This window comes from Nycticebus coucang, chromosome Y (genome assembly GCF_027406575.1).
Source record: "Nycticebus coucang isolate mNycCou1 chromosome Y, mNycCou1.pri, whole genome shotgun sequence".
NCBI classification, from domain to species: Eukaryota; Metazoa; Chordata; class Mammalia; order Primates; family Lorisidae; genus Nycticebus; species Nycticebus coucang.
In genome coordinates, this window is record NC_069805.1 from 28,463,208 (window position 1) to 28,535,296 (window position 72,089).

At 41.6% G+C, this 72,089-nt stretch overlaps 2 pseudogenes; one reads left to right on the top strand and one right to left on the bottom strand.

The window, feature by feature from the left end:
- Positions 1 to 25,897: 25,897 nt before the first annotated feature.
- On the bottom strand, positions 25,898 to 27,511 carry LOC128578945 (actin-related protein 2/3 complex subunit 1A-like; annotated as a pseudogene).
- Positions 27,512 to 63,546: 36,035 nt separating this feature from the next.
- LOC128578947 (protein LSM12-like) lies at positions 63,547 to 64,669 on the top strand (annotated as a pseudogene).
- The last annotated feature ends 7,420 nt before the right edge of the window (positions 64,670 to 72,089 follow it).

Here is a 72,089-nt window from a genome sequence, read left to right on the forward strand (position 1 = left end):
GCAGTTCTGCGGAGGCTGGGTTTGAACCCGCCACCCTCGGTTTATGGGGCTGGCGCCCTGCTCACTGAGCCACAGGCGTCACACAAAAAAGGTTTTAATTTTAGGGAGCAAGACATCCCTGTGTTGTAGATGGGATATATGAAAAACCCTGGGTGCTACATAATAACTATCTTTGAGGCAGCTTAATGTGTCTATTGACATAAATTACGAAGGTAGTTAAGTTACTTTACATAAGGAATTATTCTGGTTAGTATATCCTAATGGGCGCCTTTTGCATTGAATATATTTATTATTAGTAGTTTCAGATTTCAGTTGTGTATTTTTTCTTGACAGTAGTGTTTTTTTTTTTTTTGTAGAGACAGAGTCTCACTTTGTGGCCCTCGGTAGAGTGCCGTGGCCTCACACAGCTCACAGCAACCTCCAACTCCTGGGCTTACGCGATTCTCTTGCCTCAGCCTCCTGAGTAGCTGGGACTACAGGCGCCTGCCACAACGCCCGGCTTTTTTTTTTTTTTTTTTTTTGGTTGCAGTTTGGCCGGGGCCAGGTTTGAACCTGTCACCCTCGGTATATGGGGCCGGCGCCCCACCGACTGAGCCACAGGCGCCGCCCTTTTTTTTTTTTTTTAACTATAAGAATCTGAGGGGCGGTGTCTTTTGCTCAGTGGGTAGGGCGCTAGCCACAAATACCGAGGCTGGCGGGTTGGGACCCGCCTGGGGCAGCTAAATAACAATGACAACTGCAACAAAAAAATAGCAGAGTGTTGTGGTGGGCACCTGTGGGCCCAGGTACTTGGGAAGCTGAGGCAGGAGAATCGCTTAAGCCCAAGAGTCTGAGGTTACTGTGAACTGTAACGCTAGGTCACTCTACTGAGGGCAACATAGTGAGACTTTGTCTCAAAAAGAAAAAAAAAAAAAAGGAATCTGAGTACGTGGGCGGGCCCATACCTCAGTGGGTAGCCACATAACCTGGGACTGGTGGGTTCGAACCTTACAGGCCAGCTAAAATAACAATGACAACTGCAACAACAACAATAATAGCCTGTAGTCCCAGCTGCTTGGGAGGCTGAGAATCGCTTAAGCCCAAGAGTTGGAGGTTGCTTTAAGCTGTGACACCACTCTACCTGGGGTGACAGCTTGGAACTCTGTCTCAAGAAAAAAAAAAAGAAAGAAAGAAAGAAAAAAAAGAATCTGAGTATGTGATAATCTTTCGGATAAATGGGAAAAGTAATTTCTGATAAGTTCTAGTGGGTGCACATCTCCATTGGGCATGAAGTAAATACCTTTTAGTTAAGACAGAAATGGTGCATATTTATGGGCTAAAGAAGTCTATACATTTTTATTTCTGAAAATGGGACAAGCATGCCAGGCGTGGTGGCTCACACCTGTAATCCCAACAACTCTGGAAGGCTAAGGTGGGTGGATCATCTGAGCTCATGAGTATGAGACCAGCGTGAGCTAGAGCGAGACCCCTATCTCTAAAAGTAGCTGGGCCTTTTGACGCGTGCTTGTAGTCCCAGCTAGTTGGGAAGCTGAGGTAAGAGAATCACTTGAGCTCGAGAGTCCAAGTTTGGTGTATGAAGCCATGACACGGAGGTGTGGGGGATAAGTGGGAGTCTATCTCTCAAAAAAATAAGTAAATAAATAAAAAGAGTACATGGTTTTGGGGTGAGCACACAGGCCTGTATAATCTCAACGGGAAGATGACTAGGGATCAGATCTCTTTAATCTTAACGTGGTGTTTCCTCCAGTCTAGTTTTTGTCGACCTCAGCTGCTTCTGGAGTGAGATATGGCTTGAGTGGAATGTGGTGGGCCCAGGCTTCTAGTACTGCAAGTTTCACTGTTGTCGTGTGGTTAGGAGAACACCTTCTGGACTCTTCTTTTCAGCTGTTTCTCTCAGGCCCATCTTTCCAGGTTTTGAGCTGGATCTGGATACCAGGATAAAAGGGATGTACATTTTCTGTAGGGGTCGACTAGGTTCTGGGAAGAGAAAACTTGTGAATAGGGGATAATACTCACTGCTTTGTTGTACATACTTTTGTACTTTAAGATTATATTCTGCTTGCCCTGACATTTGAATTGAGACTGCCTTAAAGGGTTTCTTTTGAACAACTTTGAGGATTTAAATGTAAAGAGGATTTAATTTGACCCTGCTTCTAGGGATTTTTGGTTGTAGTTGTCATCGTTGTTTGGTAGGCCCAGGCTGGGTTGAAACCCGCCAGCCTCAGTGTGTGTGGCTGCACCCTGGCCACTGAGCTATAAACACCAAGCTGGAAAGTATAATGTTAAACTCTTTTGTAGGCTGCCTTGTCCAGGCTCTAGGTGAAAACCAAGAAATTTCACTTTCTACATTCACATTTGAGCTCTTACTTCAATAACTCCATTCAGCTGTTTCAGTGTTTTTTAATTTTATTTATTTGAGGCCGAGTCTCACTATTTCGCCCTTGGTTGAGTTCTGTGGCATCACAACTCACAGTAACCTCCAACTCTTGGACTTAAGTGATTCTCTTGTGTCAGCCTCCCAAGTAGGTGGGTATACAGGTGGCTGCCACAACACCCAGCTATTTTTTGGTTGTAGTTGTGATTTTTGTTTGGCAGGCCCAGGCTGGGTTCGATCCTGCCAGCTCTGGTATATATGCCTGGCACCCTAGCCACTGAGCTACAGGCATCCAGCTGGGTTGGAACTTTTTTTTTTTTGAGAAACAGTCTCACTATGTTACCCTCAGTAGAGTGCTGTGGTGTCATAAGTCACAGCAACCTCAAACTCTTGGGCTTAAGCATTATGACTTTCCCACATATTTAGTACATTAATAAATTTGAATGACTTTTCCATTATGAATTTGCCAGGTATGAGCTAGGATCCAAGGAACCGTCAAAGAATTAAGGGAAAGGTTTTCCCTTGGCCTCTACCTTACTCAGAGTGTTACTGGAGGAAGAGGGTCTGGGTGCTTGTTGCTGTCAGCCAGTATGCAGAGACAGGGATAGGTTCATTAAACTTTGTCAGAACGCTGGTGATACTGGAGAACAGTGAGAGTAGCCTCCCCAAGACTGTTCGGTTCTTCCATTTCCAAAATCACAGTTTTTTTTCTTTTTTTAGACATTAATATCTCAAAAATGCAATTTTATTTACAATGCCTCCAAACCATAAATGTGTAGTTCCTTTTTAAAATTCTTTTTTTTTTTCTTTTTGGGTATTCATTGAGGGCACAATAAGCCAGGTTACACTGATAGCAATTGTTAGGCACAAAATCACAGTTTTATACGTAATGGTTCACAGCAAAGACCACACAGCACAGCTCAGTGATACTCTGTCACATTTCCAGTTCAAGGAGTGGCTCAAGGAGTAGGGTGCCAGCCTCGTATACCAGAGATGGCAGGTTCAAACCTGGCCTTGGCCAAAAACTGCAAAGAAAAAAAAACAAAGAATAAATTTGATTTGGATTTTTTTTTTTTTTTTGTAACCTAGGAATGCAAGGCTCTAGATCCCTTTCAGTCTAATTCTCTCCTGTATATTTTATCACTCTACAGGAGAACAGCTTTTCCCCCTGTATTTACCAAAAGTATGGCAAGTTGAGTGTAAATGTACTTGTCTTGTTTCCTCAGCCTAACTCTTCTAGGTCTTGCAGTACAATCCTAAATTTTCAGTTTCTTATTTTTCCAGATGCCAACTTTCCATCCAATTTATAGTAGCAATCTCTTTTTTTCTTTCTCATTTCAAACAGATGCAGTATTTCAGATAATTTTTTTTTTTTTTGAGACAGAGTCTCAGTTGATTGCCTACCATTGAAGTGCTATGGCCTTATAGCTCATAGCAACCTCAAAGTCTTGGGCTCAAGTGATTCTCTTGTGTCAGCCTCCCAAGCAGCTGGAACTACAGGCGCTGGCCACAACACCCAACTATTTTTAGAGACGAGGTTTTGCTCTGTCTCAGACTGGTCTCGAACCTGTGAACTCAGGCAATCCACCCCCCACAGCCTCCCAGAGCGCTAGGATTACAAGTGTGAGCCACTGCTCTTGGTCTGTCATTTCTTTATATAACAGTATATTGTTTTCTAAATTTTTGGTTTTTATAAGTTTTTGAACATGTCTCATAAGAAGAAACCAGAGAATAATCCTGTGACACTCTGTGGTCAAAATCTTTGTGCCCTGACACCTTATATTTTGCCAAGGCACGCATTCCTTGCCAGGATGTCTTTGCATGGAGACTCCCCATTGGTAACTGTACAGGGTGATCCTTCCTCAGTCACCGTTCTGTCTTTGATTTGTCCAGGGCTTCATACTTGTCTCAGGATGGCCCAAGATGCCATAGCATCCATGTTTACTGGAATGTTCCACAGATATCAATTCCTGGGACTTTTCTTTTTTTTTTTTTTTGTAGAGGCAGAGTCTCACTTTATGGCCCTGGGTAGAGTGCCATGGCCTCACACAGCTCACAGCAACCTCCAACTCCTGGGCTTAAGCGATTCTCTTGCCTCAGCCTCCCGAGTAGCTGGGACTACAGGCGCCTGCCACAACGCCCAGCTATTTTTTGGTTGCAGTTTGGCCGGGCCGGGTTTGAACACGCCACCCTCGGTATATGGGGCCTGCGCCTTACCGACTGAGCCACAGGCGCCGCCCCCTGGGACTTTTCTGTCCAGTGGATAGCCTGAAGTATGGGTGGAGTCTCTCAGGGGAGTAAACGAATGCCTTTAGTTTGAGAGTGGTCTTTTAGTATACCCTTCATGAAAACAGCTAACCCATTGGGACTTTAATTTTTTTAATACCAGCCTCAATCTCATTTCTGGTACACATTACTGATTAGTGAGAGGTGTGGGACCAAAAAATGAGAGGTTATTCCGAGACGTGAATGAAAGGAAGTGGAATTCATGTTCTGTATGGGCAATGTGGCCTTTATTCACTTGGGTGTTGAGTTTGAAGAAGAAATCAGCAGGTGGGTAAAGGCGGGGTGGTAATATAAGGGTTCAGGCGTGGGGATTGGTGCGCCCATTTCTTTTTGGGCAGGACTTGTGCACTCCTTTCTATGTCTCTGCTTTCAGTTTTATTGGTGCGAGTCCCTGCATTCGGCCCTATCGTTTAGCCCATCAAATACAGGTATTCGGGGGAAGTGCACAAAGTTTTTCTGTCTCTTAGATTCTCAGATATTTCAAGGGAAGAAAATTATCTCAAAAGATAAGGATAACCCATCCCCAGCAAAATGTTTTAAAGCCTGCAACACAATTCACACTTCATATGCATTGAAAGATTGGGTGCAGTTTTTGCTGGGAGGGTGGCCATTGAGCAACTCTGTGAGCAGGCTGAGGGTGGGAGGATGTCCAAAGGTATAGGGTGACCTTACTTGACACTTTAGTAAGACGTGTTTATATTTCAGTCACTAGGGACACTCCCAGAATTTGGAACCTTGAAAAGATTTGTTTCTTTATTTCCGCTTCAATTTTTAATTAACTGTAAAATGCAATACTTCAATAGAACTTAAAGAAAAGAAAATTTTCCTGAAAATGCAAGAGTAAACTGGAGTTTAGGAAAGGGAATTAAGGTGGTGCCTGTAGCTCAGTGGGTAGGGTGCTGGCAACATACACCAAGAGGCCTGCAGGTTTGAACCCAGCCAGGACCGGCTAAACAACAATGACAACTGCAACAAAAAAAAAGCCAGGACTCAGCACCTGTAGCACAGTGGTTATGGTGCCAGCCACATACACAGAAGCTGGAAGGTTCAAGCCTGGCCTGGGGCCTGCTAAACAATGACAACTGCAACAGAAAATAACTGGGCATTTTGGCAGGTGCCTGTAGTCCCAGCTACTTGGGAGGCTGAGGCAAGAGAATCACTTAAGCCCAAGAGTTTGAGGTTGCTGTGAGCTATGATGCTATGGCACTTTACTGGGGGTGACACAGTGACACTCTGTGTCAAAAAAAAAAAAAAAAAAGCTGGGCATTATGGTGGGTGCCTGTAGTCCCAGCTACTTGGGAGGCTGAGGCAGGAGAATCACTTAAGCCCAAGAATTTGAGGTTGCTGTGAGCTGTGATGTCATAGCACTCCACTGAGGGTGACATAGTAAGACTCTGTCTCAAAAAAACAAACAGAAAATGAGGAATTAAATATGTAGTCATATATTCCATTTCATTAAAAAATTGTTTTTACCTCTGTTTCTTTGAGTGAGTATAGTAAGGTTTTGAGATGTGCTATTGTTTGAGGGTGATTTCATATGGAAACCCAGGGCTTAGCTGTGCAATGATACCATGAAGAAGAAAGAGACAGAGTGTGGATTGCTTTATGGATGCTTAAAAATGAATACATTTCCACATGAAAGTGTGGTAGATCAATTGGTGAATTGTAAATATTCATAAAACGTCAGTTGCTCTCTTACACAGAGTGGAGAATCTAGTGGAGAATCTGTGATGACAGGTAACTTTGTTCTGTTTTCTATCATCTGGATGTTGGAGTTTAATGCTAAATGCTATGGAAGAGGACTTGTAAACTTCTAGAGAAGGTCTTTGATGATTGTTTACTTAATGATTTGTTTTTATGGAATTGATAATTAAATGACATCCCTATTGTCTGACAAAATACATAATTTTGGCTTTCATGTTGACGTGAGAAATGTAAAGTGTCTTACAATTTCCTTCTATCATATAAACATCAATATTGAGTTTGCAGCATTTTGCTGGATTTCTCAAACACTCAATAGTTTCTCATCTAAAAGTAAATGAATAACCTTGACTGGGAACCAAAGGTCTGACTCTAGTGAGTAAGACAAGGTCAACCTTGGTCCTCCAAAAGATAGTCATTAAGGGCCCAGGAATTCTTCCCTGTAGGTTTTCAGTCTTTTCTCACCAGCTATGGAAGAGCAATTTATATGGACTGAAGATGCAGAGGCCTCTAAAGCTGGGGACCCACAAAAAGATGTGGTAGATTGAAGTGGAGGGTGATGAGAAGCCCTTCCTGAAGGTGTAATTGGTATTGTTCTGGGAGTGTTTCTTTTTCTTTCTTTTTTTTTTTTTTTGCAGTTTTTTTTGGCCAGGGCCGGGTTAGAACCCACCACCTCTGGTACATGGGGCCCATGCCCTACTCCTTGAGCCACAGCATTGCCCCTGGGGCTGTTTCTTGACATTGTCCACTTAGAATAAATTTGAAATTACATCTTACTGTCCAATAAAATGAATTCTTCATTATTGTGAGGCAGTATTCCTTGGGGGAAAGCTTACAGTACAAGACGTGCAGGCATCACACACAGGGCTTCTTTCGTAGAGAGAAGTAAACAAGTGCAGAAACAAGGTGGGAGATGAGGGCAGAATGGAGGGTGGAGAAATAATCTGTCACGTGAGGAGATGTTTCATCCTGCAGTCAGACAGTTCTTAGGAGGAGCATAAAGAGGGGCTAGATGTTGAAATCAGACTTAAAATTGGCCAAAAGTCAGGGGCTTGGGGGAGGAAGAGTAACTTAAGAAAAATTTGATGAAAAAGTATTTTGTTCTGATTGCTGAAGAAAGAACTGTTCAGCTAATTGTTTATGAGCAATAAATGGGAATGTGCAGAGTCTGTGCTGGTCTTGTCATATATCAAATAGGCAGTATCACCTAAGTCAGCATGGGAAGGGTTGCTTTTTGCATTGAGCTCTTCTTGAAAACACAGCCTAGGGAATTTCTATAATCAGAACTACTTCCCAGGATAAAGTATATACCCCAAGATCTCCCACCATTATTCCCTTGCCCTATACATGTCTTCTTCCTTTTTTCTTTTACTATTTTTGCTTTTTGAGAGAGAGTCTCACTCTGTCACTCTACATTTTACTATTTTAAATTACCTACAAACTTTACGGACACCCTGTATAACCAGTGGTGCTGTCAACTCTTCTTTTTTTTTTTTTTTTTTAAAGGTAAGAACTAATTTATTTTTTTTTTTTTCTTTTTTCTTTTTTTTATATATTTATTTATTTTTTTTTATTAAATCATAACTGTACACAATGATATGATTATGGGGCATCATACACTCACTTCATAAACCATTTGACACATTTTTATCACAGTGGTTAACATAGCCTTTCCGGCGTTATCTCAGTTACTGTGCCAAAACATTTACATTCTACATTTACCAAGTTTCGCAAATACCCCTGTAATATGCACCACAGGTGTGATCCCACCGATTCCCCTCCCTCTACCCACCCCCCCTTTCCCACTTCTCCCTATTGTTAAGTTGTAGCTAGGTTATAGCTTTCATGTGAGAGTCCCAAATTAGTTTCATAGTAGGGCTGTGTACATTGGGTATTTTTTCTTCCATTCTTGGGATACTTTACTAAGAAGAATATGTTCCAGCTCCATCCATGTAAACATGAAAGAGGTAAAGTCTCCATCTTTCTTTAAGGCTGCATAGTATTCCATGGTATACATATACCACAATTTATTAATCCATTCGTGGATCGATGGGCACTTGGGCTTTTTCCATGACTTAGCTATTATGAATTGGGCTGCAATAAACATTCTGGTACAAATATCTTTGTTATGTTGTGATTTTTGGTCTTCTGGGTATATGCCCAGCAGAGGAATTACAGGATTGAATGGCAGATCTATTTTTAGATCTCTGAGTGTTCTCCATATATCTTTCCAAAAGGAATGTATTAATTTGCATTCCCACCAGCAGTGCAGAAGTGTTCCCTTTTCTCCGCATCCACGCCAACATCTCTGGTCTTGAGATTTTGTGATATAGGCTAGTCTCATTGGAGTTAGATGATATCTCAAAGTAGTTTTGATTTGCATTTCTCTGATGATTAAAGATGATGAGCATTTTTTCATATGTCTGAAGGCCGTGCGCCTGTCTTCTTCAGAGAAGTTTCTCTTCAAATCCCTTGCCCAGCCTGCGATGGGATCCCTTGTTTTTTTCTTGCTGATGCGTTTGAGTTCTCTGTGGATTCTGGTTATTAAACCTTTGTCAGAGTTATACCCTGCAAATATCTTCTCCCATTCTGAGGGCTGTCTGCTTGCTCTGCTTACTGTGTTCTTAGCTGTGCAGAAGCTTTTTAGTTTGATCAAGTCCCAGTAGTGTATTTTTGAAGCTGCTTCAATTGCCCGGGGTTTCTCCTCATGAAATGCTCACCCAGACCAATTTCTTCAAGGGTTTTCCCTGCATTCTCCTCTAGTATTTTTAAAGTTTCATGTCTTAAGTTTAAATCTTTAATCCAATGAGAGTCTATCTTAGTTAATGGTGAAAGGTGTGGGTCCAATTTCAGTCTTCTGCAGGTTGCCAGCCAGTTCACCCAGCACCATTTGTTAAATAGGGAATCTTTTCCCCACTGAATGTTTTTAATTAGCTTGTCAAAAATCAAATAGCGGTAAGTAGCTGGATTCATCTCTTGGTTCTCTATTCTGTTCCAGATATCTACTTCTCTGTTTTTGTGCCAATACCATGCTGTTTTGATCACTATCGATTTGTAGTAAAGTCTGAGGTCTGGTAGTGTGATTCCTCCTGTTTTGTTTTTATTTCTGAGTAATGTCTTGGCTATTCGAGGTTTTTTCTGGTTCCATATAAAACGAAGTAATGTTTTTTCAAGATCTTTAAAATATGACAGTGGAGCTTTAATAGGGAGTGCGTTGAAATTATATATTGCTTTGGGTAGTATGGACATTTTGATAATGTTGATTCTTCCTAGCCATGAGCATGGTATGTTTTTCCATTTGTTAACATTTTCAGCTATTTCTTTTCTTAGAGTTTCATAGTTCTCTTTATAGAGATCTTTCACGTCTTTTGTTAGGTAAATTCCCAAATATTTCATCTTCTTTGGCGCAACTGTGAATGGGATAGAGTCCTTAACTGCTTTTTCAATTTGACTGTTGTTGGTGTATATAAAGGCTACCGATTTATGAATGTTGATTTTGTAACCTGAGACACTGCTGTATTCCTTGATCACTTCTAGGAGTTTTGTAGTAGAGTCCCTAGTGTTTTCCAGATACACAATCATATCATCTGCGAAGAGCGAGAGTTTGATCTCTTCTGACCCTATATGGATACCCTTGATCGCCTTTTCTTCCCTAATTGCGGTGGCTAAAACTTCCATTACAATGTTGAAAAGCAATGGAGACAATGGGCAGCCTTGTCTGGTTCCCGATCTGAGTGGAAATGATTCCAATTTAACTCCATTCAATATGATATTGGCTGTGGGTTTGCTGTAGATAGCCTCTATCAGTTTAAGAAAAGTCCCTTCTAGACCAATTTTCTTGAGTGTTCTGATCATGAAGGGATGCTGGATATTATCAAAAGCTTTTTCTGCATCAATTGAGAGAATCATATGGTCTTTGTTTTTTAATTTGTTTATGTGTTGAATTACATTTATAGATTTACGTATATTGAACCAGCCTTGAGACCCTGGGATAAAACCAACTTGGTCATGATGTATAATTTGTTTGATGTGTTGCTGGATTCTGTTTGTTAGGATCTTGTTGAATATTTTTGCATCTATATTCATTAGTGATATTGGTCTATAATTTTCTTTTCTTGTTGGGTCTTTTCCTGGTTTGGGGATCAGGGTGATGTTTGCTTCATAGAACGTGTTGGGTAGTCTTCCTTCTTTTTCTACATTTTGGAACAGGTTGAGTAATATAGGTACTAATTCCTCTTTAAAGGTTTGGTAGAATTCTGACGTGAAACCATCTGGTCCCGGGCTTTTCTTTTTAGGGAGGTTTTGTATAGTTGATGCTATTTCTGAACTTGATATGGGTCTGTTCAACATTTCCACTTGATTCTGGTTAAGTCTTGGAAGGTGGCGTGCTTCCAAGTATCGGTCTATTTCCTTCAGATTTTCATATTTCTGAGAATAAAGTTTCTTGTAATATTCATTAAGGATTTTTTGGATTTCTGATGAGTCTGTGGTTATTTTGTCTTTGTTGTTTCTGATTGATGATATTAGGGATTTTACTCTTTTTTTCCTGATTAGGTTGGCCAGAGGTTTATCTATTTTATTGACCTTTTCAAAAAACCAGCTTTTTGATTTATTGATCTGTTGTATTATTCTTTTGTTTTCAATTTCATTTAATTCTGCTCTAATTTTGGTTATTTCTTTTCTTCTACTGGGTTTGGGGTTGGAATGTTCTTCCTTTTCCAGTTGCGTGAGATGTCCCATTAAGTTGTTAACTTCCTCTCTTTCCGTTCTCTTGAGGAAGGCTTGCAGTGCTATAAATTTCCCCCTTAGAACTGCCTTTGCAGTGTCCCAGAGGTTCTGATAGCTTGTGTCTTCATTGTCATTTTGTTCCAAAAAATTGGTGATTTCTTTCTTAATCTCATCTCTGACCCAGCTATCATTCAGCATAAGGTTATTTAACTTCCATGTTTTTGTATGGGTATGCAGATTCCTGTTGTTACTCAATTCAAGTTTTATTCCATGATGGTCCGAGAAGATGCATGGAATAATTTCTATTCCTTTAAATTTACTGAGGTTAGACTTGTGACCTAAAATGTGATCAATTTTGGAGTAAGTTCCGTGGGCTGATGAGAAGTATGTGTATTCAGTTTTGTTGGGATGAAATGTTCTGTAGATGTCTGCTAAATCTAAATATTGGATGGTTAGGTTTAAATCTAAGATTTCTTTGCTCAGCTTCTTGCTGGAGGATCGATCCAACACTGCCAAGGGAGTGTTGAAATCTCCAACGATTATGGAGCTGGAGGAAATCAAGTTACTCATGTCTGTTAGAGTTTCTCTTATAAATTGAGGTGCATTCTGGTTGGGTGCATAGATATTAATAATTGAGATCTCGTCATATTGAGTGTTACCCTTAACAAATATGAAGTGACCATTCTTGTCCTTCCTTACTTTTGATGGTTTAAAGCCTACTGTATCTGCAAATAAAATTGCAACACCTGCTTTTTTCTGATTACCATTTGCCTGAAATATGGATGACCATCCTTTCACCATGAGTCTGTATTTGTCTTTTAAGTTGAGATGTGACTCTTGTATGCAACAAATATCTGGCTTGAGTTTTTGTATCCAGTCAGCTAACCTATGCCTCTTTAGAGGACAGTTTAAGCCATTCACATTGATGGAGAGTATTGATAAGTCTGGTGGAATTTTGGGTATCGAGTTTTTCAAAGGTCCAGTGGACATTTTTAATCCTTTCGCCAGTGTGGAAGTTGGAGTTTGATCCGAAGTTTCTGGGTGATTTTACTTTTGTGGTATAGGATTGGGTTGGTCATTGTGGAGGATAGGTCTGAGAACATCCCGAAGAGCTGGTTTACTTATGGCAAATTTTTTCAACATATGAATGTCATTGAAGTATTTAATTTCTCCATCATAGATGAAACTCAATTTAGCTGGATACAAGATCCTGGGTTGAAAGTTTTTTTGCTTTAGGAGATTAAAAGTTGATGACCAGCCTCTTCTTGCTTGAAAAGTTTCAGCAGAGAGATCTGCAGTTATTCTAATATTCTTACCTTTGTACGTTATAGTTTTCTTTCGCCGGGTTGCTTTGAGAATCTTCTCTTTCATGTTAACTTTAGTGAAGCTAATTATGATATGTCTGGGAGATGGCTTATTGGGGTTGAATCGTGCTGGGGTTCTGAAGCTGTCTGCTATCTGAATTTCAGATTCTCTGGGCATGTCTGGAAAATTTTCTTTCATAAATTCATGTAGAAGGGCCTCTGTGCCCTTGGCAGCCACTTCATCGTTCTCCGGAATTCCTATAACCCTTATGTTGTTTTTTTTCGAATTATCTGAGAGTTCTCTGAGTGAGTGATCCGTTTTTGCTCTCCATTTCTCTTCCTCTTTGAGAGATTGGGAGCGTTCGAAGACTTTATCTTCAATGTCAGAAATCCTTTCTTCTGCTTGCTCCATTCTGTTACTGAGGGATTCTACTGTATTTTTCATATCTTTGAGGGCTGTAAGTTCTTGTTTCAGTGTGTCTAAGTCTTTGGTGGTTTTGTCTTTAAATTCGTTAAATTCTTGAGACAATTTTTGAATTTCTCCTCGAATTCCTAATTCCATTTTATTGATCTTGTCTGCAAACCAAATTCTGAATTCGACTTCTGACATCTCAGCCAGTTGTTTATGAATGGGATCTTCAATCACATCTGCCGTATCTTTTCTTGGGGGGGTTGATCTATTCTGGTTATTCATGTTACCAGAGTTTTTCCGCTGATTCCGCCCCATGGTTTACTCCCTTTGGTTTTTCCCCTGGGGTTTTATCGAGGGCCCGTACAGTGTTGTGGCCTGAGAAACTGGGGCCCTGTCTGGTGTGGTGGGGCTAAGTGGTTCTGTCTTGTTTTCAGCTGGTTTCTGTTCGATCCTATTGCAACTTCTACTCTGGCTTGAAGTCTAAGCTGTGTGGAAAAATCAGCAATTAAGTCACCCCGCCTGCCCACCTCTGGCCCCAGTTGGAAAAGGAGAATCAAACCTTCCTACAATCGCACACCCAGGGCACCGCCTGAAAAGTCCTCAGTCTATTAGCCCAGTTCAAAAGGTCCGAATCAACTGTCTCAATCGGCACTTGTCTCGGGTGGAAGGGTTCAAGAGGTCTCTTTGAACTGGATCGCAGGGGCCTGGTTACTCCTCTGACACAGTTCACCCCAGTGCAGCGTGGAGTCAGGAGGAGCCACCCAGCAGACAGAGCAGTCTAGGAAGGTTGACGTCTCCTTCCCCACTTTGCCCCTCCGTGGGACCCAGTCACTGGTATCTCTGCAGATGGCTAACCCAGTTGCCTGCAGTGAACAGACACTCTAGGGATTTGCACCTGCCTGAATCGCAAGGAAGTCTGCCAGGCCCCCGCAGACTGACGCTATCTAGCAGGAGGAGATGGGGCCTGACATCTTTGAGTGTTTGATGCAGGTGATGGGAAGGAGGTGTTCACTCAGGCTTAGCCCCGTCCCTGATGGATGCTGCTAACAGAACAGAACAGAACAGACAACTTTGTGAGGTTCTGTCTCTGTTCCTGTCGTCGCCTACAGAAGACGGGCTGTTTTGAGTTCAAACGTCTTTTCCTGCTGGAGAATTGCGTCTGAACACCTCTCTGGGTCGGCCCCGCCCTGGAAGCTTCCCGGGTTTGTGAGCCGCGTCACCCGGTGGCCTCCTCTGGTTGCCCAGGGAGACAGGGGGTGTGGCCTCAGAATATCCAGAAGTGAGCGTTCTGCCGTTAAAGAAAAAACGGCTGTTGATCTACCTCCAGGGAACTGCTGCTCTGGTGTGGGTACTCAGGCGACCCTTTTCTCCTCTGTCCCGCGCCCCAGAGTCAGCACTGAGCGGCCGCAGTTTGTGCTGGGTTCACACCCCTTAAGAGATCCCCCAAGAATCGGAACTCTTGGGGGATGGGCCCCCAGACCCCGATTGGGAGTCGGGGGGAGGGAAGCTAGAGTTTCCTTCAGTTTTACGCAATACTACGGTCCGGGGAGGGCTCCTGCACTGCACCGCAGGGAAGTGCCGCCAAGGCTTGATTTCCCCTCAGCAGAGTGCCCTCTCCTCGCTCACGTATCCCAGAGTCAGCGCTGACCTGACGCAGCTCAGGCACTGTGCTCTCCCCTCGAGAAATCACCCAAGGAGCCGAACTCCTGGGGGATAGGCCCTCAGACCCGGAGTGAGAGTAGGGGCTCTCAGCTCTCAGCGGGGAGGCTAGAGTCTTATTCAGTCTTGTGCCCGGGGAGGGTTGGTGCACTGCACCGCAGGGAAGTGCCGCGAGGCGTGACTCCCCCTCAGCCCGGTGCCCTCTCCTCACTTGCGTGCCTCAGAGTCAATGCTGACCAGTCGCAACTCGGGGATGTCCACTCCCCTTGAGAAATCACCCAAGGATCCGAAGTCCTAGGGGACAGGCCTCCAGACCTCAGTGGGCGGGAGGGGAGCGCCGGGGATTCAGGGTTGCCGGCAAAGGATTCCCAAAGTTTTATTCAGCCCTATGTCCGGCAGGAGAACGCCACAGCACCCCAGTAGGGGAGGTAGGTCCAGTTTTTAGAAGGTCTCTCCCGTGGAGTGTATGGGAGGGCCTTTAATTTCTGCCCGCTTGTTCAATTTTGGGGCTCTTGAGCCGGTCTCATGGGGGAGGGGGACTCCCGTCCGCTAGGTGGTGGATTTTGTACCTTTTGTTTGCGTCCTTGTGATCACAGCTTGCCTCAGCGGTGTTGATGTGCGTTCTTCAGCCTTCTCTCTTGGTGAGGCTCAAGTCCACCAGGATACTTACTAAATTCCTGTCCCTTAACTCTCCTTCTGGACGGGAGCCTTTGTTGAAAGCTGGCTTCAGTCCACCATCTTGTCTCCCCCTGTCAACTCTTCTATTGAGGACTAATTATAATGACTTAATTCATCTTTGTCATCTCTTAGGTTGTTTGAGATGAACAGTGCATTATGGTTTAATTGTCTAATATGACAGTTCTTTTTATGTCCACCATTGTGGTGGGTTATTCTGAATTTGGAAATGACTCTGTTTTTAATTAGAAAGTATTTTTGCACACCATCCAGAATTTCCAGATATGACATGAACATAGATGATTCCTACTTAGTGTTACTCCAGAGGGTGCTTTCCATCCCAACCTTCTGGTCACAACACATAGTTGTAGAGCAAATTGCATGCTATCCCAAACAATGAAGCTACAATGGTCCTTCTGCCACTGTTCAATCACCCTTCTTGAGTATAGTCCGTGATAACCCCAAAGTTGCCCCTACCATCAACCATACACAGGGAAAAAGGGAAATTGTAGCTATATGTACTTTTATATACACCAAAAGTTTATGAAATATTTATAAACTGTTATCTATGTGTTGCCATCCCTTTGTAAAATTTGTAATTTTGTAAAGGTATATTTGTTTATTTATTTTTTTGAGACGGAGTCTCACTTTGTCGCCCCTAGTAGGGTGCCTTGGCATTACAGCTCACAGCAACCTCAAACTCTTGGACTCAAGGGATTCTTTTGCCTGAGCCTCCCTCCCATGTAGCTGGGACTCTAGGCGCCCGCCACAAGCCAGGCTACTTTTAGAGGTGGGTTTTGCTCTGGCTCAGGCTGGTCTTGAACCTGTGAAGTCAGGCAATCCACTTGCTTCAGCCTCCCAGAGTGCTGGGATTACATTTGTGAGCCACATACCTGGCCTTTGTAAAGGCATATTTGGCTACAATTTTCAATTTTCCCTGTTTATGGTGACTTTGGGACAACTTGTAGATTTTTACAAACTACAGGCATTGTGTCACTATCTTTCAATTATCTTGATCTCTTTAGACGTACAACTGATCCAGAGACTAGGAGGCCAGAAGCTCAACCTGGATCACAGATGTGCATTGAGTACATCTGAGAATGTCCCCATTCCCATTTTTCTGTTTCTCTGTTTTTCATGAATGTATACATGCACTAGCTGCATCCCCACATGTGCAAGACCCAAATCTGCAGATCCAAATTCTGAGTCCAAGTGTTTCCTCAGACACTGCTGCCTTCTTCAGAATCTAGAAACTTTAAAGTGCCAGTAAACTATGTCATGTTTCAAGATTGTGATTGTTGGTCTTCCTCGAACCAAAGGTATTTGTGGTTTGTTGTTTACAAAGTGTTGAGCTGAGGGGATTCTGCTGTGTTTGCTTTGTCTAGCTAAGTGTTACTACATGTAGTCTAGAAGGAGTAGCAGCAATAGAGGGAATTTGTTTTTTTTGAGACAGAGTTTCACTATGTTGCTCTCGGTAGAGTGCTGTGGAGTCATAGTTCACAGCAACCTCAAACTCTTGGGCTTAAGCATTTCTCTTGCCTCAGCCTCCCAGTTAGCTGGGACCACAGGCATCTGCCACAATGCCCAGCTACTTTTTTGTTGCAGTTGTTATTGTTGTTTAGCTGACCCAGGCCGGGTTTTAACCAGCCAGCCTCGGTGCATGTGGCTGGTGGCATAACACCTGTGCTTCGGGCCCTGAGCCAGTGGGAATTATTGAAGAAGGCACTTCATTCATTCACTCAAAACCTACAAATTTTAACCAGACCCAAGATTAACTCTTCCCTCCTGGAAAGTGAAAGTCACAATGCCAGAGTTGGTGGAAGAACAAGCAGTTTATTCAAGAGCAATATGAGGAGATGGCTAACTAATGTTGCAAAGACCACCTTATGTTTCCGGGCTGACCAGAAGTGGTGAAAGGGGAAAGGAGCTTGAAACGTTCTATGTGTAGGTTTCCATGCCTCCTTGAAATGGTTTCCTGCCGTCTGTCAGTCTGGCTGACATCAGCTAGACCAAAACAGAAGTGGGAGTTAACTGCTTCCTATTTTCCTTCAAGGGGAGTTTGCAATCTTTTTTTTTTTTTTAAATCATAGCAATCATGGGGTACAATGTACTGGTTTTATATACAATTTGAAATAATTTCATCTATCTAGTTAACATAGCCTTCATGGTATTTTCTTATTGTGTTAAGACGTTTATTTTCTCTTTTCTTTTCTTTTTTTTTTTTTTTTTTGTGATTTTTGGCCGGGGCTGGGTTTGAACCCACCACCTCCAGCATATGGGACCGGCACCCTACTCCTTGAGCCACAGGCACCGCCCAAGACGTTTATTTTCTATATTTAGTAAATTTCACATGTACCCTTGTAAGTTCTGCAATCTTGAAGCTATAGTGAATGGCTCAAAACCTTTTCCTGAAAAAAAAAAATTTTTTTTTTTTTTGAGACAATCTCACTATGTCAACCTTAGTAGAGTGCTGTGGCATTATAGCTCACAGCAACCTCAACTCTTGTGCTTAAGTAATTCTGTTGCCTGAGCCTCCCAATTAACTTGGACCATAGGCACCCGCCACAGTGCTGGCTTGTTGTTGTTGTTGTTGTTGTTGTTGTTGTTTGGCAGGCCTGGACTGGATTCGAACTCCCAGCCCCGGTGTATGTGTTCAGTGCCTTGGCACTGAGCCCCTTCCTGAAATTGTTTTTGAGTCAGAGTCTCACTTTCTCACCCTTCTTAGAATGCTGTAGCAACACAACTCAAAGCAACCTCAAACTCCTGGACTCAAGCAATCCTCTGGCCTTGTCCTCCTGAGTAGCTGGGACTACAGGCACCCACTACAGTGCCCAGCTCTTTATAGAGGTAGGGTCTCACTATTGCTCAGGCTGGTCTGGTACTCCTGAGCTCTGCCAAGCCACCTGCCGTAGGCTCAGGAGAATGCTGGGACTACAGGCTTCATGGTTCAAATACTCTTTTTCCATTTTCTTATAATAGTCAAGAGGCTCAAAAAGTCCTTCTCCGCTACATATGGCTGAGTCTTCTTTCCATTCTCTCTGCATCCAGGCTTCCCATATGCCCTAAAAAATTCTCACCTTAAATTTATATCCTGAAATAGTGAAAATCTTCCCTTTCTCTCTTTTGAAAATGAGAAAATGTAGATGCCCCAAATTCCCATTGTGGACTAGTTTGGGTCATTGGATAGTAGCAAAGAAGTGGAATATGTACTGTGGAAGCTCCGTCAGTTCTATGTAAAATAAAATGACGTCCATGCATTTTTATAGAAGATAACATTAACTGCCTAAAGTAACTCAAAGTTCTGAAAAGCAGAATAATTACAAAAGACTTGCTTTCTAGGATGGTAAAAAAGACTATTTAAAGACACAATTAGAGATTAGAAGACATGCCAGATAATCTGTACATTGAACTTTGTCAAAACTGGGTTTTTCCAGTATCAGCAACACAAGCTCCAGAGCCCAGACCCAGAACTGAAGATCTACTTGCCACGCGACACCAGGGGAAACAGTTCACTTTAGTGTCTTGAGCAACACTGTTCAAAACTTCAGTGAGCACACAGATCACCTGGAATCTTATTAAAATGCAGACTAAATGATTCACGAAGCCTGGGGTGGGGCCTGAGATTCTACAAGCTCCTCTGGGATGGAAGTGGTGCTGGTACACAGACCAAAGCTTGCATAGCAAGCTCTTAAATCATATGTGAAAAAACGGGATGAACGTAGCATGCTATGAGAAGGAACGAGGCTATGTGTGTAGAGCACTTTAGATTCTTTGGAAGAAGGCCACCATATCATTATAACCAGTAGTGATTTCAACAGACTATAATTTAAGTGTCTTAATAATCCTACATCTTTGAGTATAAATTCTATTACCTAGAATTTCAGGATTATCCATATTTTAGATAAAGTTATAAAGAAGTTAATGTTTACATACAAACCTAATGTTTTTCCCAAACTTAATAGCCTTTCTGATAGTTAAAATAATTTTCTAATAAAAGTTGTGTGTACCTCCTGAGATACTAAAAAACAAAAACAAACAAACAAACAAAACTGGGTTTTTCAACTAGTTTTTATCAGATTATGAGTACTTTTTCTGGCCAGTACTATCACAGCACTGATGTTGTTTTTGCATTTGAAAATCAGCACCTGATACTAATTTGTCCTGTTACAGTTGATATTAATTTTATACACTCAGTTACGGTGCTCTTTGACACATATTCTGTTGTAGGGTTCAGTATATCTACTTGGGGAGATTATCAACTAATGTACACAAACCAAAACATTTATTGAGGAAGCACCTCTTTCTTCTTAGATTCTCTTTCATATACCTTTCTTTGGAAAGTAAAGGTTGTTATTATTATTTATTTTTGAGACAGAATCTCACTTTGTCATCCCCGGTAGAGTGCTGTGGCATCATAGTTCACAGTAACCTCAGACTCTTGGGCTCAAGTGATCCTCTTGCTTCAGCCTCCCTAGTAGCTGGGATTATAGGAGCCTGTTACAACACCCAGCTATTTTTAGAGATGAGGTCTCTCTATAGCTCAGGTTGGTCTCAAACATATGAGCTCAGGCTATCAGCCCTCGTCGGGCTCCCAGAGTGCTGGAATTACAGGCATGAGCCACTGTTCCCTGCCTAAAGGTTGTCATCTGGTTCAGGAATCAACTGTGGTAAATCCAGTGTGTACAGTTCCCTGCATGTTTGACAAAGTATCATCCTGGGACAGAAGCATTTTCATTTCTGTTGAGCTTATTGGAAATTTAAAAATGGAATCTTCACCCCATATCTTCTGAATAAAAATCTGCATTTTATCAAGATCTCCAGTTCTTTCTTGTACATGTTAAAACTTAAGAGGTACCATTTATCTCACTATGACATTTTTATATAAAAAACATACACAGGTTATACTATATGATGTAAATAAGGCACAAAAATATACATGCCGGTATTGGTAGCCTTTTATTTCTACTGTGTTAACAAAGAAGTGTAATGTGTTTTGTGGATGTTGTCATCCCTTTTCTTTAGTGTTTGACAACACACGAGCGAATATAGCTCTTCTATACTTCTTAGGTAATTGCAGTCACTCATATAAGTTAGCAACAGTTCTCTGTACTTAACTAAAAGTGAAATTCAATCTCCCCTGGCTTCCTGGTAAATTCGTTTGTTTTTTAGGGAGTGTCGACATTCAAGGACATGCTTATAGAATTTTCTATGGATTAGTGGGCCTGCCTGGATCTTGCTTAGCAGAATTTGTATTATGATGTCATGTTAGAGAACTATAGAAGCCTGGTCTTTCTGGGTGAGGATAACTTAAATACGCATTTCCAGGTCTACACTAAGCAATTCATAGTCTGTCTTTGTAGAATGTTTTTATTCAGTTTATTCTTTGATTGTATGAGTATCAGGTTTTTGTTTCTAAGGAAAAGTTTAGGATATCTTGGTATAGAAAAGATAATATTGAAATTGTTTTATTTTAGCATTAATCTTATCCTTTTGTGAGCTGATTTATATACTTCACTAGATTAATGGTAATGTCGGAAATTTAGTGGCATAGATTGTTACTGATACCTTTAAGTCTGATTTCTAGTACCAAATTTTATTTCAGTAGTTCTGGGTAGTGGAGTTAGGAATCCTCCAACTTTAAATACTTTTTAAAGATTCTGACGTTTCTGTAAGGAACCTCTATGTGGGGATTATTATTTCAGGATTTTTTTTTTTTTTTTTTTTGCAGTTTTTGGCCGGGGCTGGGTTTGAACCCGTCACCTCCAGTAAATGGGGCCGGCGCCCTATTCCTTTGAGCCACAGGTGCTGCTCTCAAGATCTTTTAAAATATTCTTTTCTCTACTTTAGCAAGGTACTAGATTGCCAGTTGAAGAATCCCAATTCCTTTTTTCTAATAAGACATGCCTTGCTGTCTCTGGGCCAGCCCTCATCACCTGTCTAGAGGAAAGCAAAGAACCCTGGAAGGTGAAGACACATAAGAGAGTAGTCAAACACCCAGGTAGGTTTCAGTGAATGAAGCAGATAACACTGGTTAGAGGTCCAAAGGTCAAGGAGAAAACCATGTACCCTATAAAGCAATACAACTGTTCTGTACCCATAGTGATTTAAATAAAGTTTTTTTTTTTTTTTTGAGACAGAGTCTCACTATGTTGCCCTTGGTAGAGTGCTGTGGCATCATAGCTCACAGCAACCTCAAACTCTTGGGCTTGAGCAATTTTCTTGCCTCAACCTCCCAAGTAGCTGGGACTACAACTACTCGCCACAACGCCCAGCTATTTTTTTGTTCCAGTTGTCCTTGTTTAGTTGGCCTGGGCTGGATTCCAACCCACCACCCCTGGTGCATGTGGCTGGCGCTGTAACCACTGTGCTATGGCGCTGAGCCTAAATAAAGCATTTTTTTCAGGTTAAAACAAAGAAAAGGAGAAAACCACACAATACAATGTGATTAGGGAAGCTCAGCTTAATTGGAAATGATTTTTGAGAAGCCTGGGTTTCTTTTTCTTATTCTTACATAAGGGGATCTCTCTTCTTATTTTTATTATTTTTAATTTTTATTTTCTTATTGATACAGAATCTCACCCTCCTGCTTCACACTAGAGTGCCATGGCATCAGCCTAGCTCAGAGAAACCTAAGCCACTGGGATCAAGTGATTTTTCTGTCTCAGCCTCCATAGGGTCTTCTTGGTTGTGACAGCATCTCAGATTCTTCTTGTTTTTGATAACTTTAACAGGGTTGAGAATTACTCGTGGTTATTTTATAGCATGTCCCTCAACTGAAATTAATCTAATATTTGAATACAGTACTAAGAATAATGTGTTCCACATCCATCCAGGTTAATATGAAAGATGTAAAGTCTCCATCTTTTTTAGTGGCTGAATAGTGTTCCATATACCACATATACCACAGCTTGTTAATCTATTCCTGTGTTGGTGGGCATTTTGGCTATTTCCACATTTTGGTGATTGTAAATTGAGCTGCAATAAACTGTCTAGTGCAAGTGTCCCTGTGGTAAAAGGATTTTTTTTCTTCTAGGTAGATGCCTAGCAATGAGATTGCAGGATCAAATAGTAGATCTAGCTTGAGTTCTTTAAGGGTTCTCCAAACTGCCTTCCAAAAAGGTTGTATTAGTTTGCAGTCTCACCAGCAGTGTAAAAGTGTTCCCTTCTGTCCACATCTGCAGTTTTGAGACAAGCATCTGCAGTTTTGAGAAAAGCTCGGTGCTGATCACCAGTGACAGCAAAATGGTGTCTGTGGAGACAGCTGTTTCTAGCTGGTGAAGTTCTGCTCTTTTTATGGCCTTTGAGAACTTTGCTGAGGGATAATAGTACACGGTCATGCCCCTATCTGGTTGGGTGTAGTTTCTCGACATCATGTCGCTCTTGGCATGATGCCTTTTGAAATGGGAGATGAGTGTCTAAGATGGACGTTCTTATGTCAAGGGTGTTCCATACACCCCACTATGGCTGCTTGTCTCCCATGATTTTAATCTGGCCATCTCTGTCAGCTGCAGGAAGTCCATTTTATCTGGAGAGCTTGAGGTCTTATCTGTAGTTTTATTTCTTTTGTTTTGTTCTGAGACAGTTTCACTCTGTCGCCCTGGAGTTGAGTACTGTGACATCGTAGCTCACAGTAACATCAAAATCTTGGGCTCAAGCAATCCTTTTGTCTCAGTCTCCTAAGAGCTGGAACATGCCTGCCACAACTCCTGGCTAATTTTTCTATTTTGCAGAGATGGGGTCTTGCTTTGCTTAGGCTGCTCTCCAACTCCTAAGCTAAGGCCATCTATTCACCTCTGCCTCCTGGAGTGCTAGGATTACAGGCATGAACCACCTCACTGGGCCATCTGCAGTTTCATTTCACAGTCCCACTTGCAGGAAGGCTCAGTTGCCCCTGCCAGGGAATGAGTCCCAACACTCTTGCCAGAACAAGCTCAGACAGTCATCTCCAGAGGCAAAATTTGACCTCATTCTCCTCTTCCAGGTACTAATTCATCACTTTTGGTTCCACAAACAGTGCTGTCTTCTAAATGCCTAGATTTGGGCACATTAGAACTTGATCCTAGAGGAGCAGCTTCTCTTGATGACATCCCCCACTACTCTGTTGTCCTTGAAATGATGAGTAATGATGGTGGGGCTTTGTCTCCTCCTTCCTTGTCTGAGGCCTGCTTCTCTCAGATTAACACATAGAAGGTGTAGGAGCATGAAGAAAGGTTTCTGATCCGTCGTTAGGAGACGGTTCCCTTCTTGTTTCACTTTGATCTTCAACAGCACGGCTTGGTTTCATTGTTGGAGCTACCAGAATCACTCCAGCCATCCAGATCACTGGGAACCCTCTGTGTCTCCAGAGAAAAACAGTTGGTAGACTCCACCTGGTATTCCTGGAGGCTTCTAAGTGGGTGAATTTGGACAAGAAATCTATTCTGTTTCCAGGTAGCAAACATTCTCTCTTTCTCCCTAAGTGGTAATTTTGTTCTTTTGTTTTGAAAACAGTTATTAATTACACAAACAAGGCAATGGACTTGATTGGCCAATTTTTCCCTTGTTGAATAGTCAGGGTAAGGATTTTGTTCAAATGCCTGTTGAAGTATCTTCAGGTCATCTGGAGTAAATTTATGATGTGATCTTATTTTTCCTCTGTTCCCTTTTGTTCTTATTTCTTCATGACTGTTCTTACTTGGAGATCCATTGGAAGCCATGTCCAATCTCTCCTCCAGCATTTCCCAGCAACACCGAGAATGAAAGAACTTTCTATGGCTTACGTGTGACTGCAGGGTCTGTCTATTCTTCCATTGCTTTTTTATTTATTTATTTATTTTTGTAGTTTTTGGCCAGAGCCAGGATTGAACCTGCCACCTGTGGTATATGGGGCTGGTGCCCTACACCTTGAGCCACAGGCACTGCCCCAAGTATTCTTCCATTGCTTTTAAGGTGATAAAATGTGTGTATTTTTTAGTAAATCTGTGGAACTTTTTTTGTAATAGTCTTTTTTTTTTGAGACAGAGCCTCAAGCTGTCGCCCTGGGTAGAGTGCCATAGCATCTCAGCTCACAGCAACTTCTAACTTATGGTCTTAAGCGATTCTCTTGCCTCTGCCTCCCAGGGCAGGCACCCACCACAACGCCTGGTTATGTTTTGGTTGTAATTGTCATTGTTATTTGGCAGGCCCGGGCTGGATTCAAACCCGCTAGCTCTGGTGTATGTGGCTGGTGCCTTAGCTGCTTGAGCTATGGGCGCTGAGCCTTTTTTAATATTCTTTAGAATGGGTGTGGTAACTCACACCTATAATCCTAATACTCTGGGACCCAATTGCTTGAGCTCGGTAGTGTTAGACCAGCCTAAATAAGAGGGAGAGCCTGTCTCTACTAAAAATAGAAAAATTAGCTAAGCATTGTAGTGGTTGCCTATTGTGTCACCTACTGGGAGTGAGTGGTGAGATGAGGCTGGAGAATTGCTTGAACCCAGGAGTTTGAGTTTGCTGTGAGTTAGACTGGCCCTATGACACTCTAGCCAGGGCAACGGAATGGAACTGTGTCTGAAAAAAGTTTTTTTTCTTGGCTCAGCGCTGGTAGCTCAGATGGCTAAGGTGCCAGCCACATACATCAGAGCTGGTGCTTTCAAATCTAGCCCAGGACTGTCCAACAACAATGAGGACTGCAACCAAAAATAGCCGGGTGTTATGGTGGGTGCCTGTACTCCCAGCTACTTGGGAGGCTGAGGCAAGAGAATCACTTAACACAGGAGTTGAAGGTTGCTGTGAGCTGTGATGCCGTGGCACTGTACCAAGGGCAACAGCTTGAGGCTCTGTCTCAAAAAAAAAAAAAAAGTTTCTTTTTCTTTAGCATTATATCCAAAATATGTGAGTGAAGTGGTGATGTTTGCGTTTGGTTCAGAAATCCTAGAAACACCACAAATAGTTGTATGTTTTCTGTTTTACATTTTTTTATGCTATGAATGTTTCAAATAAGATTCTCAGAAATTATAGTCAATAATTTTATCAAAACAACTAAGGATGTCCCCAAATTTCAAATTTTGTTTTTATATGGACTGTGATAAATAATTTAATTTCTATGTGATCTAATTTGCCAAACTTAATATAGTTAGATGTATCTACTCCTTACAATTCTCTTTTTGTTTTGTTTTTTTTTTGCCACGAAGCCATGTGCCATTGCATTATAGATCACGGCAACTTTTAATTCTTGGGCTCAAAGGATCCCCTTGCCTCAGCCTTTTGAGTAGCTGGGACTACAGGCTCTGTCCACTACATTTGGCTAGTTTTGGAATTTTTAGTAGAGCTGGTGTCTGCCTCTTGCTTGAGGGTGGTTTTGAACTCCTGAACTCTGGCAGTCTATTTGCCTTGACCTCCCTGAGTGTTAGGATTAGAAGTATGATCCCCTACATCCAGCAGGTACATTTCTTTTCTTTTCTTTTTTTTTTTTTGTAGTATTTTAATTTAATTTTCTACTGGACGAATTTACATATCTCCCTCACCCTTTCCTTTAAGTTAGTGTGACAGTTCTCCATAATAAACTACTTAAAGAGAAGCTTTGGTCAAGAATGGAATGAAATAGAAAAAAAAAAAAATCACTGCTGCTTTAAAAAAACCAATACTTTCACCAATTTTATACTCAAACAAAACCACATAATATTTGCACGATATGTGTTTTCAGTGTTCCTTGGGGCTGGCTTTCCTCTCCATCCAATGGCAGAGCTGCGATCAGCAACTGTTTGTCATTCTGGATTGCAGAGGCTCACTCAAGCTTCACATTATCCGGAGGCCCTGGATAGAAGATTCTAAGGTCTTGAAATCCCAAATTGTCATGGCTCCATCAATGCCAGTAGTGCAAAATTTGCGACAATCTTGCTTGTCCACCTCATAAGTAGACACTTGAGTGGTGCTATTGGGGTGCAGTGTCTCCAGGGCTGTATTGCGGTCCTTGGTCGTGGCCCTCTTCTCCATGTTGCAGAAATGTTTCATGGCAGACATGTTGCGCGGGATGCTCAGTTTTGGGATGTCTAACTTGGACACAAAGGTCAAGCAGCTGCGGTCATCGTAGTTAAAGAGCATTGGGCAGCAGTCATGGCCAGCAGCCACAACGCTATTCTCTTAGACAAATGACACACTCAGGAGTGGTAGGAACTCTGCTTTCAGAGTTGAGACCTGTACACTTTTTGAAGCATCAGCAACAGACACGGTGCTGTCATGACTGACCCAGGGTAGGCAGCTCCCACTGGTGGAGAAGCTGACCCCATGGACCCAGCCACCTGTGCAACTGCCCCCAAACTCTGACATCAGCTGACCAAAAGGCAACTTGCTGCACCAGGATGTACTTGGCTGGCTTTTCATCCACTTCTTTAATATAGGCAGAAAACACTCTGCATTTGAAGTCACATTGTTGTAACTCATTTGCCACCTGGAAGAAAAATTTGGACCCCACTTCAGGTATAAATCAGATGGTGATGTATTACACCTGCACAGGTGGGCCGCCGTCGCGAAGGGCAAACAGCCCTGAAGAGAAAAGCAGGCTGTCTTTTATACCCTTTTTGTGCTATGTGGCAAGTTAAGTAAAAATAGAAGCAGAAAGTGGTTGGTTAGCTCAGGGGTAGGGTTATACTGAGGGGGCTATAGCATGGCAGTTGGCATGAGAACGTGGCAGTTGGCATGGGGATAGCTTGGGAGATACAGTAGTCTGGGAACTTTGTGTAGGTAATTTTTTTCATCACTGTTTACCCATTGCTAGGGAGTTGGGGTAAGCTTTCCCATTGTTACCTTTTGCTAGGAGTTCTTGGGAACTCAGGGAACTTCCTTGTTCTGTTCTGAAACCTGTTTGAGGAATTAACCCAAGGGGGAGGGTTGAGACATGCGGGGACTCAGGCTAAGACAGTCAGGGGCCTTTCGGGGTCTTTTTGCTGGGTCAGTTATTACAACGTGATCTGCTGTCAGCAAACATTGTTGGGATGCCAATCCAAGCTGAGGATTGACTGTGGAGGGAATCGGCTTTTTAATGTGTTTGCTTTTATCCATCAGCCATTTTCAGACTCAAAGTAACAAACAGAAATGAGTCGTGCTCCGCTTCTCACAGCAAATTTGTTCTCTAAGGGGGACCACTTCACAACAGTGGCTGCACCATTAGTTCTCAGGATCACCAGGGTTGGCTTCCAGACACCATCTTTCTGACTCCAGACGGGGATTGCGGTCTGCCCCACAAGGGACAGTGCGGTCGCTTTTGGGAGCCCAGTCCAATACCTGTGATGTGTCTGTTGTGCTCCTTGAGTTCATGAGCTTTCATCCACTGGCTCCCGTTTTTCTTAAAGATGTGCACTTCGTGATTATTGGGGCTAAGGGCAATTTGGGTACAATCCTTGTTCCAGGCATGACAGGTGATTGGTTCTAGTAAAAACTGATGCAGTGAGATTATTTTTAGTTTTCAAACAATAGATAGCTGGGGTGGGGTAAGGTCCGATGGAATCAGAGTGAAGAATTCCCAGACTCTTTTCAGTAGACGGGAACAGGCTCAGTGGGAGGGGGTGGAGGACCAAGGCCCAGAAGGCTACATTTCTTATTTTATTTTATTTCCTTGAGCTTAAGCGATTCTCCTGCCTCAGCTGGGACTATAGGTGCCTGCCACAATGCCTGGCTTTTTTTTTTTTTTTTTTTTTTTTTTTTTAGAGACAAGGTCTAGCTCTGGCACAGGCTGGTCTGGAACTCCTGAGCTCAGGACAATCCACCCGCCCTGGCTTCCCAGAGTGCTAGAATTACAGGCATGAGCTACTGTCACTGGCCCACATTTATTAAATATATTATGTCATTCAGGAGTTTATAGTATTCCTGAGGTACATTAGTGTCTCTGTTGCTACAAAATAACTCTTATAATTATCTCTGGCTTAGGATATGCTTACTCATACACACACAGACACAGATACATACCCATGCAGCAGAACCTCTGAACTTTGACCACTCCAGGGACTGTAACAAACTTGTCAACATACAGAGGTGATTAGCATAAGGAACCAGACCTGGGGCGGTGCCTATGGCTCAGTGAGTAGGGGGCCGGCCCCATATGCCAAGGGTGGCGGGTTCAAACCCAGCCCCGGCCAAACTGCAACAAAAAAATAGCCGGGCGTTGTGGCGGGTGCCTGTAGTCCCAGCTGCTCGGGAGGCTGAGGCAAGAGAATCGCGTAAGCCCAAGAGTTAGAGGTTGCTGTGAGCCGTGTGACGCCATGGCACTCTACTCGAGGGCGGTACAGTGAGACTCTGTCTCTACAAAAAAAAAAGAAAAAGGAACCAGGCCTGCTGTACCATGTACACATGTGGTGCATGTCTCGTCTATGCAAATCAGGTCAGCTTGGGGAGGTGGTCAATGTCGGGAGATGGCCCACTATGGACATTCCAGTGTGTTTGCATGTGTATTTTTGTATCTATCCACATTCGTATATGCTATTTGTGCGTTTGTGTGTGTGTATGCATACACACGCACAAATAGTTATATAAACACATAAACGCACACTGAATGCCAAGATCTGCAGGCCTGTCTCCATGGTCATGAGTTTGCATCTTCCTCCAGGTCTCTGGATGGGTAGCACCACTTCCAGATTATGGCTGGGAGAAGTTGGAGAGGCCCACATGGTCACTTGAGAATTCTCAGTGGGAATTCTCCAATCAGTAACCAAGATCAGGGGTCCTCTAGTTTGCCAAGTAAATGAGGGTCAACCTTCTCTAAGTGACCCTCCTTAAAAGCATTAGGAAAATTTCATAACTTCCTTTGTGGATTCTAAAGGTCTCATATAATCACTTTTTGTGAGATGGTTTTTGATTTTATTGCCTAGGCTGGTGTCAAACTGCTGGACTGAAGTGATCCTTTCACCTCAGTCTCTAAGTAGGTGAGATGACAGGTGTGAGTCGCTGTGCTGGGCTGACATGGAAGCATTTTTTTCCATAGATGGCTCCCAGATTTTTGTTACCATGGGAGGAATACATGAACATGGGACTTTTGTTCTACCATCTTGCTGATTTTACTGTCTCTATATATGTTTCCACATTCTATTTCATTCTGTATTCAATTTTCTATAATTTTAGGTTTAAATATTCAAAACTATGTGTTAGAATTTCAACTTATGTAACAAGTAATTTGGATGAGTAGGCATTCCATATTTATTAAAAGGCTCACTTGAAAGTTCTAGTTTACTCTGGGCAAAAAGAAATCAGAGGATTGTCATCACTTTCCTCAACCTATACTGAAATGATATTTTAATTTTTCCCAAATGCCTATTTTAAATAGTATGATTTATCATATTTTACGAGGTTAATATTTTTATTTTATTTATAAACCTTTTTGATTGCATCTAAAGGGTGAATTAAACCTTTTCAGGTTTTGTAAAAATAGCAATATATTAATAACATAATAAAAATTATCTTTACTGTTTTTAAATGTTTATTAACATTTTCTGATAAGTATCTCATGTTAACGAATTGTACATTTAAATGAAATTTTATTGTCATGGGCTGCATAAAATATTCAGTATACCTGCTCATTTGATTAGCTGTTAGCTAATATTAAGAAAAAATACCTGCTTGAGTTAGGTCTATAGTGACAGTGGAGCACTGTAGTTGTCTAGAAAAGAGAATTTTTGTTTGAGATAGAGGCTCACTGTGTTGCTAGAATACTGTAGCATCTTCCCAGCTTAGAACAACTTCCAACACCTGGGTTCAAGCGATTCTCCTGCCTCAGCCTTCCAAAAAGCAGGAAGTACAGGAGGCCACCACATCTGGCTATACTTTTCTTCTTTTAGTAGAGATGGGGTCTCACTGTTCCTTAGCCTGGTCTCGAACTCCTGTGGTCCAGCTATCCTCCTGCCTCATCCTCCCAAAATGCTAGGATTGTAAGTGTGAGCCACCGTGTCTGGCCACGTTTTGGCTTTTATAAATAATGCTGTGATGAATGTGAGTGACTACATGTGTCTTCCCTGTTTTGCAGTGCATATTTTGGATATATACCCAGATGTGAGATCCCTGGATCAAATAATAACTTTTAATTTTAGTTTTCTGAGAAACCTTCATACATTTATTTATTTTATTTTATTATTATTTTTTTTTTTGTAGAGACAGAGTCTCACTGTACCGCCCTTGGTAGAGGGCCGTGGCGTCACACGGCTCACAGCAACCTCTTAACTCTCGGGCTTACGTGATTCTCTTGCCTCAGCCTCCCAAGTAGCTGGGACTACAGGCACCCGCCACAACGCCCGGCTTTTTTTTAGTTGCAGTTTGTCCGGGGTTGGGTTTGAACCCGCCACCCTCAGTATATAGGGCCGGCGCCCTACTCACTGAGCCACAGGCGCCGCCCCATACATTTATTTTTTATTAATTTATTTTTTGAGACAGAGTCTCAAGCTATCGCCTGGTTAGAGCACCGTTGCATAACAGCTCATAGCAACCTCAAACTCCTGGCCTCAAACAATTCTCTTGCCTCAGCTTCCAAAGCAGCTGGGAATACAGACGCCCACAACAATGCCCGCCTATTTTTGTTGTTGTTGCAATTTTCATTATAGTTTTAGCTGACCCCCAGCAGCCTTGGTGTATGTGGTTGGCACCCTACCCACTGAGGTAGGGGCACCGCCCTCCTTCATACATTTTAATAGCGTCTGCAACATTTCTCCTCACCAACATTTCAAAAAGTTTCTAATTTCTCTATATACTCGACACACTTTTTTTTAGTGTTGATTGTGAGTATGATGTAATATTTCATTGTGATTTGCTTTGCATTTCTCTAATAATTAGTACTGTAGGCATCCTTTGAAATGCTCACTGGCCATTTATATTTCTTTGAAAAATGTCAGTGAGCTCCTGCCATCTATCTGGTTCTGCTCCCAACCTATTTCTTAAAGTAGGTGACCTCACCTGAGTCAATTTCGTTTGTAGTTTTTATCTGTACAGAGTGTCCTAAAATTTGCCAGACATACATGGATAAGGAAAATGGGAAATAATAGCTAAATGTATCATTATATACAAAATAGTCATAGCATAATTTTCCATTTGTTTTATGTATTAAAATAAAGATATTAAAATATAATTCACTTTCCTATCTACACCTGCCTCAAAAAATAAATGGTGAAATATAATTTAAGATATAAAAATAATAGAGTATTACTCAGCTTCTAAAAATCAGGGAGTCTTTTAACATCTCTAATAAAGATAAATCTTAACATTATGGTAAATGAAATAATACAGCTTCTCCCCAAAACTAGATACATTAAATTCAATTATATAAAATAATGAAAGTAAGGCTGGGTGCGATGGCTCCCACCTCTAATCCTAGCACTATAGGTAGCTGAGTTGGGCAGATTACAATGTGATATTAAAGTGCTCCTTATGGATAATTTATAAAGTAGGATGTGTTTGGTTTAATTTTATTTTACAAAAACTGATATTATTAAAACCAATATGATTATTTTTTATTCATCTAATAAACTAGTAACATAAAATATGTAAAAAATATTCTGGGTTTATAATTATCAGATATGTTAATACTTATATAGCTGTTATAAATTTGATTATTAAAATAATTTTATTTTTTTAAAAACACTTGGCTCATTTACTATTTAATATCAATAGATATTTGATATTCTAAAGTACAAAAAATTTTTTTAAGTATACAATTTTATACTTCTTGGCCAGTTTCTTAATTCTATTTAACAGATTACTTTGGTAAAATAGTTATGTTTTATTTTATGAGTTGACATTACAGACAAGGTTGGGATTTAATACGGGTGGGCCACAGCCTTTTTTGAATCATTTCTGTCTCTAATTTCTCTTTTTACTAAAGACAAATTATAGGAGAACTAACTTAGTTACCAAAATAAGCTGTACTGCTGGTATACTGGGCTTAATTATTTGCATAAAGTGTAGTAAGAATGATTAATTATTAGCTATTTAGGCTCCTTTTTTAAAATTGGCTTTGCTGAAGCTTTCTATAAGAAATTTTCAGGTTAGACTTAAGCTTTTCAGGAGCCCAGGTTTCATCTGTGGCATTAGATACCTGTTTGCATTAGGTAAATTTCTCTTTTCTTGAGGTCCCCAAGTACATTTCAATATCTAGATCTGTCAGAAAGGGATCTTTATTACTTACCACAGATCAGGAAATGTTACTGATGGGTATCTGGCCAGCTTTTTCCAAAGGGCTTCTTATAAAAGTTAACCTTAATTCCTTAACATAGTCAGGACACTTTTGGAAATACTGTTTCAGCCAAAGCCTTGGTAAAATAGCTGTTGTGCCCAGATCCTGAAATCCTCCACAAAGACCACCAGGGAGCCGAGTCCAATGTAAAAGCAAAAAGCCGTTTTATTGCAAGACTCCTGGGGTCTCCGCTACAACGGATCCATGCCAGGAGCCCTGAGCTCTGGAGCAGGAAGTTTTTATGGTCCCAAGCAGTGGGTGGGCGTGCACAGCTTGAAACGAAGGGGGCGATTCTGGATTGGTTAGGTGGGGAGGAAGGGTCCCTGATTGGTGGGCAGTTGTCTCGTGATGCCTGGGCTTGCCTGGGCATGCCTGGGAGGTGAAACTTACTGGGTGAAATGGCGGGGGCTGGGGGGAGTGAAACTTAATTCCTAAGATGGAGCTGGTCTGGTTCTTTCATTTCCCCCTCTGCTTGTAAATTCAAGGACCCAATCATGGGGCCGGTACTGGGTGTGTTACCTCTAGCTTTCTGCCTGAAAGAGTCCAATATAATGCAAGGGCCCACGGTCAGGAGTAGGAGTAATAACACTTAATAACACTAGGGGATTAGCCAGGGCTGATATTAGAGTTGTTAGCCAAGAGACATTTATACCAGCTCTGATTATTTTCTATTTCTAATTTACGCTTGTGCAAGCTCTCCCGCAAAAGGGCTATTGATTCTTTTACTATTCCTGAGTGATCAGTGTAAAAATAGCATTTTTTTACTTAGAGCAGTGCACAATCCTCTTTTGAAAGTCCAAAGTTTAATTAAGGCAAGTTCTTTGAGGAGTTTCCTCAGGTTTCAGCCATGCATTGACCAGCCAGCTCCCGGTATGTGGCTGGAGCAGGGCAAGTTGGATGTCAGGATGATGGTGTAAAGTTCTTTCTTCCTTGGTTTTAGGTGGACTAGGTTCTAATTCCAGACCTAGACTTGGTTCTCTTGATCTTCTAGAGATACAAGATGTACAGTCACCAAAGACTGGAAGTCCTCAAAGGGTGCCGCCCCATACGATTGGATTCCTGGGGGTACCGCTGGTCCTTGGCACACGTTGAACTGGCTACAGGTGATATACTGTAGACTGCAGTTTTTGATCAGGGCTGTCAGGTGGAGGTGTAGAAGTACTGGCCCAGCAACTTTATTGAATACTCCTGTCACTATGGTGGCTCCTAGAATCTGGGGGATTGCTACTTGTCCATTTAGCCTCTGTTTCCTGGCTCCTTTCCTCTGCTAACTATTCCTCTTCCTCCTGGGAGTAGATAGAGATGAGCTCCGGAACCCATGGGATGAGGGGAGCTACTCGTGACACCTGGGATGCAGCCCTTTTCGCCTCAGTACTAACCCTAGTGTTCCCTTTAGCGATGGTGGAAGCATTTCTTTGATGTCCACAACAGTGCATAACTGCTACTTCCTGGGGTTCCTATACTGCCTTTAACAACTGAAGTTATCTCCTGCTGATACTTGATGTCTTTATTTATTTATTTTTTTCCAGAATTTAATAGTTCCTTCTCCTTGTACAGTGTCCTGTGTACTTGGCGAGTCAGAAAAACATTTAAATTTTTCCCTTGACTTAGTTCTATTCCAGTCAAGGCAATTAGCTCAGCCTTAAGAGTTAATGTCCCTTGAGGCTTAGCCTCCACCGTCTCTGTTAAGGTGACCTCTGCATATCCAGCCAGCCGTTCACCTTGTGCTGTCACGCAGCTACTTTCATCTATATACAAGTTCTAGTCTGCATCTGTCCAGGGCTGGTCACGCAAGTCAGGTCTGTTAGAGTAGTCTCTCTTCCACTGACTGGAAGGTGCATGTCTTGGTTCAGAGTGTTGCCTTAGAGAGCCAAAAATGTCCCTTCATGTCCATTAAGTTGACCACAGAGTGCAGTACTTTCACTCTGAGATCCTGCCCAGAGTCAGCTTATTACCTTCTTGCACCTTCTTGCATAAGGAGAGCAGTAGTGGCTAGGGCCCGTAAACTGGGTGGCCATCCTTTTGCCATTCTACCTAACTGCTTAGAGAGATAGGCTACAGGCCTTGGCCAGAACTCAACCAGCTGGGTTAATACACCCACAGCCATTTTATCTCTCTCTCTGAGACATACAAAGTAAAGGTCTTGGTCACCAGTGCAGGTGCAGCTACCAGCCCCATCTGGGAGAAGACATGTTCTTGTTTTCTTTCTCACTCCAAGGGCTCTCCCTCTTCTCTTTTAGTTGCCTCATACAAGGGCTTAGCTAAGACTGCAAAGTTGGGGATCTAAAGATGACAGAAGCCGACCTGGCCTAAGAAGTCCCGAACCTGCTTTCAGCTCTAGGAGGTGGGGAGACGATTAATGGCATGCCTTTATTTCATGCCTAGATACTTCTATCCCCGCTGGACAGTAAATCTTAGATAATGTACTTGCTGCTGGCAGACCTGGGCCTTTCACTTAGACATTTTATAACCACATACCTCTAGATGCCATAAAAGACAGTCCATGCCTTGGGCACAGCCCTCCTGGGTAGGGTATCCTGAAAGGAGGTCATTGACATATTGGAACAGTACTCATTCTGATTCTTCAGTCAGGAATTTCTGGTGGTCACGAGTCAGCGCTTCTTTAAAAATCATGGGTATTTTGAACCCCTGTGGCAACCTGGTCCATGTGTACTGTTTCTATGTCTGGTCTTTCTCACTGGAGAACAAACAGCTTCTGGCTTCTTAGAGCCAGCCTTACACTGAAAATGGCCTCTTTTAAGTTCAGACAAGTGGGACACTTGGCTTCTGCTGAGCAGATTCAGCAGAGTAGAATGCAGTGTTTACAGTTATATCATTTACTAAGAAATTTTAGATAACATTTAATACTGTACAAGTTGTCCAGTGTAGCCAACAGGTAACTTTTGTTGAGCCTTAAGGTTTCAAAGTAAATATAATTAGTATATAATTCTACATTCTTTGGCCAGTGTCTTAGTCCCATTTAACAGATCAATTTAGTAAAATAGTTATATCTCATTTTACAAGTTGACAGTACAGACAAGGCTGGGATTTAATACAGGTAGGCCCCAGTCTCTTTTTCTTCCTTTTAAACTATTTTTCTCTCTCTTTACTAAAGGCAAATTATAGTAGAATTAACTTATTTGCCAAAATAAACTGTACTTTCAATATACAGGGTCTGATTATTGGCATAAAGTGCAGTAAGAATAATTAATTATTAGCCATCTAGGCTCTTCTTTCCTTTAAAATTGGCTTTGCTGGAACCTTTTATAAGGAATCTCAGGCTCTACTTTTTGAAAGCCTTTCAGAGCCCAGGTTTCATCTGTGCCATTAGATACCTGTATGCATTGGATAAATCCTTCTTCTCTCGAAGTTCCCAAGCACATTTCGATTCCTGGACCCGTCAGCAAGCAACCTTCGTTACTTACCACTGATCAGGAAATGTTACTGATGGGTATCAGGCCAGTTTTCCAAAGGGCTTTTTTTACTGGCCTTATAAAGTCAACTTTAATTCCTTAACGCAATCTGGACACCTCTGGAAATGCTATTCCAGCCAAAGCCTTGGTAAAATAACCAGTGCCTTCATTATGTTCTATAGAAATAAAACACATTCTTATTGAACTTATGCAAATAACTGTATGGTCAGAAATTAAGAATACTTACAAATGGCTTTCAAATTCTAGAAAAATCAAGGAGAGAGAAAAATACATGTTTCAAACTCTGCTCATAAGTACATAGCATACATTGCTTGAAAAGTTACAAATAGCTCAAAAAACAGAAAATTATTTCTTGACTTCTGAAAAACAGAACACAGACAGAATTAACAATATTTTGAACAAAAAGCCATTGCAAACTAGTCCAGTTCCACATAACTGATTTCTGTTTGTTTTTGAAGTTAAGTTAGCAATACTTATAGACATGTTATCTTTCTAACGAAAGTTCTAAAAATCTGCTTTAGTCCGAAGGTATTCAATTATTTTTTAAAAACATCAGTAATTTGAATTTGAGAGAATTCATTGGCCTCTCTTAATATTTCTTTTCTTTTTAGGACAAACTTTGGACTTGGTCAGTTATAAAAAAAAACACTTTTTGGATGAATTAAAATTATTACCCATAATATATGTTAAGACAGATCAATGCCTTTATACATTGGAACATATATAACTATAATTCACACAAAATTAATTACCATTTCATATTTGACAATGTTTCTTATATCTTTTTAACAAATTAAACAAGTTTAATTTGTTTTCTCATGATTTTCAGTGGTCTTAATATTTCAAGAAGACCAAATTTAAAGTTGTTGTTGCCCTGGGCCAAGTTTGAATTCGCCAGTCTCAGTGCATGGTGGCCAGCATTGCAACCACTGCTCTACGGGCACCCAGTCCCAGATTTAGAGTTTTGATTTTGGAAAGTTTATCAAATATCAAAGGCTTAAAACATTTGCTCAAATAAAATTACAAGCCAAAAGATTTTAAAGGAAATACATAGTCAACTGGATCATATGTAAAACATCTTCACAAATTCCCTTTTATGAACTTCATTTAACCTTCACAGACAATCTACAAACTTTCTAAACTTTCCTTAACTTTTGCCCTGCCTTTCACTTCTTTACACAACCATTCTGTTTCAGGACAAAATTTATCACACAAGATTCCTTCTTTACACAATGCCATTCTCTTTTCTGTCTAATTTCTCTTATTCTCAAAACCTCACTTTCTAAAAACAGGATCTCAGTTTACCATGAAGTCACCCATTCACTCAGCCAAAACTGATAATTAGAAGGTTTAAAAGGCAAGAATTTTATCTTTTGACAAAGATTCAGTTTGTAAAAATAGTTTTCCCATTTATACAAATTACCACAGGCAAAGGGCCAATAATAAAATGTTCTTAGCTTTATCCAGGCATCGAGATCCACCAGCGCTGCTGCCAGGAGTCTGTTACACGCCGGAGGTGGGCCTGCCCCACAAAGGGCGGGGCCCTGAGCTCTTTCCTCGCCAGGCCTTCTCAGCCATTCTGGAGCCGTCCAGCAGCAGCCGGTCACCAGTGGTGGGGGGGAGCTCTTTCCTCAGCTTTCATGCAAGTCCCTGACCCATGCACGTGTTAGACTTCTTGGTCCGTGTTTCAAGACAGGTGAGGATGGCCACCCATTCCGTGTGCTCGCTTGGCCTACTTTTTCTATGTTTTTTTTTTTTTTTTTCTTGAGCGGTCCCTGGAGAGAAAAAAACCCTCCAGGCCCAAAGGCGGGACCCGCTCCTACCCTCACTGCATCCCCACCCCATTGCTGCCAGGTTAACGCGAAGTGTGTGGGGAGATCAGTCGTGCCATGGACCAGCGCAACCCCCGCAGGGGGAGACATTCAGCGAGGGGTGTTATGAAGGAGGACAAAGTTTGCACTATCCTGCAAAACAGAGTAAAGCAGCACAGAAGGTTTGTAGGGTTAGAGGACTTAGGAGACTCTTGTGCATTGCAAGAACAGGGAATTGCTTTTAGCCAGGGAGGGGGAGATGAAAAGTTTCCTCTGGAGGCTGGCCAACATTGAATGTCCTGCAAAAAGTAATCAGTTTAGCTCTTTTTTTTCTACTACAAGTCCCAAACTTTGAGCTCTGAATTCAGCCACACTAAAATTTCAAAGTAATACAAACACTGAAGACATACAAATCCACGGCCAAAAGAAACAATAGGACGACGGTCTCTGACCATGCTGCAGGAGCAACCCGCTTCATCCACCCAGATAAACTACAAGCCACACCATGCCCCTGAGGGTTCCACATCTCTGGGGGAAAGAGCCTGCGTCCACACCACACCCTGAGGGTTCCACATCTCGGAGGGGGTGATGGCCAGAACGTCTTCTTGGCACCCCTAGCCAGCAGCTTCCAGCGTGTCTGCCTTGACTTTACAGATTCCAGACTTCCGAAAACAACCACGACAGACAAGGCAGACAAGACAGACAGATACTTACCACGCAGTGGCATTTCGGATCGGGGTCTCAAGGGGTCTGGGGGGCTTCCCAGCCAATGCACCAAATGTTGTGCCCAGATCCTGAAATCGCCCACAAAGACCACCAGGGAGCCGAGTCCCATGCAGAAGCAAAAAGTCGTTTTATTGCAAATTCAAACTTGGACTCCTGGGGTCTCCACTACAACGGATCCATGCCAGGAGCACTGAACTCTGGAGCAGGGGTTTTTTTTGGTACCCTGCAGTGGATGGGCATGCACAGCTTGAAACAAAGGACGCTTCTGGATTGGTTAGGTGGGGGGAAAGGGTCCCTGATTGGTGGGCAGTTGTCTCATGTTGCCTGGGCTTGCCTGGGCTTGCCTGGGAGGTGAAACTTATGGGTGAAATGGCGGGGGTTGGGGGGAACAAAACTTAACTCCTAAGATGGTGATGGTCTGGTTCTTTCATAGCCAGTGTCTTCATCATGTTTTAGGGAACAAAACATTCTTATTGAACTTATGCAAATAACTGTATTGTTAGAAATTAAGAATGCTTACAAATGGCTTTTAAATTCTGGAGAAATCAAGGAGACAGAAAAAAATTAATGTTTCAAGTTTTGCCCATAAGTACATACATTGCTTACAAAGTTACAAATAGCTCAAAAGACAGAAAATGGCTTCCTTGACTTCTGGAAAACAGAACACAAAGAATCAGCAATGTATCAAGCAAAAAGCCATAAGAAACCAGCCCAATTCCATGTAACTGATTTTTGTTCAGTTTGAAGTTGGGTTAGCAATACTCAAGGACATGTTAATTTTTAATTAAAGTTCTAGAAGTTTGCTTCAGTTTCTCTTAATATTTTTGAAGGATAATTTTGGATAAATATTTACTAAGATTAATATTTTATGAAATTAATTATTTTATATTTGACAATGTTTATTAAACATTTTTAATATATTAAATAAGCCTAATATGTTTTTTCAAAAAGACCAAATTTAGAGTTTTGATCTTGGAAGGTTTGTGAAATATTAAAGGTCCTTTCATTTTTAAAAACTCATTTTTTACAAAACAGGATCACTATGTACTACGAAGTTACTTATTTACTTGGCCAAACCACAATTAGAAAGTTTAAAAGGCAAGAATCTTTCTTTTTTTGGTAACAATTTAGTTTCTCAAACAATTAAACTACTACATTTTGCAAATGAGGGACAGTTTATGGAAGCAGGATTTTCTTATTCAGGGCTAGACAGGGATCTTTCCCATTTTTAGACTCAGATGAACGTAGAAATTTGACTCTTTTTTTTTTTTTTTTGTAGAGACAGAGTCTCACTGTACTGCCCTCGGGTAGAGTGCCGTGGCGTCACACGGCTCACAGCAACCTCACTCTTGGGCTTACGCAATTCTCTTGCCTCAGCCTCCCAAGCAGCTGGGACTACAGGCGTCTGCCACAACGCCCGGCTATTTTTTTGTTGCAGTTTGGCCGGGGCTGGGTTTGAACCCACCACCCTTGGCATATGGGGCCAGCGCCCTACTCACTGAGCCACGGGCGCCGCCCTCTATAGATATTTTCTTTATGAACACCTTGAAGAATGGAAATTATAAAAAGTTCTTAAAAGTATAACAATATTATTAATAATATTCAGACTCATATCAAGCTAACTTCAATTGAATGTAAAAATTATAACTGTTTATATTCCTTTTTTTTTGTTCTATGGCTTTTGTTTTGTTTTCTTTGTCAGAGTCTCACTCTGTGTCCCTGAGTAGAGTGCTGTGGCATTGTCATAGCTCACAGCAACCTCAAACTCTCAGATTAATGAGATCGTCTTGCTTCAGTCTCTTCAACAGCTGGAAGTACAGTCCCCAGCCACAATGCCTGGCTAGTTTTTTTGTTTATTTGTTTGTTTTGTTTTGTTTTTGTTTTTTGAGACAGAGTCTCACTTTTCTCACTCTCATTAGAGTGCTCTGGCGTCATACCTCACAGCAACATACACCCATTGGGCTGGAGCGATTCTCTTGCCTCAACTTTCTAGTAGCTGGGACTATAGGTGCTTCCCACAGTGCCCGGCTATTTTAGAGATGAGGTCTCTCTCTGTCTCAGGCTGGTGTGGAACCTGTGAGCTCAGGAAATCACTTGCCTTGACATCCCAAGTGCTAGGATTATAGGCATGAGCCACCTTTCCCATCCTTTCTTTCAACTTACTGATGCCACCAATTTCATCTTGTTACATTGAACACTTATACCATTAACAGAAGTTTCATGTTAAGATTATGTTTTGGTCTTTGAATTTTAAAGCATGATTTAAAAAGCTTTCTGGGCTCAACACCTGTAGCTCAGCAGCTAGGGCATCAGCCAGATACACCCGAGCTGGCAGGTTTGAATCCAGACCTGACCTGCCAAACAACAATGACAACTACAACCAAAACATACCCTGGTGTTGTGGCAGGCACCTGCAGTCCCAGCTACTTGGGAAGGTGACGCAGGAGACTTGCTTAAGCCCAAGAGTTTGAGGTTGCTGTGAGCTGTGATGCATGGCACTCTACTCAGGGTGACAGCTTACAATTCTGTCTCAAAAAACAAAAAATAGGGTGCCACCTGTGGTTCAGTGGGTAAGGCTCCTGCCCTATATAGCGAGGGTGGTGAGTTCAAACTCAGCCCCCGCCAAACTGCAACAAAAAAGTAGCTGGGTATTGTGGTGGTGGCTGTAGTCCCAGCTACTCGAGAGGCTGAGGCATAGAGAATCGCCTAAACCCAGGAATTGGAGGTTGCTGTGAGCTGTGTGATGCCATGGGCACTCTACCAATGGTGATAAAGTGAAACTTAGTCTCTACAAAAAAACATAAAAATAAATAAAATAGAAGTGTTTACTGACCTGTCATTATAATAATACAAAATTTTACTTAAATGTACTTAGTTCTTTTTTTTTTTTTTCAGTTTTACTTATTGTTACCTAATTTAGCATTGTTCTCAAGTATAATTTCAAAGAAAGGGTTTTCCTTTGAGATTTCTTCTTTGGCAGTTTTTATCATGCATTTAACTTGATAAATATTTATTTTGTTCTTTATCTTAAAGGGATGTTTTGCTGGATATAGTAGATATGTTTTAAAATTTTTGTTCTTTCAGCACTTTGACTATATTATCCAACTCTTTTTTTTTGCAGTTTTTGGCAAGGGCTAAGCTTGAACCTGCCACCTCCAGCATATGGGGATGATGCCTTACTCCTTTGAGCCACAGGCACCACCACATCCAACTCTTTTTTGATAGGGAAGTGTGTGTCAAAAAATCCACTAGTAATCTCAGAAGAGCGTGCTTAGAGATGACACATCTGTTTCCTTTCCTGGCTTTCAGGATACTCTTGTGTGGCTTTCAAATCTTTGATCTTCATGTGTCTTTTTATGGGTTTCTGTGTTTCTCCTAGCTGAGGTGTGGTGAGCTTGATATTCTGTATTTTTTTTCTTTGACAATTTCTCAGTCTTTTCCATGTGTTCTTCAAGTTAGGAATTTCTCTTCTTTTAAAGCTTTTCTTTTTGTTGATGATCTCCGTTTTTATGATTTTACTTAGTTGTTTGTATCATTCCCATTTCATCCATTTACCATCATTAAGATAAAACTCGTAGATAATTTAGACATCTCTATTTTTTATGCTTAATTCTATGTTATTTATTTTGTTTCTTCGGGTTATGTCACCGTATTAATTTTTACATGTTCTAATCTTTCACTGATTTTTGAGGATCACCAAAAGGCACCTTTGTATTTTGTTTGTTTGTTTGTTTGTTTTGAGACAGAGTGTCACTCTGTTGCCCTCAGTAGAGTGCAGCACAACACACAGCAACCTCAAACTCTCAGGCTTAAGGCATTCTCTCGCCTCCGCCTCCCATGTAGCTGGGACTACAAGTGCCCACCACAGTGCCCTGCTATTTTTTTTTTTAATTTATTGTATGGGATTCATTGAGGTACAAGAAACCGGTTAAACTGATTGCATTTTTCAGGTAAAGACCCTCTTACAATTGTGTCTTGCCCCCAAAAGGTGTGGCACACATCAAGACCCCACCCCCTTGCTCCTTTCCTCTCTCTGCTCTTCCTTCCCCCACCCCTCCCTCCTTTTTTCTCTGTATGTTCTCCCCTTCCCCCACACCTACCGTGTCATTAATTGTCATTAATTCTCCTTATATCAAAATTGAGTACATAGAATTCATGTTTCTCCATTCTTGTAATGCTTTACTAAAAATAATGTGTTCCACTTCCATCCAGGTTAATACAAAGAATGTAAAGTCTCCATCATTTTTAATGGCTGAATAATATTTAATAGTGTACATATACCACAGTTTGTTAATCCATTCCTGAGTTAGTGAGCATTTAGGCTGTTTCCATATTTTGTGCCTGGCTATTTTTTGTTCTAGTTGCCATTGGTGTTTAGCTGGCCAAGGCTGGGTTCAAACCCACCACCCTTCGTGTCTGTGGCTGGCACCATAACCTCTGTGCTATGGGCACCTAGTCACATAAGGCACCTTTCACAAAATCCATGATGTGGCTTTACCTTACAGGACTCTGACAAAAATTATACTAAAGACTTGAGGCAGTTCAGTATACATTCTAAAAGTGTTTAGCCTGTGGAATTGTGTGGCTATTTTCTAGCTGAAGCATTTTCTCCATGTTTCCTCCTAAGAGCTTGTAATCACTTGTTAGACCTGAATCTGTCCTATTGTCTTGGAGTCTCTATGTGCTGTAGCAATATTTTAACTTTGGTTTCAGCTTCCCTGGTCAGTTTTATAAAAACTGCACCATTCTTGGGCAACTCCTATGACTCAAAGGAGTAAGGTGCTGGCCCCATATGCTGGAGGTGGCGGGTTCAAACCCAGCCCTGGCCAAAAACTGAAAAAAAAACCACTACCACACCACCAACAACAACAAAAAAAACCCAAAATTGCACCATTCCCTTCAGCACTCTCCTTCTTGGGAGACATAACCTATCGAAAAGCCCCGAAAAGCCGGTAGAGTTAATGTGGGTCTCTATTTTTCTTTGGAGGAAAAAGTTGACTTTTATATGGACAATGCTGTTTTCAGATGGGGGATAGTCTGTGGTCTATAAGTAGAACAAACTTTTCTTCCCATATTTTGCAACTTTTGTCATGATAATTTTTTTTCTTATTTGATTTTATATAGTAATGTGTTTTTGAGACAGAGTGTCTTTCACCACGGATAGAGTGCTGTGGTATTATAGTCAACAGCAACCTCAACCTCCTGGGCTCAAGAGATACTTTTGCCTTAGCTTCTTGAGTTGCTGGGCCTGCAGGTGTCTGCCACTCACCTCACTAATTTTTTCTATTTTTGGAATAAACAGGGTTTCACTCTGGCTCAGACTGCTCTCAAATACATATGTTGAAGCAATCCACACTCTACAAACATAAACTACAAACATAAACCACAGCAACCGGCCGGTATATGCCTCTTCACATTGTGCTCACATGGTGGGCTAAAAGTTCTCACTTTGTTTTTATAATAGCTAAAATGCAGTACATATTTCTTACTTATATGTATCTCAGAAATTATTATGGCATTTGTGCTGTTCTATGCCATCTTATTACTGTGCTGAGCATAATTTTACAGACAAAATTTGTAATGTATATTTATTGTGATGAAACTCAATGGCATAATTTTGTATTTTTAATTTTCTTTCAGTTATGTTTAATCATTCTACCCAGAGCAATTTGCAAGTGCTCGGCATGAATATGTTATTACCAGAGATAATCCTGAGAAGATACGAAAATGATACCCCTAAAAATTTAAACTCAATAAAAGACTGGGATAGGGTGTGTGAGTATAAGCAGCAGAAACTATGTTACAATGGACTAGATGAATGTTTAACAGCTACGCACGGTAAAATCTACCAATGGAGTAAATGTTTCAAAGTTTTCAGAAAATTATCAAATGTAAATAGACATAAGATGAGATGTACCGGGGAAATAAGATTTGAGTGTAAAAAATATGGGAAAGCCTTAAATATATGCTCAAACATTGATAAACATAAGATAACCCATAGGATAACTGCTTTTGTGGAAAAGCAGTGCAAATGTAAAGAATGCTGCAAAGTCTTTATATCTTGCTCAAGACTGTATAAGCACAGGGAAATTCATACTGCAGAGAATATCTCCCATTGTGAGAATGATGACAAGTGTCTTAGCCACAGCTCAAGATATTCTTACTATATGACAATTTATAATGTAGAGAAACCCTACACATGTAAAGAATGTGACAAAGCCTTCAACAATTATTCAAACCTTTTTGTACATCAAAGAATTCATTCTGGAGAGAAACCCTACAAATGTGAAGAATGTGGAAAAGCCTTTAACAATTCCTCAACTCGTTCCGTACATAGAAGAATTCATTCTGGAGAGAAACCCTACAAATGTGAAGAATGTGGAGAAGCCTTCAACCGGTACTCACACTTTTCTGTACATAAAAGAATTCATTCTGGAGAGAAACCCTACAAATGTCAAGAATGTGGCAAAGGCTTTAAACATTCCTCAAACCTTTCTGTACATAAAAGAATTCATTCTGGAGAGAAACCCTACAAATGTGAAGAATGTGGAAAAGCCTTTAACCAGTACTCACACATTTCTGTACATAAAAGAATTCATTCTGGGGCGGCGCCTGTGGCTCAGTCGGTAAGGCGCCAGCGCCATATACCGAGGGTGGTGGGTTCAAACCCGGCCCTGGCCAAACTACAACCAAAAAATAGCCGGGCTTTGTGGCGGGCGCCTGTAGTCCCAGCTACTCGGGAGGCTGAGGCAAGAGAATCGCTTAAGCCCAGGAGTTGGAGGTTGCTGTGAGCTGTGTGAGGCCACGGCACTCTACCGAGGGCCATAAAGTGAGACTCTGTCTCTACAAAAAAAAAAAAAAAAAAAAAAAGAATTCATTCTGGAGAGAAGCCCTACAAATGTGAAGAATGTGGAAAAGCCTTCAACCGGTACTCACACTTTTCTGTACATAAAAGAATTCATTCTGGAGAGAAACCCTACAAATGTGAAGAATGTGGAAAAGCCTTTAACCGGTACTCACACATTTCTGTACATAAAAGAATTCATTCTGGAGAGAAACCCTTCAAATGTGAAGAATGTGGAAAAGCCTTTAAAGATTCTGTACATAAAAAAATTCATTGTGGAGAGAAATCCTACAAATGTCAAGAATGTGGCAAAGCCTTTAACTGGTACTCAAACCTTTCTGTACATAAAAGAATTCATTCTGGAAAGAAACCCTGCAAATGTGAAGAGTGTGGAAAAGCCTTTAACCGGTATTCAACCCTTTCTATACACAAAATAATTCATTCTGGGGAGAAACCCTACAAATGTGAAGAATGTGGCAAAGCCTTTAACCAGTACTCACACCTCTGTACATAAAAAAATTCATTCTGGAGAGAAACGTTAGAAATATGAATAGTGTGGCAAACCCTTTAACTCTGGGTCAAACCAGTCTGTACATTTAAAATACATGTGATAGCATGGAAACTCTAGAAATATGAAGAATATGGCAGTACCTTACTTGGTGTTCATAACTTACTGAGTTTATAAGAATTTACACCAAAGAGAAATCTTACAACTGTGTTTGGTATAGTGATGCACTTAAACAGAGCTCAAACTTTACTACACGTAAGAAGATTCATATTGGAGAGAAATCTTACAAATAAGAATAAATTGCTAACGTTTTAACTGATTCTTAGCCCTTAGTAAAAATAAGAGAAATCATGTCGGAGAAAAAAATCACAATATGAAGGTGTGTGGAAGCTTTATGCCAGTAATCATAGTTTTCTATACACAGTAGAATTCAAGTTTTTTTTTTGTGTGTGTGTGTGTGTGTGTGTGTGTGTGTGTGATTTTTGGCCGGGGCTGGGTTTGAACCCGCTACTTCCGGCATATGGGACCGGCGCCCTACTCCTTGAGCCACAGGCGCCGCCCCAGTAGAATGCATGTTGAACAGAAAGGCTGTGAATATGAAGAATGTGACAAGTGTTTAACTTCTGCTCAAATCATTCTCTATATGAAATTTATGACAGAAAACCCCTACAACTGTGAAGACAGTGTCAAATCTTATAACCAGTATTCACAAATTTCAGTACATAACAAAATTCATAGAGATATTCTACATATGTGAAGAATATGACAATGTCTTTTAATACTTCTCATACTTTTCTAATCATAATTCACACGGAAGAAATACTCAACAAATGTTAATGATGTCTTAAAGTCGTGTTTATCCTTTTTAGGGCTAAAAAGAGACAGGGGCAGATGATTCTAGGGCATCCTTTGTCCATAATAAGTAGGAACAAAGTTACCAGAGGGGGCTGCCAGGAAAGAAGTGCATTTCAGGAAGGCTTTAAAAAACTGAATTGATGTTTGCTTTACAGAACTGACTCTCAGAGGTAGAGAGGCCCCAATGTAGAGATATGGCCAAGGCCATAAAAAGGGGTCTTTGCAGCATCCATACAAGTATGGTGACAGTAGCCTCAAGGGACCCATTTTCATAAACACAGTAAAATTTTCATCACTTTTATCACAGTTTACAAATACTATGACAATTTCTGGAAATTGCTTGACAGAGATAAAAATGGGAGGACTCTCCATTCAGGAATTTTTCTCCCTTTCTACTAAAAATAGTAAATATATTACCCCCCCCACCACTTAACATAGATTTGGAAAATTGTCATGAACGGGAAAAATCTCACTAACCCAGGGTGTTCTCCACTTGATAAGGTAGATGTCTCCCTTCTCTGGAGTGCACTGTGCTTTAATAAACTTTGACCTTTTGCTCGCTTGTGCCTACTTGTTCTGCTCATTTGTTCCACTGTCTTGTTACCAGTAACTATGCTGTGTCACCTGGAACCAAAACCAGGGAATACACACTTGACATCTGTTCCCCTTATGTGACATTTTAGTCCAAAATCTGGGAGGAAAGTGTACATTTTCAGCAAGATTAGGTAATGGAACATTAGACATTGTGAATTCACGCTGCCTGATGCACAGTACTTATTACACTTACAGCTCTCACTCTCTTTGCTTTCCAGGTAATGTAGCTCTTTACCTACCCCTGCTCCATTTTTTTTTTCTATCTCCACAATGCACACCATCCCCCAGTTGGGCCTAATATTCAAAAGCATAAAAAGGGAGGGGCCTCTGGCTCCACAAGCAGAAAATTAAAGCAGATTTTTAAGGTCTTGATACGGAAAATTGGGATGAAGAGACAGCAAGAGAAAGCCAGGCCAGCATCAGTTCCCAAAAGCAGTAAGAAGCTTTTGAAATGGTTGCTATTACTATGGAAGAAGGTTGTCAGGAACAGAGTTATTCTAGGGTCAGGCAAGAAACCACCAGGCCAGAGCCTTTCCCGCACCATGACTATGGGTTCCTGGAGTCAGGAATGGCTCAGGAAGCAGCCTCTGCTGGGGCCATCCACTCACTACTAGAGAGATGTCCTGGAAGTGACATTTCCCTCTCCTGGAGATGGAGGATCACACCTTCCAGACCCTGTGAAATTCCTGAACCAGCTCTGACTCTGGAACTCTTTTAGTTTGGTGGACATGCTCCAGCTTCAGAACAAGGTCCACTTTCAGATGGTGGTAAGGCTGATTGTTGGGTAGCTGTCTCTGTCACAATAAACAAACATGTTCATAGCGTTAGAGCCACCCCTCTGCTTTCCCCAAATATTCAGGGCCTCTGTTTCCCTCTCATATCTTTCTTAAAAATGGAAGGTAAAATACAATCCTACAGGGTACTCTAAAGCCCCTCTGCTCCCTGGTTGATGATGCCTTGTTTATCTTTTTTAGTGCTTTCCAGCTGGTCTACCCATTGTTTGATGAAGTCTGAACTTTAAGCTAGAGACCTAAATCCTGTAAAACCACCCTCCCAGGCCTTTAAATAGAAAAGATTTTACTGGGATCACATTTCCATTCAAAATAGGAAAAAAAACTTAAAGCAAGCAGGAACCAGTATGCAAGAGAGAGATGTGAATAAACTCATAAATATGAAGAAACATGGGCGGCAAGGAACACTAAAAGGAAAGGGAATGATTATGTGTAAAACAAAACCTAATAACAATATTTCTAACAAAATAAGTGATGCTTTAAGAAGAAAATATTGTTTTTTGTTTTTTTGAGACGGTCTCAAGCTGTCACCCTGTGTGTGATGTCACTGCTCACAGCAACCTCAAATTCTTGGGCTTGAGCGATTCTCTTCCATCAGCCTCCCAAGTAGCTGGCAGTAAGGCGCCCATCACAGCATCCAGAATTTTTTTGGTTATAGTTGTTTGGTGGACCCGGGTTGGATTCAAACCTGCCAACTCTGGTGTATGTGGCTGGTGCCTTAGCTGCTTGTCCTACAGGTGCTTACCCAAGAAGAAAATTTTCTGACAAACATAGGGCTTCAGCACGTTGCAAATGGTCTATGTAAGGGATAACATATGTAAAGGTAAATTTATGAAAAATTTTGTATGTGAACAGGTTGGCCTAACTGAAAAGGGAATTGCCAAGTAAGTGTTAGTTTTGTTTTGAGAATTTGTTTAAAACCTCATCAGATTGCTGTGTTTTTGCTGAAAGTGACAAACATCAATTATTCAGCATTGTTTTGCCACAATAGTGTTAAATCTGCTGTTCTGTATTTTCTTCTGCCTGCCTGAAGCTGTATTTCCTTAGTTATGGGTTTTGAGATCACTACTTAAGGTTGAGTTACTGCTTTGAAAATGAAGCAAAGAAAATCAGGAGCCAACTTTATCCTTTAAAACACTAGCCTCTTTTTCTTACTGCCTGACATATTCACTCCTTCCTCTGTGTCTTTAATTCACTCCACACACATCCTGGCTTTTTGTTGCTAAGATAAGATGACAGACTATGTATGTGTGACTGGTGCCACCCTTGGACATCATATTTTTTCTTTCACAAGAAATAGCCAAAATGGACCATTTCTGGTTGTGGTACAAACTGGGGACTACCTGCGCTCCTTGCTGCCCTTTTTGAATTGTGACTTTCTCAATCAAGTAAAGTGTTTCAAATGGATTTTTCCCCTGCTGCATCAATGGTGTCTCTTTTATTAACTTGTGGCCTTGATCTGCTCTTGGCTTAAAGCTCTAGTTAGCCACCCCTCAAGTGGAGGCAAATGGTCTGTGTTAAACCTCCTCACAGACTCCCTGAAAAGATCCAGGAAGACACCCCAGATTCTTCTCAGGCTGAATCAATGGGCAGCACTTCCACCGTGGTCAGTAGTAAAACTCGGGGAAGACAGGGAGGTCATGTGACCAAGAGGGCTTGCTGAGGTAAAGGCTAAAAAGAGGTACCCAGGCAGAGGTAAGTCTGAAACTGGGGAATTGAGGGTTGAAAGTGGGTGCATGCTTGTTAAGAGATGCCACCTGCCATTGGAATCTGACCTTGGGACTCTGAGTGAGAGAATGCAGATCTCAGCCCACTCTGGCAACCTGAGATGGACACAACATTGTCCACAGGTAATACTTGGTCCATGACAATGATGCCTTTACGGGCAACCAACTACTTAGTACAATGTCTCTAGGGATGCCCAGCGCAAAGGGTAGTCTACCCTCTCTTTACCTATGGAAAGCTGTGGGCCAAGGCCTTCTAAGAAATACTGAGGCTACATATGCATTGCTTAATACTTCACTCTCCCTTCTGACTAAACAATCTGGTTCTGTAGCAGGAGTGACCGGACAGCTGGAACGCAAATTCTTTCTTCAACCTCTTACATGCTAGATTGGAGAAAAAGAGTTGACTCATCAGTTCCTTTCAATGCCTGATTTTCTTGTCTGTTGTTGGGGAGAGAATTATTGTCTAAATTAAATACTCAGGATTCCTGATTCTCTAGAAAACAATAGCCTTCCTATGAAGGTACTCCATGAACACACCTGGTAGGTGTTACTCTAGTGTCTGGAAAATGAGGACAAATGGCCAGAAGAAATCAACAACCAGGTAAATTTCTCTATCTGGGAAGAGCTTCCCCATGGGAAACCTCAGGACCACCACAGTAGATATTCACTTAATACCAAAAATGTTCACACCCTCTAAAATAGGAAGCATTAGTAGACATGGCCACTTTGACAAATTTATGAGATAAATTTGGCTTTCACAATTTGGTGCTTTGGAATAACATGCTACAAATACAGATGAAAGGCAATCTGTTACCCAAATAGCAAATGGTAACAACACTTTTCAATCTTTTTTTGCTTAAAGTTAATGTCTTTAATTTATGTGTCTTATATATATTGTTTTGAAATTATTTTGTGAATTATTATATTATAGCTAAGTTAGTCATACAGTACCTCAAAGACAGACACAACATCTTAATTACTATGTATTTCCGAACTGAGCTGACTAAAAAAGCTTCTATTTGCACAGCCTATTGGGCCAAAAAGTATTTTTTGTTCCCAATGCTTTCTTGGGAAATAAAAAAAGGTAGAAATACATAACTCCAAAACATCAATTAACACATTCAGGAAATATCATTTAATTTTCTACTCAGAGTCAAACACAGAAACTTTATTGCCATAATAGACAATATTTACTAAAGGTTTACTGTTCAGTGCTGAGACCACTGTCTGTATAAGATTTGTAGGGCAAGCAGAGATTATTATATTTACATGAGCAAATTTCTAATATCTAATTCTGATTTCTAATATCTGGTTAGGGCAAATGGGTAGTCGTTAGAAAAAACTGTAGGTGATACTAATTAAAATACGTTTATAAGGGCGGCGCCTGTGGCTCAGTGAGTAGGGCGCCGGCCCCATATACCGAGGGTGGTGGGTTCAAACCCAGCCCTGGCCAAACTGCAACAACAAAAAAATAGCCGGACGTTGTGGTGGGCGCCTGTAGTCCCAGCTGCTTGGGAGGCTGAGGCAGGAGAATCGCATAAGCCCAGGAGCTGGAGGTTGCTGTGAGCCATGTGACGCCACGGCACTCTACCGAGGGCAGTAAAGTAAGACTCTGTCTCTACGAAAAAAAAAATAAATACGTTTATAATTACTGTATAAAACATATGATTTAGATATAATGAATATACCTAAGCATAGACATTTAAATGACCTTTCTAAATGAAAGTAATAAACTAAATCTATAATTTAATTATAGGGTTATAGGTTAATTTATAATTTAATTATATAGTTATAGGTTAACTGATGACTCCATGCTGAACCTCAGAGTCAAAGCTCTATAGTGGACATACTCTTACTTGACAATGTGAATGTTGCTTTCTTGGCACTGTTGTTATTGCTTGATATTTTGATGCAGCAATCATCTGATTTCTTTTCTGAATGTATTTATCTTCGTTCATTCTTTGCAAGGTTTTTGTTTCTGGTCTTTGTCTTAAACATCGTTTTTGTTGAATTTTAAGCCTTTTTCGTTTTGTGAAGGCAAAGGGTGGAAACCTAACAAACACATGTATATGTAAAAGGAAAAAAAAAAAGTAAGTCACAGAAGACTAACTCATTCATTCAGCAAATATTTACTAGAGTTTTTACCCTGAACAAGATTATCTGGTGAGTATTTTGGGATAACAGTAAAAAATCAGTTTTGAACCTTAGACTCTAAAATTGTGTGATCTGATATAAAACGTGTTCAAAATAAGCTTTTTAAAGTGATGTCATATTTACTGGGCCAATATTTACATTAAAGCAATGATGGAAAATACAAGAAATAAAATAAAATTTAATTATATACCTGTGTTAATTTGAAGATTCCTCAATATTTTTTATTTTTATTAGTTCTCTAATTAACCTTCATGACAATATTCCAACTATAAAGACATTGGGTTCTTTCCTGAGGCTACAGTCTTCTATTTGTAAAATTCTCCAAATCCATTTTCCAAGTTTAAAGTACTGAATCAAGGATTAAGTTTCAGGATATTTGTTTCCTTCAGTTCACAAGGAGAACTCCAGACAATACACTTAATGACTTAGGTTTACAGTAAGAGTAAAGATGCAATAAAATATTTCTAGTAATAAACACTTTAATCTCGTGTAGTATACCACACAGGTTTAATTATAGGAATTGTGATTTATGGTATAATTTATGACTAAAAGACTCTGGCATGTTCACCTGCTTCTCACTGCCATTGTTGTGTTATTTACAAACCATCTGTTTAATGATGGTTCCATGCTGCAAACGATTGATGAGGTCATGGCCAGAACATCGTGTTGCCTCATATCACTGCTGGTCTCCCTGCAGCCATCAGTGAGGTATGTGGACACAGCTTCCTGGTCCAGGACCAGAAGCTGAGCAAAAAAGCGCTGTCACTGCAAAGGAATGACTCAAACCTTTGCATCAGGATTATCCTTATATTTGAACAAACCAAGCTTTTCTGGACCAAGAGAAAATAAAGCTTCTCTGAATTCAGGTGTGAAATGAAGTGTCTGAAGAAGGGAATGGAGATGACAGGATGTACCCTGATTTCTGATTCTGCTTAAATTGGTGAATTCTCTAGGAGCAGGCAGCTCCAAAACTTTAGTGTTTAATTTTTTTCCCTTGTCCATACTGATTATTTGGTACTGGAATAATTCTCTCCAAATAGATCCCCAAACATAGTACAACTAAATACTACCTGGCTAGAGCACAGCCAAGTCCCAGCCAGAACATGCAGTGGATGAACCAGCCCCAACTGGGTTCCACCATGTTGGCGAGGGTGTGTCTTCAAAATGTGATTTTCTTAATTTTTAATTTTTTTCTAATTATAAAGAAATTTATTTAAGATCTGAGGATGACCTTTGTGAATTGCCACTATGCACTTACAGTGGCAACACTGTACAAACCACTCACCAAGGTTCCATAATCTTGGTATACCAGTGTTTCACAATTGTGTTCTCGTTGACTTGTGTTGGTATCTTGCTGCGTTTTGTTTATTTTTATTATTGTGTGTTTTTGTGTGTTCTTGGGAGAATGTCAGAGTTTGACTCGGAGCAATGACCAAACTTTTGAAAATTTGTTCGTCTTTAGCCGGGCGTTGTGGCGGGCGCCTGTAGTTCCAGCAACTCGGGAGGCTGAGGCAAGAGAATCGCTTAAGCCCAGGAGTTGGAGGTTGCTGTGAGCTGTGTGAGGCCACGGCACTCTACCGAGGGCCATAAAGTGAGACTCTGTCTCTACAAAAAAAAAAAAAAAAAAAAAAAAGAAAAGAAAATTTGTTGGTCTTTTTTTTTTTTTTTTTGGTGAGATAGTGTCTTACTAAGTCTCCCTCTGTAGGTGCTGTGACCTCACAGCTCACAGCTACCTCAATCTCTTGGGGTACACTAGCGATTCTCTTGCCTCAGCCTCCCAAGTAATGGGACTACTGGACCCCACATCAATGTCTGGCAATTTTTCAAGACAGGGTCTTGCTGTTGCTCAGGCTGGTCTTGGACCTGGGAATTCAGGCAATTCACCTGCCTCCACCTCCCAGAATCCTGGGATTACAGGCATGAGTCGGATAAATTTTTCTTTTTTTTTTTTTTTGAGACACAGGCTCAAGCTGTCGCCCTGGGTACAGTGCCTGCTATCATAGCTCATAGCAACCTCAAACTTTGGGGCTCAATCGATTCTGTTGCCTCAGCTTCCCAAGTAGCTGGGACTACAGTCGCCAGCCACAATGCCCTTCTATTTTCTGTTGTTGTTGCAGTTCTCGTTGCTTTAGCTGGCCCGGGCCGGGTTCGAGCTTGCCAGCCTTGGTGTATGTTACCAGCGCCCTACCCACAGAGCTGGTGGCACCACCTGGACAGGAAATATTTTTTTAAAAATATATTTTACTGACATTCTGAATGTCAAGGGTAATGCAACGGCAGCTATGATGGACATTCAGAGAAAACTAAAGACTTACAAAATTGCATTGAAGGGTAGATTAGGCACTAGCTTCAGTACATAGCTTTCCAAGTGTAGTACTTTGAATGTGATCATAGTGATATTCAGGAATGAGGTATGTAGCAGAGTCCTGATACAATAAAAATGTCAAGTTATATCAATGTACATGAGGAGAAAATCTTTACTTTCCTCCAATGATTCATACAAGAAACTATTAACAGTGTTTATTCTTCTGGATACTTCCTATGAGTGTATAAATACACATTTTTTAAAGAATCAATTATGTCATTCTCCATTGCTCTTTTATTTACCGTTTTCCTAGCTATGGTTAACAGACATGTATTTATATCAGTCTGAGATCAGTTCTGAGGCCTATTTCATAAATTCTCAGGACTAGTGTCTATTGTAGGTCAACAATTCTTACTGTTAAAATTCAGGCCCCAACATAACTGAAATATGTAAACTAAAAATTTTAGTGCACACGTAGGCACTTGTCTTTGAAGACATATTCTGGTTTTAAACTGATTTCTAGTTTATCATCATTAAATTGTTTTCATTTACTGGAATAGTAAAATGATATCTTACAACTACAATGAGAACTGTGGGTTTCAGAAGCTCAAGGCTGGGATGAAAAATTAAAGAGAAATCTGACCTGCGATTCACACATGCAGTTAAAATGAATTTTATTGGATAAAAAGCAAAATTATCTAAAATTAAAAAGACTCAAAACCATTAATGTTTTCTTATGCTCTATAATATGGAAATTTAGTACATTTATATGATAAAATGTTGCATGATCCCAGTGTAAAATGCCAATGAAATACAGCAAAAGTGGCCAGGCAGGTATCTCTCACCTGTAATCCCAGTTCTTTGGGAGACCATGGTGTGAGGATTTCTTGAGCTCAGGAGTTCCAGACCACTCAGAGCAAGAGTGGGACCCCGTCTCTATGAAAAACAGAAAAACTAGGCTGGGCACCTGTGGTTCAAACGGCTAAGGCACCAGCCACATACACCTAAGCTGTTGGGTTAGAATCCAGCCTGGGACCGCCAACCAACGATGATGGCTGCAAACAAAAAATAGCTGGGCGATGTGACAGAAGACTGTAATCCCAGCTACTTGGGAGGTGGAGACAGGAGAATCGCTTGAGCCTAGGAATTCGAGGTTGCTATGAGCTGTGATGCCACTGTACTCTATCCAGGGTGATAGCTTGAGGCACTGTCTCAAAAAATAAAAAAATAAATAGAAAAAACTAGCCCTGGAGCCCATAGCACTGTGTTTATGGCATCAGCCACATGCACCGAGGCTGGCAGGTTTGAGCCCCGACCAGGCCAGCTAAACAACATTTCCAACTGCAACAAGAAAATACCTGGGTATTGTGGTGGGTGCCTGTAGTCCCATGTACTTGGGAGGCTGAGGCAGGAGAATCGCTGAAGCCAAAGAGAGTTGGAGGTGGCTGTGAGCTGTGATGGCATAGCACTCTTCTGAGGGTGACATAGTGAGACTCTGTTTCAAAAAAATAGAAAAACTCCCCAAGGTTGGTGGTGCACACCTTCTCAGGAGGCTGAGGAAAGAGGATTGCTCTTCGTCAACTATTTGAGGTTGAGCTATGATGCCATGGCATTCTAGCCAGGGTGACAGAGGGAGAGTCCATCTAAAAACAAAAATGCAACAAAAGTCACACAAAGGTCAATACGCATATTAGATTTAACATTGTATAATAAAATAAGATCCATCAAAATAAACAGAAGTTGAAAATTAGGCAAATAAGATTAGAAGACTCTTTGGTCATGAAGCCCAGAGCTCATAGTCTTTCTCTGGGGGATGTTTGTAGGTTAGTTTCTCAACTGAATCAGCTCAGTTGTTTCAAAGTAAATAGGAAAGGTTCTCATCCAGGGGATCATTGCTGCATTCCTCAAAGCTCCTTCATGGCTATAATCCATTTCCTAGTTCCAATCTCAGAATGAAAGACTACTGAAGACACACACACTCAGGATCCCTGACTCTCACCCTCCTTTCAACCTCCATATGAAGAGTCCAAGGCCGCACCTTTCTTTGGATGTGGTTTTTACTGGAATCAGCATAGTGTCTTAGTGATTCCTTCATATGATCAATTGTGTTTATCTGGGCCTTTTTCTGTAAAGCAGGTCTTTTGTGTGTGTGTATGTGTGTGTGTAGAGACAGAGTCTCACTTTATCACCCTCAGTAGAGTGCCGTGGCGTCACACTGCTCACAGCAACCTCCAACTCCTGGGCTTAGGTGATTCTCTTGCCTCACCTCCCAAGTAGCTGAAATCACAGGCGCCCCCCACAGTGCCTTGGTATTTTTTGGTTGCAGTTCAGCTAGTTCCAGGTTTGGACCCACCACCCTCGGTATATGGGGCTGGCGCCCTACCCATTGAGGTCTGTTGCAAAGGGGGCAGGTCAGTGGGGAATTGCATACAGAGGCAGACGATATCTGGGTCTTCACCTCCCAATTTTATGTTTTGGGTGCAGGGGGCAGGGCTTGTTTTGAACTCACCACTTCCGGTATATGGGGCAGGCTCCCTATTTGTTTTAGCCACAGGTGCCACCCCAATTTCATGTTGAAGCTGAAGAGAAAAGTCCCCTCCCTTACACGTCCAGATTCAGAGTGTGTATGGCCCTGCTGGATTGGTCGTTTAAAAGCAGGTATACTGAAGACATTTTTCCTTTCTACTACTCTTCATGACTTCAGTAAGAAAGGCTAAGGTGGTGATTTCACTGGGGACCTACAAACTGAGTGCTGTTATAGTGTTATGAAGCAGGGTATGAAAGACATGAGACACAAGGGAAAAAAATACAATGGTTTCCTTCCCATGGGATTCCTGACTCGATTCTCTCATAGAAATATTTAAGACCTTGGCCAGATTTCAAGATGCGGAATGAAGCAACTGATTGACACGTGTATATATGTTGCGTGTGAAGACAATATTTAGTGTTAAAATTGTCTATATTGATGTTATAATTTTCAAATGCTTAGAAAAGACAAATATTATGTTATGTTCGGTAGTTCCCCAGAGACCACACAGCCAGACAAGCTGTATTTGCAAAGGAATCTTTTATTGAAGAGCCAGCCAGTGACCGCCTCATTATTTCAATGACGGGTTTCGGAGAGCAGCCCTGAGTGCTTAAGTGGTCAGATTTTTAAGGCTTGGTTTGCATCCTGGTTGGTGCGCAGACTGTCCAGGTGCATCCATGTAGGGTAGCAAGCAAACACTGTACAGAAGTAGAATTTTGCAGTTAGTTAGCTATATACATTTTAGTTTCAGTACTTTCCCCCCAGGTATTGTTTAAAGGTAAATCTGGGGATAGTTGGTACCTCTTGGTCCTTTCCCAGGGAGTTAGCCAAGCAAGAAATTGGGAGTGAACTAGAAATTCACTAGAGGCAAGAAATCAATTAGTACTTTCTCATCTATCTTGGGAGTGAACTAGACTTACTTCATTTTTGAAAGCTTGTAGTCTGGAAATTTGCCAGGATTTAACTGGTATTTTTTCTATCTCAGCCTAGGCCCAGTAGGCCTAATACTCTCAACTGTGTTTTTTTTTGGAAAGTGGGTCAAACCATTGACTTAGTGGCAGGTATAGTGTCATATTGGTTTCTAATTATCATTAGTTTGACAGCGCTTGTTTGCTTTTTAACATAAGCAGTAGTTTGATTTAAGATACAGGGTGCTACCGCCAGAAGGAGAATAAGGAGGATGAGTGGCCCGGCTGCAGTTGTGAGTAGGGCTGTGAGTCCCGGGACCAGGAGAATAGAGATTGATATCAGTTTTTATTCTCTTCCTAGTGGTAATACTTGTTTTTAAAATTTTTAGGAACCAGAGATAGTTTTTCTAATGACTTCAGATAGGTTTGTATAAAAACAGCATTTTTTTGGGCGGCGCATGTGGCTCAGTGAGTAGGGCGCCGGCCCCATATACCGAGGGTAGCGGGTTCAAACCCAGCCCCGGCCAAACTGCAACAACAACAAAAAAAAAAACAGCATTTTTCTTCGAAGGTTACACAAAGTCCCCCCTCTTTCATGAAGAGGAGATTTAGTAGTAAAGCCTGGTATTGGGTTAGATGAGCATTTGACAGTCACTTGTCTGGGGTTCCCCTCTCTGGGGAGTCATTATTAATAAGTTCTAGCCCAAAACTGCAAAAAAAAAAAAAAAGTGGTTATCAGTTAATCTGGTTTATCCGCAGTAAAAGGCCTGGGGCCAAGGTTTAAGTCATGTGTTTACTGATTAAGTTATGTGCCTATATAAGCTTTGGTGGAAGAAATAAAGATTGCCACTTACAATGTACACAGCTATGATTTAATTAAAAAAAAAAAAAAAGATTGCCACTTGCCCTGAGAGTGTAAGTGGTCCTCCTTGTTATTCAGACTATTTCACTGCAGGACTCATTCCTCTGCAGCCATCCATCAATTGGGAGACATTCCCAACAAACAGGGCATGTTACCAGGAGGTGGGCTGGCTCTTCCTGGAAGGACAATCGTCCAGGTGTACTTTCTTTTTTTTTTTTTTTTTTTTGTAGATACAGAGTCTCACTGTACCGCCCTCTGTAGAGTGCTGTGGCGTCACACGGCTCACAGCAACTGCTAACTCTTGGCTTACGCGATTCTCTTGCCTCAGCCTCCCAAGCAGCTGGGACTACAGGCGCCTGCCACAACGCCCGGCTATCTTTTTTGTTGCAGTTTGGCTGGGGCTGGTTTTGAACCCGCCACCCTCGGCATATGGGGCCGGCGCCCTACTCACTGAGCCACAGGCGCCGCCCCCAGGTGTACTTTCAAAAGGGATGGTAGCTTTCAATTTTTTAAAAAAGTTACGTCCAGGAGGGGGTAGTCAGGGATTACCAGGAAGGAGTGGGTGACCATCTCATTTCCTAGGTCTTCTGTGAGAGCAGCGGTCCACGGGTATGTGGCTGTTTGACCTGTAGCCCCTGTGCACTTGCACAGAGGCCCAAGCGGTTTTGTCAGAACTGAGTGATCTGTCCCCATATCGACCAGGAAGTTCACAGGAATGCCCCCAATTTTAAGACTTACCGTAGGCTCCTGGGGGCACATAGATAAGGAGCCATGGCTTCTTCAGTCTTCATCTAGGGTCAGGACAGGTTTTGTCCTTTGCCCCCTCCTCTTGGGACATTCATGTTTCCAATGCCCTTTCTCCTTACAGTAGGCACATTGATTTTTTTCTAAAAGTGGTTTTTGGCCAGTCTTTCTCCTGCCCCAGGGTTCCCGGGCCTGGAGATCTGCTCCTAGGCTCCAACAGTCACTGGTCCTAATTTCCTGGCCACTTTTTTCCTCTGGGTTTTCCCAGTTATTGTAAACTCTCTGTGCTGTGCTTATGAGTTCCTCTCTATTCTTTCCCTCTAAACCTTCTAATTTTTGCAGCTTTTTCCCAATATCTGGGGTCGACTGCATGACAAAAGCCAGGTTTACTGCTTGTCTATTTGTGGGCGGGTTGAGATCTATCAGAGTGTAAGTCAGATATGCCTTGAGCAGCCACTCTAAAACGGCTGCACGGGACTCTGAGAAATCTCTGAATTTTAGATTCTTGGGCTGCTCTTTTCAGGTCAGTTAAAAGAGCCTGGAGATAGGCATCAAGGAAGTCCTTACCTTGGTCGGTATTTGGATCCCAGTCAGGGTGGTTGGAAGGGAAAATACGTGCAAGTGGTTCCTATTGGTCAGGGAGTGCATCCTTCCCGGGGCCCAGGATAGACTCATGGGCCTCAGTGAGGATGTGCTGGCTCTCTTCTGAAGTGAAGAGAGTCTGCGACAGTTGCTGGCAATCATCCCAAGTGGGATGATGGGTGAAAAAGACAGATTCTAGAAGGGAAATAAGGGCCTGAGGTTTCTCTGAAAATGGAGAGTTTTGTTGTCTCTAGTTAGGTAGGTCACTTATGCTAAAGGGGACATAAACAACTCCCCTTCCTCCTGGAACCTCAGGCAACTGGAGAATTATAGGTGGAGATGTGGTGGAGTCAGGAGAGGGTGCCCTCTGCCAGTAAGAGGAGCCTGCTTGAGTGTGTGTGGGGGGGAGAAGTTGTAGGTGGGGCTGAGGGACCTGGATGGGAGGGAGGGAGGGTGGAGGGCCCAGAAAGGGGTCTCCTGCTCCCTCTGGAGCTGGAACAGAGCGGCTCCTCAGACTTGCCTTTGTTACAAGGACCATGGTCCCTAGGTGGAGGGAGCAAGTACAGAGTCAGGTTGGGGGATTATTAACTTGTTCAGTCCAAACATCAATACAAGGGAACTGATCCGGGTGACCTGCTTTTCCTGTCACTACCTGCCAGACCTGATGACAAAGGGAGGCGACAAAGGAGTCTTAGAGGTGTCTCAGTCCACACTGAAGGTTGGCCATTTGAGTTCTCAAAGGGTCTGAAGACATCTTCCAAAAAACTTGATTCCATATTCATCACTCTTATCTATAGAGAAAACATCTGGGTAGAGTTCCGTGGTGTCATAGCTCACAGCAACCTCAAACTTTTGGACTCAAAGAATTCTCTTGTTTCAGCCTCCCAAGTAGCTGGGACTATAGGTGCCTGCCACAATGACCAGCTAGTTTTTCTTTTCTTTTCCTTGAGACAGAGCCTCAGGCTGTCACCCTGGATAGAGTGCTGTGGCATCACAGCTCACAGCAACCTCCAACTCCTGGGCTCAAACGATTCTCCTGCCTCCACCTCCCAAGTAGCTGGGACTGCAGGCACCTTTCACAACACCCAACTATTTTTTGTTTGTAGCCATTATTTTTGTTTGGCAGGCCTGGGCTGGGCTCGAACCCGCTAGCTCAGGTTATGTGGCTGACACCTTAGCTGCTTGAGCCACAGGAGCTGCACCTAGTTTTTCTTTTTAAGAGACATAGTCTTGCTATTGCTCCGACTAGACTTCTACTGGTTAAGCTCAGGCAATCCACCTGCCTTGCCCTTCCAGTGTGCTAGGAAAGAACTAGGAAGAACTCGCTATGGCTTATCCAAGACTGCAAATTCTGACTGCTGTTGGTTTGATTTTCAGAATATAAAAATATTTGTGTATTTTTGAGGATCTCTGAAACCTTTTTAAAAATTTTTCAAATAGCTAGGTGTTGTAGTGTATGCCTGTAGTCCCAGTTTCTTGGGAGGCTGAGGTAAGAGAATCACTTAAACCCAGGAATTGGAGGTTGCTGTGAGCTGTGACATTACAGCACTCTACAGAGAGCAATAAAGTGAGACTCTGTCTCTTGAAAAAGAAAAATTTTTTTTTCTTTAGGCTCAGTGCCTGTAGCTCAAGCGGCTAAGGAGCCAGCCACATACACCAGAGCTGGCGGGTTCAAATCCAGCCTGGGCTTGCCAAACAACAATGACAACTACAACCAAAAAATAGCCAGGCATTGTGGTGGGCACCTGTCATTCCAGCTACTTGGGAGGCTGAAGCAAGAGAATCACTTAAGCTGAGGAGTTGGAGGTTGCTATGAGTTTTGATGCCACAGCGCTCTACCCAGGGCCACAGCTTGAGCCTCTGTTTCAAAAAAAATTTTTTTTTTCCTGTCACTACCTGCCAGGCATGATGGCTCACTTCTACAGTTCTAGCACTCTAAGCAGGCATGATGGCTCACTTCTACAGTTCTAGCACTCTCGGAGGATGAGGTGGGATGATCATTTGAGTTCAGGAGTATAAGACAAGCCTGAACAAGAGTGAGATCCTTTCACTACTAAAAATAAAAAACAATAGCTAGGCAGTGTGGTGGTTGCCTGCTGCTTGGGGGGCTGAGGCAGAATGATTACTTCAACCTAGGAGTTTGAGGTTGTTGTGAGTTAGGCTGATGCTGTGGCACATTTAGCTGGGCAACAGAATAAAACTGTGCCTCAGAACAACTTTTTTTTTTCTTTAGCACAGTGGTTCTCAACCTTCCTAATGCTAGGATGTATTTTCATTGTTAAAAAGGGTCCACAGGTTGTGCCTTAGCATCCTGTTCAAAATGTAAGAGTGAGCAATTAACACTAGTATTTGGGTCAGGCATCTCAGGACACTTCAAATAGATGACATATGTCTTCTGCTTTATAGTTTTTTATTCAATGAAGGTTTCAAGTAAGATTCCTCAAAACAAGTAAGATTCCTCAAAACGTATAGCCAGTAATTTTATCAGAACACTTAATAATCTTCCCCAAATGGGGCAGCGCCTGTGGCTCAGTGAGTAGGGCCCCGGCCCCATATGCCGAAGGTGGCAGGTTCAAACCCAGCCCCGGCCAAACTGCAACAACAACAAAAATAGCCGGGCGTTGTGGCAGGCGCCTGTAGTCCCAGCGGCTCGGGAGGCTGAGGCAAGAGAATCGCGTAAGCCCAAGAGTTAGAGGTTGCTGCGAGCCCTGTGACGCCACGGCACTCTACCCGAGGGCGGTACAGTGAGACTCTGTCTCTACAAAAAAAAAAAAAAAAGAATCTTCCCCAAATGTAAGAAAAAGCTTGTTATTTAACTTCAACATTTTCTTTGCATGAACTGTGATAGTTTAATTTGCTTATGCCCTAATTTCTCAACTTTATTTTATTTTATTTTATTTTTTTGAGACAGTCTCAAGCTTTTGTCCTCAGTTGAGTGTCATCATAGCTTGAGTTGATGGCATCATAGCTCACGTCAACCTCAATCTCTTGCGCTTAAGTGATTTTCTTGCCTCAGCCTCCCAAGTAGCTGGGTCTATAGGTGTCTGCCACATCCCTGGGCTATTTTTTTTTTAGAGGCAGAGTCTCACTGTACTGCCCTCGGGTAGAGTGCTATGACGTCACACAGCTCACAGCAACCTCTAACTCTTGGGCTTACGCGATTCTCCTGCCTCAGATTCTCCTGCCTCAGCCTCCGGAGCAGCTGGGACTACAGGGGCCCGCCACAACGCCCAGCTATTTTTTGGTTGCAGTTTGGTGTAGGCTGGGTTTGAACCCGCCACCCTCGGCATATGGGGCCAGCGCCCTACTCACTGAGCCACAGGCGCCGCCCTATTTTTTGTTTATAGTTGTCATTGTTGTTTGGCAGGCGGTGGCTAGCTTCAAACCCTCCAGCTCTGGTGTATGTGGCTGGCGCCTGCCACAATGCCTGGTTAGTTTTTTTGTTTTGTTTTGTTTTTGAGACAGAGTCTCACTTTTCTCACCCTCATTAGAGTGCTTTAGTGTCATAGCTCACAGCTACGTACAACTCTTGGGCTGAATCGATTCTCTTGCCTCACACTCCCTAGTAGCTGGGGCTACAGGTGCTTGCCACAGCACTCAGCTATTTTTGAGATGAGGTCTTTCTCTGGCTCAGGCTGGTGTGGAACCTGTGAGCTCAGGAAATCTACCTGCCTTGACATCCCAAGTGCTAGGATTATAGGCGTGAGCCAACTGGCCCAGCCTTCCTTTCAAGTTACTGGTGTCACCAATTCCATCTTGTTACATTGAACACCTATACCATTAACAGAAGTTTCATATTAAGACTCTGTTTTGGGGGCTTTCGCCCGCTGCTGCCGCCGCCGCCACCGGCCGCGGCTGCTCTCCCAAGATGGAGGCTCCTCCGGGTGAGTACTTCAGCGTTGGGAGCCAGGTGTCGTGCCAGGAGCAGCGGCTTCAGGGCGAGGTGGTAGCCTTCGACTACCAGTCCAAAATGCTGGCTTTAAAATGTCCATCTTCCAGTGGAAAGCCCAATCACGCAGACATCCTGCTTATAAACTTACAGTATGTTTCAGAAGTGGAAATAATTAATGACCGAACAGAAACCCCTCCTCCCCGAGCTTCACTCAATTAGTAAGCTTGCCAGCAAAGCACGGACGGAGAAAGAGGAGAAGCTGAGCCGGGCCTATGCAATCAGTGCTGGTGTCTCCTTAGAGGGCCAGCAGCTCTTCCAGACCATTCACAAGACCATTAAAGACTATAAATGGCAAGAAAAAAACATTGTAGTCATGGAAGAATTTGTTATTACACCCCCATATCAAGTGGAAAACTGTAAAGGCAAAGAGGGGAGTGCACTGAGCCATGTACGCAAAATAGTTGAAAAACATTTTAGAGATGTGGAAAGCCAAAAGATACTGCAACGTTCCCAAGCCCAGCAACCACAGAAGGAGGCTGCCCTGTCATCCTCAGTCCATATACATGGAGGACTCTTCCAGCATCCAGCCAAGGAGGCGGTGGTGGTGGCTTCAGCGGAGGCAGGCCAGGGGAGGGAAGGGATCCTATATGTCCTGTTGGCTCTTGTTAACAAAGGGTCAGCATTTCCAAATCTTAGACTTGAACAAACAAAACACCCAACAAAAAAGAACAAGAGAATAATTTAAAAGTTGAATCATTACTTGACTAACAGACTTCGGTCCACCATGTCCTTTTCACAGCCCCCCTTCTGGAGCAGTCACCTTGTTAATTTTATTTTTGAAAATTTCTTTCCCACTCTGCCCTTTTACTTCTACTTTCCTTTCCTAGTCTGTTCCTGCCATTCTGTTTTTATAAGTGGCAACACGTGTCTTCTGAGTGATTGAAAGAAACTTTTACATCTTTTCTTCTAAAATAAAAGTAACAAGCTGACTGTGATTTTTAAGTTGAGACCAGAGAAGACAGAGGTCTTGCTTTAATTCTTTTCTTTTATTTTCCTTTTCCTTTTTTTTTCTTTTTCTTTTTCTTTTTTTTTTTGCACAGGGCATGGCTTGAATTAGTTTTATTTTTCTTAACTTTAAATATATATGAAAATATATATTAAAATGTTCTCTAAATATTTTCTGCTTCTTGCAGGTCTCTTTTTACTAGATCATGGCCGCTCTTCCCACCTCATCCCTCTGAAAATAAAAATGTATTGCCCTTCCCACCACCAGGCAACTAGCTTAACTCCGTTCACAGCAAGAATCTCCTGCAGCACTTTGTAGAGCCAGTGTATGCAGATGGGATTTGGCTTTGAGGGTTCCTGATGGCTTTTAGTCTTTGTGTGTGCATCAGTCTCCCATTTGGCCCAAACCTCAGGATTCACCCTCTGCCTTTTGTCTTACTAATGGTACTAGAAGGAATCTCCTTACCATTCTCTCCACATGAGAGAGTCAGCTGCCCTTCCTCCTGTGCCTCTGCAGGGAGAGCTTGTTTTGCATGGCACATCTCAGCTCTTCCTCCTTGGGGGATGATTTTCTTTTATAGGAAACTTGGAGTCCATCTATCCAGACTTCTCTTTAAATCTATATCCAGATCCACTAGCCCAGGAAGAAGCTTGGCCACCCTACAGTTTCTCTTCTGCCATCTTCCTGCTCTTATGCCCCACTTCCACCTCCCTTTAATTTTACAAGCTTATGACAGTTTGTATTTGCTCAGCCATTGGGCAGAAACCTAGAAAGAATTTCTGGACTTTAGCCCACCACTTTGTCGGGTTTGACTAACCTGCTGAGAGCTAAAACTGGCATCCATTGCCCCTGTGCCCTCAGGCAGTCTCATGGGGCAGAGTATGCCACCATCTGATTATCAGGCACTGAGTGGGATATGGGTGATGCTCATGTGACTGGCTAAAGCTTTGGGGGTGCGGTGGGGGTTAACTACTATTTTTTTGGCCATGATCTCTTTCCCCTTCCTTTTTTTTTAATTAAATAAATGGATCAAAATTAAATAATTCAAGCCCTGCCTTCAAAATGAAATTTTCTTTTTTAGTATTGTTTAGCAAAAACAATAAAACCCAATTTTTTTAACCATCAAAAAAAATAATAAAATAAATAAAAAATAAAAGACTCTGTTTTTGTCTTTGAATTTTAAAGCATGATTAAAACAGCTTTCTGGGCTCGGCGCCTGAGGCTCAGCAGCTAGGGCATCAGCCACTAAGGTATCAACCACATACACCAGAGCTGGCGGGTTTGAATCCAGCCCCAACCTGCCAAACAACAATGACAACTGCAACCAAAAAATAGCCTGGTGTTGTGGTGCCTGCCTATAGTCCCAGCTACTTGGGAAGCTGAGGCAGGAGAATCGCTTAAGCCCAAGAGTCTGAGCTGTGAGCTGTGATGCCATCGCACTCTACCAAGGGTGACAAAGTGAGACTCTGTCTCAAAAAACAACAAACAAATAAAAATAAAAGGGCTTTCTGCACTGTCATTATAATAATACAACATTTTCCTTAAATGTACTTAGTTTTTTTTCAGATTTACTTATTTTTACCTAATATAGCTTTGTTCTGAAGCATAATATCATTTTCACTGAAAGGGGCTTCTTTTGAGATTTCTTTTTTGGCAGTTCTCAGCGTTCATTTATCTTAATAAATGTTTATTTTTTTCTTTATCTTGAAGGGATGGTTTCTTGGATATAGTATATGTGTTTTGAAATTTTTGTTCTTTCAGCACTTTAACTGTATCATCCAACTCTTTTTGATAGGGAAGGTGTGTGTTGAAACATTCACTAGTAATCTCAGAAGAACACATCTGTCTCCTTTCATGGCTTTCAGGATACTCTTGTGTGGCTTTCAAGTCTTTGATCTTCATTTGTCTTTCTATGGGTCTCTTTGTGTTTCTCCTAGCTGAAGTGTGGTGAGCTTGATATTCTGTATTTTTTTTTTCTTACCTTTCAAAATTTCTTAGTCTTTCCACTGTGTATTTCAACTTAGGAATTTCTGGGGTTTTTTTGAAGCTTTTCTTTTTTGTTGATATCTCCATGTTTATGATTTTTCTTAGTTGTTTGTATTGTTGTACTCATTGCCACCTGTAAGAAAAACTCGGACCTCACTTCAGGTATAAATCAGATGGTGATGTATTACACCTACACAGGGGGCTCCTGCCCCAAAGGGCAGGTTTCCTCGAAGTGAGGAGCAAGCTGAGTTTTATACCATTTTTGTACTGCATGGCAAGCTGGCAAACACAGAAGCAGAACGTCGCGGTTAGATCAGGGTGGGGTTACAGTTTGGGGGCTACAGTATGGCAGTTGGCATGGAGACAGCTTGCGAGACTCAGTAGCTTGGGAAGCTCTGCTTGAGGAAGCTTTCACTATTGTTTAGCCGTGGAACTCGGGGAACTTCCTCATTCTATTCTGAAACCTGTTTGAGGAATTAACCTAAGGGTGGGGCAAGCTGGAGACCAAGGTCGAGACAGCCTGAGACAGACTCAGGTCTTTTGGGGGGCTGTTGTCCTTTTACATCCCCCATTGGTCTTTTTGGGAATCAAATCCTTGATTCATCTGTGTCATTGGGAAGGGGCTGATAATAAGTATGTAATACTATTAATTTTTTATTCAGGGCTGGGCAGGGAACTCTTATTTTTCAGGCTCAGGTGAGCTCAGACACTAGACTCTCATCTCCAGGCACAAACTCTCTGAGCCTCAGTAAAGTCATGAACAAAGAAGTTTTAGATATTTAGAATAGCCAGGGGACAAAGTTGGAGCAGGGAAAAAGGGTACACTCGCACATTCATTTTACCTTGTGAATGGGGGGGAGCAAAGCCCCACCTATTATCACTCATCTCAGTTATTTTCCAAGCACTCACATGTATATAATTCCAATTTTTTTATTTATTTATTTATTTATTGCAGAGACAGTTTCACTTTATCACCCATGGTAGAGTGCCATGGCGTCACATAGCTCACAGCAACCTCCATCTCCTGGGCTTAGGCAATTCTCTTGCTTCAGCCTCCCGAGTAGCTGGGACTACAGGCACCTGTCACAATGCCCAGCTATTTTATTGTTGCAATTTTGGCCAGGGCCTGGTTTGAACCCACCATCCTTGGTATATGGGGCCATGCCCTGCCCACTGAGTCACAGGCACCACCCAATTCCAATATATTTTTTAACGAGGGCAGCCTCCATTTCTCACTTGAGTTGCTACTTAGCCATAGGAGGCAAACCAACACTCCCCTAGACCCTGTGAAGGGAGGTCTAACTCCACCCTTAGAGTTTTTTCAGTCACATTACACTTACACATTCTTATAAACTTTTTAACAGACCTATTGGCGATCTAATGTCTAAGGAGTTGATCATACTTTGTCTTAATTTAGGATCTCAATATCAGCTTATTGCTACAGGTGCTGATATTTTAGCACTGAGGTCTTAGGGACCGTGACTCTTCTTGAGTTCTTTACTCGGGCTTTAATAGTACTGTAGTGGTGGGGCATATGAGTTTTTACTTTTCCCTGTGACATTTCCTCCTTTTTCTCAACATCCAAAAGTCCAATTAAGACAAGTCCCTTGAGGAGTTTCCTCAGGCTTCATCTGTGTGTTGACCAGCCAGTTCTCAGTCAGCCTTCCTGTGTAGGGTGTCCCAAAAGGAGATTATTAACATATTGGAGCATCACACATTCTAATTTTTCAGTCGAGAATTTCTAGATGTTATGAGCCAGTGCTTCTCCAAAAATCCTGGGTGTTTTGAACCCCTGTCGCAAGCTGGTCCATGTGTATGGATCACAGTTTCTTTTTTTTATTTATTTTTATTTTTTTGTAGAGACAGAGTCTCACTTTATGGCCCTCGGTAGAGTGCCGTGGCCTCACACAGCTCACAGCAACCTCCAACTCCTGGGCTTAAGCGATTCTGTTGCCTCAGCCTCCCGAGTAGCTGGGACTACAGGCACCCCCCACAATGCCCAGCTATTTTTGGTTGCAGTTTGGCCGGGGCCGGGTTTGAACCCGCCACCCTTGATATATGGGGTCGGCGCCTTACAAACTGAGCCGCAGGCGCCACCCTATTTTAGACCTTTTTAACTTTTTTTTTTTTTCCATAGCATGTGGTTTATTTATTTATTTTTTTTTGTTTTTCTTTTTTTTTTATTAAATCATAACTGTATACAATGATATGATTATGGGGCATCATACACTCACTTCATAAACCATTTGACACATTTTTATCACAGTGGTTAACATAGCCTTTCCGGCGTTATCTCAGTTACTGAGACAAAACATTTACATTCTACATTTACCAAGTTTCGCAAATACCCCTGTAATATGCACCACAGGTGTGATCCCACCGATTCCCCTCCCTCTACCCACCCCCCCCTTTCCCACTTCTCCCTATTGTTAAGCTGTAGCTGGGTTATATCTTTCATGTGAGAGTCCCAAATTAGTTTCATAGTAGGGCTGTGTACATTGGGTATTTTTTCTTCCATTCTTGGGATACTTTACTAAGAAGAATATGTTCCAGCTCCATCCATGTAAACATGAAAGAGGTAAAGTCTCCATCTTTCTTTAAGGGTGCATAATATTCCATGGTGTACATATACAACAATTTATTAATCCATTCGTGGATCGATGGGCACTTGGGCTTTTTCCATGACTTAGCTATTATGAATTGGGCTGCAATAAACATTCTGGTACAAATATCTTTGTTATGTTGTGATTTTTGGTCTTCTGGGTATATGCCCAGCAGAGGAATTACAGGATTGAATGGCAGATCTATTTTTAGATCTCTGAGTGTTCTCCATATATCTTTCCAAAAGGAATGAATTAATTTGCATTCCCACCAGCAGTGTAGAAGTGTTCCCTTTTCTCCGCATCCACGCCAACATCTCTGGTCTTGAGATTTTGTGATATAGGCTAGTCTCATTGGAGTTAGATGATATCTCAAAGTAGTTTTGATTTGCATTTCTCTGATGATTAAAGATGATGAGCATTTTTTCATATGTCTGAAGGCCGTGCGCCTGTCTTCTTCAGAGAAGTTTCTCTTCAAATCCCTTGCCCAGCCTGCGATGGGATCCCTTGTTTTTTTCTTGCTGATGCGTTTGAGTTCTCTGTGGATTCTGGTTATTAAACCTTTCTCAGAGATATACCCTGCAAATATCTTCTCCCATTCTGAGGGCTGTCTGCTTGCTCTGCTTACTGTGTTCTTAGCTGTGCAGAAGCTTTTTAGTTTGATCAGGTCCCAGTAGTGTATTTTTGAAGCTGCTTCAATTGCCCGGGGGGTTCTCCTCATGAAATACTCGCCCAGACCAATTTCTTCAAGGGTTTTCCTTGCATTCTCCTCTAGTATTTTTATAGTTTCATGTCTTAAGTTTCAATCTTTAATCCAATGAGAGTCTATCTTCGTTAATGGTGAAAGGTGTGGGTCCAATTTCAGTCTTCTGCAGGTTGCCAGCCAGTTCACCCAGCACCATTTGTTAAATAGGGAATCTTTTCCCCACTGAATGTTTTTAATTGGCTTGTCAAAAATCAAATAGCGGTAAGTAGCTGGATTCATCTCTTGGTTCTCTATTCTGTTCCAGATATCTACTTCTCTGTTTTTGTGCCAATACCATGCTGTTTTGATCACTATCGATTTGTAGTAAAGTCTGACGTCTGGTAGTGTGATTCCTCCTGTTTTGTTTTTATTTCTGAGTAATGTCTTGGCTATTCGAGGTTTTTTCTGATTCCATATAAAACGAAGTAATGTTTTTTCAAGATCTTTAAAATATGACAGTGGAGCTTTAATAGGGAGTGCGTTGAGATTATATATTGCTTTGGGTAGTATGGACATTTTGATAATGTTGATTCTTCCTAGCCATGAGCATGGTATGTTTTTCCATTTGTTAACATTTTCAGCTATTTCTTTTCTTAGAGTTTCATAGTTCTCTTTATAGAGATCTTTCACGTCTTTTGTTAGGTAAATTCCCAAATAGTTCATCTTCTTTGGCGCAACTGTGAATGGGATAGAGTCCTTAACTGCTTTTTCAATTTGACTGTTGTTGGTGTATATAAAGGCTACCGATTTATGAATGTTGATTTTGTAACCTGAGACACTGCTGTATTCCTTGATCACTTCTAGGAGTTTTGTAGTAGAGTCCCTAGTGTTTTCCAGATACACAATCATATCATCTGCGAAGAGCGAGAGTTTGATCTCTTCTGACCCTATATGGATACCCTTGATCGCCTTTTCTTCCCTAATTGCGGTGGCTAAAACTTCCATTACAATGTTGAAAAGCAATGGAGACAATGGGCAGCCTTGTCTGGTTCCTGATCTGAGTGGAAATGATTCCAATTTAACTCCATTCAATATGATATTGGCTGTGGGTTTGCTGTAGATAGCCTCTATCAGTTTAAGAAAAGTCCCTTCTAGACCAATTTTCTTGAGTGTTCTGATCATGAAGGGATGCTGGATATTATCAAAAGCTTTTTCTGCATCAATTGAGAGAATCATATGGTCTTTGTTTTTTAATTTGTTTATGTGTTGAATTACATTTATAGATTTACGTATATTGAACCAGCCTTGAGACCCTGGGATAAAACCAACTTGGTCATGATGTATAATTTGTTTGATGTGTTGCTGGATTCTGTTTGTTAGGATCTTGTTGAATATTTTTGCATCTATATTCATTAGTGATATTGGTCTATAATTTTCTTTTCTTGTTGGGTCTTTTCCTGGTTTGGGGATCAGGGTGATGTTTGCTTCATAGAACGTGTTGGGTAGTCTTCCTTCTTTTTCTACATTTTGGAACAGGTTGAGTAATATAGGTACTAATTCCTCTTTAAAGGTTTGGTAGAATTCTGACGTGAAACCATCTGGTCCCGGGCTTTTCTTTTTAGGGAGGTTTTGTATAGTTGAGGCTATTTCTGAACTTGATATGGGTCTGTTCAACATTTCCACTTGATTCTGGTTAAGTCTTGGAAGGTGGCGTGCTTCCAAGTATCGGTCTATTTCCTTCAGATTTTCATATTTCTGAGAATAAAGTTTCTTGTAATATTCATTAAGGATTTTTTGGATTTCTGATGAGTCTGTGGTTATTTTGTCTTTGTTGTTTCTGATTGATGATATTAGGGATTTTACTCTTTTTTTCCTGATTAGGTTGGCCAGAGGTTTATCTATTTTATTGACCTTTTCAAAAAACCAGCTTTTTGATTTATTGATCTGTTGTATTATTCTTTTGTTTTCAATTTCATTTAATTCTGCTCTAATTTTGGTTATTTCTTTTCTTCTACTGGGTTTGGGGTTGGAATGTTCTTCCTTTTCCAGTTGCGTGAGATGTCCCATTAAGTTGTTAACTTCCTCTCTTTCCGTTCTCTTGAGGAAGGCTTTCAGTGCTATAAATTTCCCTCTTAGAACTGCCTTTGCAGTGTCCCAGAGGTTCTGATAGTTTGTGTCTTCATTGTCATTTTGTTCCAAAAAATTGGTGATTTCTTTCTTAATCTCATCTCTGACCCAGGTA